Genomic DNA, 72,089 nt, shown 5'->3' on the forward strand with positions numbered 1-72,089 from the left:
TTCTCACCTGCCTCCTCACTCACACTCCTTTCCTCTGTAAATCCATATCACTCAATCACAGAGATCCTTTTCCTCTCTACCCAATCTTGATGATAAGATTACTGCTCGCAATTCTACCCTTTCTAGTCAGCTAGACTCGCTCGCTCCCCTTTCCCTTCGCCACTTTCGTACCACTAACCCACAGCCCTGGATCACTGCCACTGTCTGCCTCCTTCGCTCTTATGCTCGAGCTGCTGAACGCTGCTGGCGAAAGTCTAAACACCATGCCAACCGCGTTCACTACAAGTTTATCCTTTCCTGCCTTAACCCAGCCCTCTCCTGTACCAGATAAAACTATTTCTCCTCCCTTATTTACACCCATGCCCATCATCCCCTTCAGGTCTTCCGTACATTCAACTCCCTTCTTAGGCCCCCGGTTCCTCCCCCTCCTCCTTCCCTCACCCTAACGATCTGGCCTCCTACTTCATTAATAAAATTAAATTCATCAGGTCTGAGCTCCCCAAAGTCACCCCCACCTTTCCAGCCCCTCGGCTTTCAACGCTCTCCACTACTCTCCCATCCTTCCCAGAACTATCCTCAGAGGAGCTATCCTCCCTCATCTTAAGTGCGACTCCGGCCACCTGTGCTTCTGATCCCATTCACTCTCATCTTATGAAATCTCTCCCTCAGTCCCTTCTCGCCTCCTTATCTTCCATCTTCAACCGCTCACTCTCCACTGGTTCCTTCCCCTCTGCCTTCAAACATGCCCAGGTCTCTCCTATCTTAAAAAACCCCTCTCTTGACCCCACGTCGCCTTCTAGTTATTCCCCTATCTCCCTCCTACCATTCCTTTCCAAACTCCTTGAACGAGCCGTCTACACGCGCTGCCTCGAATTCCTCAACGCCAACTCTCTCTCTGACCCCCTCCAATGTTGCTTCTGTCCCCTACGTTCCACGGAAACTGCCCTCTCAAAGGTTACCGATGACCTCCTGCTTGCCAAATCCAACGGCCTCTACTCTATCCTAATCCTCCTCTACCTCTCAGTTGCCTTCAACACTGGACCACCCCCTTCTCCTCAACACACTATCCAACCTTGGCTTCACGGACTCCATCCTCTCCTGATTCTCCTCTTATTTCTCTGGCCGTTCATTCTCAGTCTCTTTTGCAGGCTCCTCCTCCCCCTTCCATCACCTTACTGTACGGGTTCCTCAAGGTTCAGTTCTTGGGCTCCTTCTGTCCTTGACCTACACTCACACCCTTTGTGACCTCATTCGTTCCCACGGCTTCAACTATTATCTCTAGGCTGATGACTCCCAAATCTACATCTCTGCCCCTGCTCTCTCTCCCTCCCTCCAGGCTCGCATCTCCTCCTGCCTTCAGGACATCTCCATCTGGATGTCTGCCCGCCACCTAGAACTCAACATGTCCAAGACTGAACTCCTTGTCTTCCTTCCCAAACCCTGCCCTCTCCGTGACTTTCCCATCACTGTTGATGGCACTACCAACCTTCCCGTCTCACAAGCCCGCAAGCCTGGTGTCATCCTCGACTCTGCTCTCTCGTTCACCCCTCACATCCTAGCCGTCACCAAAATTGCCGGTCTCACCTCCGCAACATTGCCAAGATCTGCCCTTTCCACTCCATCCAAACCTCTAAACTGCTCGTTCAATCTCTCATCTTATCCCGTCTGGATTACTGTATCAGCTTCCTCTCCGATCTCCCATCGTCCTGTCTCTCCCAACTTCAATCCATATGTCACGACGCTGCCCGGATTGCCTTTTTCCAGAAACGCTCTGGGCATGTTGCTCCCCTACTCAAAAATCTCCAGTGACTACCAATCAACCTACGCATCAGGCAAAAACTCCTCACCCTCAGCTTCAAGGCTCTCCATTACCTCGTCCTCTCCTACCTCACCTCCCTTTTCTTCAACAGCCCAGCCCGCACCCTCCGCTCCTCTACCACTAATCTCCTCACCGTGCCTCGTTCTCACCTCTCCCGCCGTCGACCCCCTGCCCACGTCATCCCCCTGGCCTGGAATGCCCTCCCTCCGCACATCCTCCAAACTAGCTCTCTTCCTCCCTTCAAGGCCCTTCTGAGAGCTCACCTCCTCCAGGAGGCCTTCCCAAGCGGAGCCCTCTCCTTCCTCTCCCCTCCTCCCCCTCCCCATGCCCCTCGCCTTGCATCCTTCCCCTCCCCACAGCACCTGTATATTTGTCTATATGTTTGTACTTATTTATTACTCTATTTATTTATTTATTTTATTTGTACATATTTATTCTATTTATCTTATTTTGTTAATATGTTTTATTTTGTTGCCTGTCTCCCCCTTCTAGACTGTGAGCCCGCTGTTGTGCAGGGACCAGCTCTATATGCTGCCAACTTGTCCTTCCCGAGCGCTTAGTACAGTGTTGTGCCCACAGTAAGCGCTCAATAAATCCGATTGAATGAATGAATGAATGGGTGCTAGACGGAGAGAAGTGAGGTGAGGTAGGAGAGAGCAAGGTGAGGGAGTGTGTTAAAGGCAATATTGAGGAATTTTCATTTGATATGGAGGTGGATAGGCAACTACTGGAGATTTTTGAGGAGTGGGGTGAGATGTCCTGAACTTTTCTGTGGCATGATAATCCTGGCAGAGGAGTGAAATATTGACTGGAGTGGTGAGAGGAAAGAGGTTGGGAGGTCAACAAGGAAGTTAATGCGGTAATCCAGGAGGGTTAGAATGAGTGATTGTACCAGTTTGGATGAAGAGGAAAGGTCGGATTTTAGCAATGTTGTTAAAGTAAGACTGGCAAGATTTGATGACAGATTGGATATGTTGAATGAGAGCGTGGAGTGAAGGTTAACATCAAGGGTACAGCCTTGTGAGACAGGAAGAATGGTGGTGCCATCAACAGTGATGGGAAAGCCTGGGACCTCACCTCCCTTCTCTCCTTCTACAGCCCAGCCCGCACCCTCCGCTCCTCTGCTGCTAATCTCCTCACCGTGCCTCATTCTCTCCTGTCCTGCCGGCGACTCCCGGCCCACGTCAACCCCTTGGCCTGGAATGCCCTCCCTCCGCACATCTGCCAAGCTATCTCTCTTCCTCCCTTCAAAGCCATACTGAAAGCTCACCTCCTCCAGGAGGCCTTCCCAGACTGAGCCCCCTCCATCCTCTCCCCCTATTCCCCCTCCCCATCCCCCCGGTTTACCTCCTTCCCCTCCCCACAGTACCTGTATATATGTATATATGTTTGTACATATTTATTTCTTTATTATAAATATACTCTATTTTATTTGTACATATTTATTCTATTTATTTTATTTTGTTAATACGTTTTGTTTTGTTCTCTGTCTCCCCCTTCTAGACTGTGAGCCCACTATTGGGTAGGGACCGTCTCTATATGTTGCCAACTTGTACTTTCCAAGCGCTTAGTACAGTGCTCCGCACACAGTAAGGGCTTAATAAATACGATTGAATGAATGAATGAATGGGAGAGGTCAAGGTTTGGATGGGAAGATAAGGAGTTCTGTTTTGGACACGTTACGTTTGAAATGATAGGGGGACATCCAAGTAGAGATGTCTTGAAGGCAGGAGGAGAAGCGAGCCTGGAGAGAGGGAGAGAGATCAGGGGAGGAAATGTAAATTTGGGTATCATCCGCCTAGAGATGGTAGTTGAAGCCGTGGGAAAGAATGAGTTCTCCAAGGGAATGGGTGTAGATGGAGAATAGAAAGGGACTGAATCATCTTCACCCCGAATGATCTGGCCACCTACGTCATCAGGAAAATTAACACCATCTGGTTTGAACTCCCCAAAATCACCCCTCCCCCTCTTTTCCCCCGACTCCTCTCGACCCGCTCTTCTACTTTCCAATCCTTCCTTGTGTATCTTCAGAGGAGATCTCCTCCCTTCTCTCAAGTGCCACGCCCTCCACATGCGCATCAGACCCCATTCTTTTCCACTTCATAAAAACTCTCACCCCTTCCCTCCTCCCCTCCTTAACTTCTATCATCAACTGCTCACTCTCCTATGGTTTTTTCCCTCTGCTTTCAAACATTCCCACGTCTCCCCCATCCTAAGAGAAACCCTCCCTTGACCTCACAGTCCCCTCTTTTACACTTAATAAAAACTCTCACCCCTTCCCTCCTGCCCTCCTTAACTTCTATCATCAACTGCTCACTCTCCTATGGCTTTTTCCCCTCTGGTTTCAAAAATTCCCCCGTCTCCCCCATCCTAAGAAAAACCCTCCCTTGACCTCACAGTCCCCTCCATTTATCGCCCCATCTCCCTGCTATCCTTCTATACAAACTCCTGGAGGGAGTCGTTTACACACACTGCCTAGAATTCCTCTCCTTCAGCTTTCTCCTGAACCCCCTCTAATCTGGCTTCCGTCCCCTCTACTCAACTGCAACCGCCCTCTCAAAGGTCATCGATGACCTCCTTCTTTCCAAATCCAACGGCTCCTACTCCATCCTAATCCTCCTCGACCTCTCAGCTGCCTTTGACACGGTCGACCATCCCCTTCTCCTCAACATACTGAGCCCCTCCTCCCCCTCCCCATACCCCCGCCCTACCTTCTTCCCCTCCCCACAACACCTGTATATATGTTTGTACAGATTTATTACTCTATTTATTTTACTTGTGCATATTTACTATTCTATTTATTTTATTTTGTTAATATGTGTTGTTTTGTTCTCTGTCTCCCCCTTGTAGACTGTGAGCCCGCTGTTGGGTAGGGACCGTCTTTATACGTTGCCAACTTGGACTTCCCAAGAGCTTAGTACAGTGCTCTGCACACAGTAAGCGCCCAATAAATACGAATGAATGAATGAATGAATGAATGAATGAATGAATGAACATGTTATCCAATTGTGGGTTAACTGACCCCATCCTCTCTGTGTTCTGTTCTTATCTCTCTGGCCGTTAATTCTTTGTCTCCTTTGCTGGCTCCTCCTCCTCCCCCCATCCTCTAACTGTAGGGGTTCCTCAAGGGTCAGCTCTTGGTGCCCCTCAATTCTCCATCTACATTTACTCCCTTGGTGAACTCATTCGCTTCCATGGTTTTAACTATCATCTCTACTTGGATAATCATCTCTAGATGGATGATTCCTAAATCTATATCTCCTCCCCTGTTCTCTCTCCCTCCCTCCAGGCTCGCATCTCCTCCTGCCTTCAGGACACCTCTACTTTGATGTCCTTCTGCCACCTAAAACTCAACATGTCCAACACAGAGCTCCTTATATTCCCTCCTACACCCTGTCCTCTCCCTGACTTTCCTGTCACTGTGGACGGCACTACCTTCCTTCCTGTCCCACAAGTCCTCAGCCTTAGTGTAATCCTTGACTCCAATCTCTCATTCACCCCACATATCCATTCTGTCATCAAGCCTGCATGTCTCACCTTCACAACATTGCCAAGTTCTGCCCTTTCCTCTCCATCCAAATCGCTACCACGTTAATACAATCACTCATCCTATCCTGACTGGATTACTGCATCAGCCTCGTTTCTGGCTTCCCAACCTCCTGTCTCTCCCCACTTCAGTGCTTCACTCCGCTGCCCGGAGTATCTTTCTACAGAAACGTTCTGGTCATGTCAACCCCCTCCTCAAAAATCTCCAGTGGTTGCCTATCAACCTCCATATCAAGGAAAAACTCCTCACTATTGGATTCAAAGCTCTCCATCACCTTGTCCCCTCCTACCTCACCTCCCTTCCCTTCTTCTACATCCCAGCTCATACATTCCACTCCACTGATGCTAACCTTCTCAATGGACCTTGTTCAAGCCTGTCTGCCATCGACCCCTGGCCCACGTCCTACCTCTGGCCTGGAACGCCCTCCCTCCTCAAATCCACCAATCACACTCCCCCCTTCAAAGCCCTACTGAAGGCTTACCTCCTCCAAGAGACCTTCTTAGACTAAGCCCCCTTTTTCCAGCCCCCTCTCCCCTTCCCATCACCCCGACTCGCTCTCTTTGCTCTACCCCTCCACCCCACAGAACTCGAGTACATATGTACATATCTATAATTCTATTTATTTATATTGATCCTATCCATTGAGGCCTGTTTAATTGTTTTGATGTCTGTCTCCCCTGTTTTAGACTGTAATCCTACTGTGGGCAGGGATTGTCTCTCTTTATTGTTGAACTGTATTTTCCAAGCACTTGGTACAGTGCTCTGCACTCGGTAAGGGCTCAATAAATACAATTAAATGTAAAAATGAATGTATTTTGCTCCACTGGTACCAACCTACTTATCTATCTCATCTCTGACCTCTGACCCACATCCTGCCTCTGGCCTGGAACGCCCGTCCTCTTCATATCCAACAGACGATCACCCTCCCCAACTTCAAAGCCTTATTAAAACTACATCTTTTCCAAAAGGTCTTCCCCAACTAAGCCCTCCTGTACTTTCCACCCACTCTCTTCTACGCCACCCTTGCACTTTGATTTTCTCCCTTTATTCACCCCTACGTTAGCCCCACAGGGCTTACAGCAATATCTGTAATTGTTTTAAATTATTGTTTTTCTCCCTCTCTAAACTGTAAGCTCACTGTGGGCTGGGACCAATTCCACCAACTTCGTTATATTGTACTGATTGCTTGAGATATGCAAATTAAATATTACAAATTATTTGTGTATATTAATGTGTTTCTCCTCTAGACTGTAAACTCACTGTGGGAAGGGAACATGTCTACTAGCTCTGAAGTACTGTACTTTCTCAAGTGCTAAGTACATGACCTGCAAACAGTAAGCACTCAGTTTGATTGCTAGATTGATTGACTGATTGATTGATGGCATATGCTCTGTGGCTTCTATCATGTACCACATTTCAGGACCTTTCATCTTTGATTCCTGTCTTGATATTTGATTTTTGGTACCACACAAAACTCATATACATACACAATACATAACTAGTGTTGGTTCACTTTCTTTCCTACTTCTTCTCGAAAACAGCTAGTGAATCACACACCCTAAGAGATGACCAGCATCACCAAAGAGATGGACTTCCTGGTCCTGGGGTTCTCAGAGGTCTGGGAGCTGTAGCTGGTCCATGGCACGCCGTTCCTCCCGGTCTACCTGGCGTCCCTGATGGGGAATCTCCTCATCACCCTTCTAGACCAGTGCCTCCACACCCCAGTGTATTTCTTCCCCAAGCACCTGTCCATCCTCCACCTCTGCCTCCTCTCCAAAAGGAATCATTCCCTCTCCTCCCACTGCTTTGACATTGCACCTCTGCATTTGGTATCCCGTTTCTAAAGGTTTCTTTAAGATACTAATAGGCAAGAAGCAGGTAGCCTCCAGAACACTGTTTTGCCTGAGTGTTAATACTTGACTCTTCCCCTATTTTACTGTAAGTTGCTTGTGGGCAAGGAACACATCATATGCTTTTGTTGCACTTTATCTACTGCTTTAGTAATGTGAATTGCGAGTAGCAATGTGTATTACAAGTATGTGAGGTTGTTTTTTTCATGGTATTTGTTAAGTGTTTACTATGTTTCAGGCACTGGACTCAGTGGTGGCATAGATAGAAGCTAATCAGGTTAGACACAGTCCATGTCAAACTTGGGAATTGCAGTCCTAATCCCTATTATACAAATGCGGTAACTGAGGCCCAGAGAAATCAAATGACTTGCTCAAGGTCACGCAGCAAAGTGGCAGATTCAAGATTGTCTTATCTAGTCTTATGCTGTTGAGTGGCCTCTGACCCATAAAGACTCCATAGACACATCTCTCCCAGAACTCCCCATTCTCCATCTGCAATCGTTCTGTGAGTGTATTCATATAGTTTTCTTTTAAAAAATATGGAAGTGGTTTACCACTGCCTTCAGTAATGCAGTAAACTTGAGTCTTCACCCTCGACTCTCTCTCATGCCACTGCAGCCCAGCACAGATGAGTTTTGACTTGTAGCAGATTGCCTTTCACTCGCTAGCCACTGTTCAAGCTAGGAATGAAATGGGTAGGCCTCTGCTTGACTCTCCCTCCCATAGCTGAGACTTGTAGAATACTGGAAACTCTCCAGGTATGATCCTGAGAGGGGGATCCAATGTTAGAGCTGAATAAAGATAATTACTGCTATGAAAACACAGTGTGGTCTCATGGAAAGAGCATGGGGCTGGCAGTGAGAGGATCCGGCTTCTAATCCTCGTTCTGCCACTAGTCTTCTGGATTGCTTTGGGTGAGTCACTTAATTTCTCTGTACTTCAGTTCTGTCATCTGCAAAATGGGGATACAATACTTGTTCTCTCTTCTACTTGGACTGTGAACTCCACGTGGGAACTGATTATCTTGTATGTGTCCTAGGGTATAGTACAGTGATTGGCACATAGTAAGTGCTTAACGAATATCATTATAATTATAACTGCTGCTACTACTACTACTATCTTCTATCACTGCTTGTTACCTCCTTGAATGCAGGCACCATCGATGGCAAAATTTCCCTACGAGTGCTTGTTTAACTGAAAAGGACAATGTAAAATCCACAGTCCAAGCTGTATGCACAAAAAGACATTCCCTGAATGTGTTGTCATGTTTAGTGATTGCAGTAACTTGTGCTGTTATCTCATTTGCTTCGTTGTCTCTCATGTCTTACAAAGTTTTGGTGTGAAGGGAGCAGCTCCTTTCTTGATTGCAAGATTCTGTTCTGTTGTATCTTCAGTAGCAGACACCCAGTTTTCAGTTGGGATGCAATATAGTCTGAAGCTTGGTTTTGCCGTGTCCTTAAAAATATTTCTTCTGCCCTCCCTGTTCTCAGTTTCTCAATTTTAATTCTCCACCTGTCAACTCTTTTTATATTCTGCTATTGTCCACTCTCCATATATCTTCCATCTACTGTAACTGTTTTAAGATGAGCAGAGCTTTGATGCTCAGAGACTTCTTTTAAGTAGCTTTTGAGAAGCAGTGAGGTCTGGGAGCCTGGAAAAGAGCCTGGGCCTGGGAGCCAGAGGACCTGGGTTCTAATCCTGGCCACTTGTTTGCTTTGTAACCTTGGGCAAATAACTTCACTTTTCTGTGCCTTAGTTTTCTCAACTGTAAAATGGGTGTTCAACACCTGTTCTTCCTCCTACTTATACTGTGAGCACCACGTGCGACAGGGGCTTTATCCGACTTGATTAATATATATCTTCCCTAGTGTTTAGAGCAGTAATTGCCTAACAAATACCACAAAAATAATCTGCCACTAGGAACACTTGATGCTTAAGAGTTGATCCACATCTCTGATTTTTTTTCTCTTCAGGGAGAGATTCAGATCACCAAGGAAATGAGCAATCACATGATGGTGACGGAATTCCTCCTCCTGGGTTTCTCAGAGGTCTGGGAGATGCCTCTGGTCCACTATGTGCTGTTCCTCCTGTTCTACTTTGTGGCCCTGGCGGGAAATCTCCTTATCATCGCCGTCACAGCCCATGAACTGCGCCTCCACACCCCCATGTACGTCTTCCTCAGGAACCTGTCCATCCTCAATCTCTTCATCATCTCAGTCACCATCCCCAAATCCATCATCAACCTGTTGACTGACACGAAGTACACAAAGTCCATCTTTTTCTTAGACTGCCTCTTTCAGGTCTTCCTTTAGCTTTTCTCTTTGTCTGCAGAGCTGTTCATCCTCACAGCGATGTCCTTTGCTATGTGGCGATCTATCACCTCCTGCGCTATGATGTCATCATGGACTGAGGGGCCTCTGGGAAGACGGCCCCTGCATCATGACTCTTCAGGAGCCTGACGACGGTGATACATGCAGCCGGCACCTTCTCTCTCTCCTTCTGTAGGTCCAATTACACCCATCAGTTCTACTGTGACATTCCTCAGTTGCTCCTCATATACTGCTCTCAACAAACCTACGGAGAGGTTGTGCCCATCATCAAGAGTATTGTTTTGGACTTCTGGTGCCTTCTAGGCACTGGCGTTTCATATATCTGCGTCTTCTCCGTCATCTTGAAGATTCCAACTGTAGAATGTCGATCCAAAACCTTTGCCACCTGTCTGCCCAACCTTGCCATCATAATCCTTTTTCTCTTTGGATTTTTCTCCTACTTCAGGTCGCTCTCTGACTCCCCGTCCATGCTAGACCTGCTGGTGTCCTTGTACTACATGATGGTGCCCCCCACCCTGAACCCCCTCATCTACAGCCTGAGGAACAGGGACATGAAGGTGGCGTTGGGGAGGCTCATATGGGGGAAAATTAACACTCATTCAGGACCACCTGCACAGAAATATCAGCATCTTTGCACAGTTATTGAAGATGGCTCAGTTTCAGAATAGTGGTCTGAATCCATCGGCTCCTTGGAATGCAGGAGGGATTCCACATCTCCCTCCAGGTTCTGGTGTCTCTGGACGTTTTCCTCCTGGTGATCTGCTCCACCTCTTAATAATAATTATGGAATTTGTTAAACTCTGACTGTATGCCAAACACAGTTCGAAGCACCGGTTGTAGATATAAGATAATCAGGTCCTCATATAGGGCTCACAGTCTAAGTAGGAGGGAAAACAAATTTGTTTAAGGTATTTGCTTAGCTCTTATGTGTAAAACACTGTTCTAGCCTCTGGGATAGATACAAGTCAGTTAGGTTTGATACAGTCCCTGTCCTGCATGGGGCTCATTTTCCTGAAGAGGGAATTGAGGCACAGAGAAGTGAAGGGATTTGTCCTAGGCCACACAACAGGTAAGTGGAATAACCAGTATTAGAGCTCAGATCCTCTGAATTCTAGGTCCATGCTCTTTCCACTAGGCCAAGTCACAATTTAATCTGTGCCTCAGTTACCTTACCTGTAAAGTGGAGATTAAGACTATAAATCCCATGTGGGACATGGAATGTGTCCAATCTGATTATTTTGTTTCTTCCCCAATGCTTAATACAGTGCCAATCACACAGTAAGTGCTTAACAAATACCAGTAAATTTAAAAAACAGTTGAAATTGGACAAGGCACTTAAGTTATCTCAGCTTCAGCTTCCCTCATCTCTAAAATGGAAATTAAGTCTGTGAGCTCCATAAGGGACATGGACTCCGTCCAACCTGATTATCTTGTATCTACCCCAGCACTCAGTAGGAAACTCTGAAACGAGGGTAGATCCAGAATGAGTGTACAATGGGAAAATTAGTCCCATGAGGGACAGGGACTATGTCCAACCTAATTGACTTGTATCTACCCCAGCGCCTTGAACAGTGCTTGGCACATAATAAGGACTTAACAAAAATCATTTAAAGAATTTAAGGGACAGAGACTGTGCCTGACCTGATGACAATGACAATCTATCCCAGTGGTTAGTACAGTGTTTGGTACATAGCATTTAGCAAATATCACGTAAGAAGCAGTGTAGCTTAGTGGCAGATCACGGGCTTGGGAGTCAGTAATCATGGGTTCTAATCCCAACTCCACCACTTGTCTGCTCTGTGACCTTGGTTAAGTCACTTCACTTCTCTTTGCCTCAGTTACCTCATCTGTAAAATGGGGATTAAGATTGTGAGCCCTACGTGGGACAACTGATTATCTCATATTTATCCCAATACTTAGAACAGTGCTTGGCACATAGTAAGCACTTAACAATAACCATCATTATTATTACTAATGAACAGTTGTTGAGCGTGAATTGAGGTGACCAAGGAACCTGTTGACATCATTCAGGTCAATTTGCTTACTGTATCTCAATCTCATCTATTTCACCGCCAACCCCTTGCTCGTGTCCTGCCTCTGGACTGGAAAGCCCTCCCTCTTAATAGTCAACAGACAATAATTTTTCCCGTTCTCAAAGCGTTACTAAAAGTACATCACCTCCAAGAGGTCTTACCCGATTGAGTCCTTTTTTAATAGTAGTAATAATATTTATTAAGCACTTACTGTGTGCAGAGCACTACAGTGAAGCATGGGAGATAATACACAGATAGGAATTAGATAAAGTTCCTGTACCTGAGGAGAGGGAAGGAGGTGTTCCAATAATGATGTGTGTGATGGTTGCGTCAGAAGACCAACTCTTGTCCCCAACACCCTCTCCCTTCTGCATCACCCAATCACTTGGATCTGTACCCTTTAAGCACTTGTTATTTACCCCACCCTCAGCCTCACACACCTATGCACATTTCAGTAATTTATTCAATTCTATTAAAGTCTGTCTCCACCTCTTGACTATAAGCTCATTGTGGGCAGGGAATTTGTCAGGCAACTCTGTTGTATTGTACTCTCCCAAGTGCTTAATACAGGGCTCTGCACACAGTAAGAGCTCAATAAATACAAGTGTCTGACTGATTGATTGATTGATTAATTCAGGAATCTTTCTGACTGATTGATTGATTGATTAATTCAGGAATCTTGGTAGCAGATCCTGAGGGCCATTTTGGGGAGAATCACAGTGCTGAAAAGAGAGAGCACTTTCTTCCCTGTAGAGTGTAAGCTTGTTGTGGGCCAGGAATGTGTCCATCAATTCTGTTGCATTGTCCACTCCCAAGTGCTTAGCACAGTCTTCTACATACAGTAAGCACTCGATAAATATGACAGATTAATTGATTCTCTTTGGAGCAAGGGACACAGAATTCCACTTTCCTGGGAGAGTTTCTGGAGGGTCTAGCTATGTGGGAAAGGGGAGCATGGAATACGAGGGAGAACAGAAATTGAATCCCCATTTTACATATGAGATAACTGAGGCACAGAGAAGTGAGGTGACTTCCCCAAGGTCACACAGCAAGCAATTAATAAGAGCCTCTGATCCTTTCCATTTAGCCATGCTGCTTATCTAGTCCACACAGCATTCTAATCTGTGGGGAGGAAAAGGGGTGAGATCAGAAGTATTCATGAGTTTAGTAATGATAGTAAATAGAATTATTGTATTTGTTAAGTACTTATTATGTGCCAGATACTACACTAAGCACTGAGGTGGAGACAAGCAAATCGGGTTACACACAGTCCCTGTTTCATGTGGGGCTCAAAGTCTCAATCCTCATTTTACAGATGAGTTACTTGAAGCTCAGAAAACCTAAGTGACTAGCCCAAGGTCACACAGCAGACAAGTGGTGGAGCTGTGATTACAGCCCATGACTTTCTGGCTCCCAGGCCAATGCTCTATCCACTACTCCATGCTGTAGAAATCGCATCATTTTTCCATGTCTAAAACCCATATCCTGGCCCTTGGAGCTTGTTAAGGACTCATTGCCTGAGGAATCAGTATGGATAACCAATTACATGGTTGCATCCTTGAAGGGAGTAAATAGAGGAAAGGGAGAACAGATTCTGACGGGAAAATAAAGACATTTTTCAGGATGCACGGTAACTTCAATAATGATGACGATTATCATAACGACTATTAATAATGATAGCATTTGTTATGCACTTACTATGTGCCAAGCACTGTTCTAAGCGCTGGTGTAGATAAAGGGTGATCAGGTTGTCACACATGGAGCTCACACTTTTTATCTCCATTTTACAGATGAGGGAACTGAGACACAGAGAAGTTAAATGACTTGCCCAAGGACACACAACAGACAAGTGGCAGAGGCTGGATTAAAACCCATGTCCTCTGACTCCCAAGCCCATGCTCTTTCCACCAAGCCATGCTATTACTATTGGCATTGTCAATAAAGCACTACTCTGTGCCAAAGCACTACATTGGAATAATACTAGTAGTCATAGTAATAGTATTTATTACATGCTTACTTTGTGCACTGTATTGCAATAAACTGGGAGTGACTATTCAGGTGGGAATTAGACATGCCACCCAGCCCTAAGGGACTCAGAATTTAAGTATAAAATGAGGGAGAGGAGAACTGGTGAAACACAAAAATAGAGAAGTGATAGTAATAATGATTATGATAGTATTTGTTAAGCGCTTACTGTATGCCAAGCACTATTTCTAAGTTCTGGAGTAGATACCAGGTGATCAGGTTGGACACAGTTCTTGTCATTCATTTAATCATTCATTCAATCCTATTTATTGAGTGCTTGCTGTTTGCACAGCACTGTACTTGGAGCTTGAGAAAGTACAGCATAATAATAAACAGACATTCCCTGCCCACAACAAGTTTACACCACATGGGGTTCACCATATTAATTACTCCCCATTTTACAGATGAGGTTACTTAGGCACAGAAAAGTTAAGTGACTTCCATCAGGTCACAAAGCAGACAAGTGGTGGAGTCAGGATTAGAACCCATTTCTTCTGACTACAAAGCCCATGCTTTTGCCACTAGGCCATGCTGCTTCTCATAATAAGAAGCCTACAACAACATAAGGAATTGACAGTTGCATACCAATTTAAAACAATCTAAACAAAAGAAACAGCTTGGCCTAAGGGAAAGAACATAGAATTAGGAGTCAGAGGACCTGGGTTCTAATCCTAGCTCTGCCATTTAGCTGCATTGTGACCTTGGGCAAGTCACTTTAACAGGCCTCAGATTCCTCATCCGTAAAATGGGGATTACATCGTACTCCATCCTAATTAGAAGCAAGAAGCAGCATAGCCTAGTTTATATAGCACGGGCCTGGGATTCAGAAATACCTGGCTTCTAATCCCACTCAGACACTTGTCTTCTGTGTGACTTTGGGCCAGTCATTTCAATTCTCTGGGCCTCAGTTACCTCACCTATAAAATGGGCATTAATATTGTGAGCCCTATGTGGGATGGGTATTGTGTCCAACCTGATTAGCTTCATCTACCCCAGCACTTAGAACAATGCTTGACACAAAGTAAGTGCTTAACAAATACCATCATTATTGTTATTAGTAGACCATGAATCCCATATACGACAGTTCTGTGACTCAGCTTCCTCATTTGTAAAGTCGAGATTCAATACCAGTCCACCCTCTTACTTAGACTGCGACCCCAACATGGGACAGGGACTATGTCTGACTTAATTACTTTTTATCTACCCGAGCGCTTATTGCAGCACTTTTCACACATTAAGTGCTTAGCAAATTCCATAATAATGAAAAAAAAATAATAACAATGAAAATATCCCTGTGGAGAAAGGAGCAGAAGACTCCAATCAGACACAGTTCCTATTCCACACGGGGTCCAGTACCTAAGTGGGAGGGAGAAGAGATGTTTTATCCCCATTTTCCAGAGAACAGAACTGAGTCAGAGTAGTTACCTTGCTTGCCCAAGGTCCCACAGCAGGCTAATGGAAGAACCAGGTTTAGAACCTGTGTCCTCTGGCTCTCCTTGCTCTTTCCACTTGGCCTCAGTGCCTCCCAAATGAAATACGAGGAGAAAGTTTTTTTAATTCACTCATTCATTCAATCATATTTACTGAGCATATACTGTGTACAGAGCACTATAGTAAGTACTTGAGAATATACAGTTCAACAATAAACAGACACAGTCCCTGCCCACATTGAGTTTACAGGCTAGAGGGGGGAGACAGACATCAATAAAAATGAATGAATTAGGGATATTCATTCAATCATATTCATTGAGCTCTTACTGTGTGCAGAGCACTGTACTAAGCATTTATGTACAAAAGTGCTGTGGGGCAAGAAGAGCAAAGGGAACAAGTCATGGTGAAGCAGAAGGGAGTGGGGGAAGAAGAGAGAGGGCGACTAATCTGGGAAGGCCTATTGGAGGAGATGTGCCTTCAGTAAGGCTTTGAACAGAGGGAAGAATAATTGCCTGTCAGATTTGAGGAGGGAAGGCGTTCCAGGCCAGAGGCAGGACATGAGACAGGTTCACGGCAAGACAGGAGAAATAAAGGCACAGAGAGATGGTTAGCACCGGAGGAGCAAAGTGCATGGACTGGGTTGGTGAAAGAGGGTAGTGATGTGAGGTTGGACGGGGCAAGGTGATGAAGTGCTTTACAGTCAATGATGAAAAGTTTTTGTCTGATACAGATGTGGATGGGTAACTACTGGAGTTTCTTGAGGAGTGGGGAAAAATGTTCTGAACGTTGTTGTAGAAAAATGATTCGGGCAGCAGAGTGAAGTATGGCCTGGGGTGGGGAGGGACAGATAATTGGGAGGTCAGCAAGGAGGCTGATGCAGTAATTCAGACATGATAGGATGAGTGATTGTATTAATGAGGTAGTGATTTAGATGGGGAGGAAAGGGTAGATTTTAGGGATTTTGTGGAGGTGGGAGTTCGTTGTGGGCAGGTATTGTCACTGTTTATCATTGTATCGTACTTTACCAAGTGCTTACTACAGTAGGTGTTCCATAAATATGATTGAATGAATGAATAAATGACAGGATTTAGTGATAAATTGAATATGTGGGTTGAATGAGACAGATGAGTCAAGGATAATGCCAAGGTTAGGAGCTTGTGAGACAGGAAGGATGTTGGTGCCATCTACAGTGATGGGAAAGTCAAGAGGAGGACAGTGTTTTGGTGGGAAGATAAAGAGTTCAGTTTTGGATATGTTAAGCTTGAGGTTATAGGGGAACATCCAAGTAGAGATGTCTTAAAGGCAAGAGAAAGAAGTTATTATGTGTCAAATACTGATCTAAGTGCTGGGGTAGATGCAAGATAATCAGGTCAGACAGAGTCCCTGTTTCACATGAGACTTCACATGAAGTAGGAGGGAGAACAGGTATTGAATCCCCATTTTACAGTTGAGGAAACTGAGGTCCAGATAATTGAAGTGAGTTGTCCAAGATCACATAGCAAGTACTTGGCAGAGCTCGAATTAGACCCCAAGTCCTCTGACGCCCAGGTCTGAGCACTATCCACAAGACCATCCTACTTTTCAAGGAACTTTCCCCTTGAGGACCCTGCCCAGGGTGGCCGTCATGTCTTTGTTCCTCAGGCTGCAGATGAGGGGTCTCAGGGAGGGGGCAGTACCGTGTAGAACACGGATACCAGCTGGTCCAGCACTGAAGGGGAGTCAGAAGGCATTTCTAAGTGGGCAATCAGTCTACAGGAGAAAATATGGTTATCACAGCGAGATGGGGCAGGCATGTGGAGAAGGCTTTGGTTCTGGCCTGCGCAGATGGGATACTCAGTACAATGGACAAGATGTGGAAATAGGAAACCCCCATGAACAGGAAGCAGCCGAAATCCAACATGATGCTAACGCATATCAGGACAAACTCTGGTGCGATGGAGGGCGAGCAGGACAGGGGTAATAGCTGGAGGATGTTGCAGAAGTACTGGAGAATCACGTTGGAGTTACCAAAAGGCAAGAAAAAGATGTTGACGGTGTGCAGGAGACCAAAGATACTTCCACCGAGACAGAAGGCGACAGCTAACTTCCTACAGGCCCCTCTGTCCATGATGATGTCATAGTGCTGGGGGTGGCAAATGGCCAGGTCATAGGAAATCACCGTGAGCTGGGCGATCAACAGTGAAGAAAAACAAGTGAAAAAATAGAGTTGGGCAACACAGCCCAGAAGGGAGATGGGTCTATTGTCGGTCAGGGAGTTGTGGATGCATTGGGGGACAGCGATGGAGATATGGCAGAGGTCGAGGATGGACAGGTGCTTGAGGAAGAAGTACATGGGGGTGTGGAGGCGTCAGTCGAAGACAGTGATGGTGATGATGAGGAGATTCCCCATCAGGGCCGCCAGGTAGACCAGGAGGAACAATGTGGCATGGACCAGCTGCAGCTCCCGGACATCCGAACAAATGTATGACGTCTCTAGACGTTTTGTCGCCTACCTAGGGAAGAAGAAACAAAGCAAGGAAATGGAGGCAATGTTGACACTAAGGAGGAGGATGAAAGAGGCACACAGGTTTCCAGTATTGCCTGAGGGCAATCGCCCCTAGCATAGGGGAGAAGCGTTGTTGCTTATTCAATAGAGCTCGACCCTGGGATTCAGAAGACCTGGGTTCTAATCCCAACTCTGCGCCTTGCCTTATGTGTGACATTGGGTGACTCACCTAACTTCTCTGGGCCTCAGTTATCTCATCTGTAAAATAAGGATTAAGACTGTGAGCCCCATGTGGGATGTAGACTGTGCCCAACCTGATCATCTTGTATCAACCTCTGCACTTAGTACAGTGTCTGGCACACAATCAGTGTTTAACAAATACTACGATTTTCATCCTTACTATCATTATTACATGAGATATCTTGTTCTTTTAAAATTAAAGGAAAGAGATTAGGTACAGTGGAAGAAAGAAATTCACCATATAATGGAATAAACATGTGGTCCTGGGATTCAGGAGACCCACAATCTAATCCCACCTCTACCAATGTGTGCCCTTGGATAGAATCTCTGTGGGCCTCAGTTTTCTCATCCTTAAAATGTGGATAAGAAAACTGTTCTCCCTTCATCTTAGCCTGGCATCCCCACGTGATACAGGGACTCTGTCAGATAAGATTATCTTGCAACTACTCCAGTGCTCTGGCACCTATTCAGAATTTTAATAAATACCATTGCTATTGGACCTATGATGGACTATGGCTGCCATGAAGAGCAATTATGACGTAGTGGAAAGAGCCCAGATCTGTATGTCCCAGGTCTTGGGTTCTAATCACGGCCCCACCAGTTGCCTGCTGTGAGCTTGGGCATCTCACTTCCCTTTCTTTGTCTCTGCCTCAGTTCCCTCATCTGTAAAATAGGTATTCAGTGGCTGTTCTCCCTTCTACTTCGACTGTGAGCCCCGAGTGGGACCTGATTACCTTATATATTAGAAATCAGTATGGTGCTTGGAACACAGTAAACACTTAAAAATACCACTATTATTATTATTATTATTATTATTATTATTATTATTATTATTATTATTATTATTATTATTACAGGGGGTATATACGAGAGCTGGGGGACATAGCTGGGGGTCTACCACCCCCTCCGGTTTTCGTAGCCGTCATCTACCGCCCCCCCGGCCTCACCTCCAAATTCTTTAACGATTTTGACCCCTTCCTCACCTTCCTTCTCTCCTTTTCCATGCCCACACTGATTCTCGGAGACTTCAACATCCACATGGATATCCCTGTTGACTCCTCTGCCACCCGCCTTCTATCTCTCCTTGAGGCTGCCAACCGCTTGCTCCACCCCACCTCACACACTCACCAATTTGGTCATAACCTCGACCTCATCATCTCCTACCTCTGCACTGTGTCCACCCTCAAAAACTCTGAAATCCCTCTCTCTGATCATAATTTTCTCACCTGCCTCCTCTTTCACACTCCCCTCCCCTGTAAATCCACATTACTCCCTCACAGAGATCTCCGCTGTCTTGACCCCATCCATCTTTCTAAGCGCCTCACACCCCACCTCGCCTCCCTCTCCTCTCTACCCAATCTTGATGATCAGATTACTGCTCTCAGCTCTACGCTTCCTACTCAGCTACTCACTCGATCCCCTTTCCCTTCGCCGCTCTCGTACTATTAAGCCACAGCCCTGAATCACTGCCACTGTCCGCCTCCTTCGCTCTTATGCTCGAGCTGCCGAACGGTCCTGGTGAAAGTCTAAACACCATGCCAACCACGTTCACTCCAAGTTTATCCTTTCCTGTCTTAACTCAGCCCTCTCCTCTGCCAGACAAAACTATTTCTCCTCCCTTATTGACACCCATGCCTATCATCCCCATCAGCTCTTCCGTACATTCAACTCCCTTCTCAGGCCCCCGGTTCCTCCCCCTCCTCCTTCCCTCACCCCCAACGATCTGGCCTCCTACTTCATTAATAAAATTAAATCCATCAGATCCGACGTCCACAAAGTCACTCCCCCACCTTCCCCAACCCCCCGGCTCTCAACACTCTCTGCTACTCTCCCATCCTTTCCAGCAGCATCCTCTGAGGAGCTCTCCTTCCTCCTCTCAAGTGCTACTCCGGCCACCTGTGCTTCTGACCCCATTCCCTCTCATCTCAAGAAATCTCTCGCTCCATCCCTTCTCCCCTCCTTAACTTCCATCTTCAACCGCTCACTCTCTACTGGTTCCTTCCCCTCTGCCTTCAAACATGCCCATGTCTTTCCCATCCTAAAAAAAACCCTCTCTTTACCCCACATCACCTACTAGTTATCGCCCCATATCCCTCCTACCATTCCTTTCCAAAGTCCTTGAACGAGTTGTCTACTCGCACTGCCTCGAATTCCTCAACACCAACTGTCTCCTCGACCCCCTCCAGTCTGGCTTCCGTCCCCTACATTCCACGGAAACTGCCCTCTGAAAGGTCACCAATGACCTCCTGCTTGCCAAATCCAACGGCTCATACTCTATCCTAATCCTCCTCTACCTCTCAGCTGCCTTCGACACTGTGGACCACCCCCTTCTCCTCAACATGCTATCCAACCTTGGCTTCACAGACTCCGTCCTCTCCTGGTTCTCTTCTTATCTCTCTGGTCATTCATTCTCATTCTCTTTTGCAGGCACCTCCTCCCCCTCCCATCCCCTTACTGTGGGGGTTCCCTAAGGTTCAGTTCTCGGTCCCCTTCTGTTCTCGATCTACACTCACTCCCTTGGTGACCTCATTCGCTCCCACGGCTTCAACTATCATCTCTACGCTGATGACACCCAGATCTATATCTCTGCCCCTGCTCTCTACCCCTCTCTCCAGGCTCGCATCTCCTCCTGCCTTCAGGACATCTCCATGTGGATGTCTGCCTGCAACCTAAAACTCAACATGTCCAAGAGTGAACTCCTTGTCTTCCCTCCCAAACCCTGCCCTCTCCCTGACTTTCCCATCACTGTTGACGCACTACCATCTTTCCTGTCTTACAAGCCCGCAATCTTGGTGTCATCCTCGACTCCGCTCTCTTGTCCACCCCTCACATCCAAGCCATCACCAAAACCAGCCGGTTTCAGTTCCGCAACATTGCCAAGTTCCGCCCTTTCCCCTCCATCCATACCGCTACCCTGCTCGTTCAAGCTCTCATCCTATCCCGACTGGACTACTGCATCAGCCTCCTCTCTGATCTCCCATCCTCGTGTCTCTCCCCACTTCAATCCATGCTTTACGTCGCTGCCCGGATTGTCTTTGTCTAGAAACGCTCTGGGCATTTTACTCCCCTCCTCAAAAATCTCCAGTGGCTACCAATCAATCTGTGCATCAGGCAGAAAATCCTCACCCTCGGCCTCAAGCCTCTCCATCACCTCGACCCCTCCTACCTCACCTCCCTTCTCTCTTTCTAAAGCCCAGCCCGTACCCTCCGCTCCTCTGCCGCTAATCTTCTCACCGTGCCTCATTCTCGCCTGTCCCGCCGTCGACCCCGGTCCACGTCATCCCCCTGGCCTGGAATGCCCTCCCTCCCAACATCCGCCAAGCTAGCTCTCTTCCTCCCTTCAAGGCCCTACTGAGAGCTCACCTCCTCCAGGAGGTCTTCCCAGACTGAGCCCCCTCCTTCCTCTCCCCTTTGTCCCCCTCTCCATCCCCCGTCTTACCTCCTTCCCTTCCCCACAGCACCTGTATATATGTATATATGTTTGTACATATTTATTATTCTACTTATTTATTTATTTATTTTACTTGTACATATCTATTCTATTTTTTTATTTTGTTAATATGATTGGTTTTGTTCTCTGTCTCCCCCTTCTAGACTGTGAGCCCACTGTTGGGTAGGGATTGTCTCTATATGTTGCCAACTTGTACTTCCCAAGCGCTTAGTACAGTACTCTGCACACAGTAAGTGCTCAATAAATACGACTGATTGATTGATTGATTGATTGATTGATAGGGGTGAACAGGAGTGACAAGAATGGTCTCTGGAAAATTGATTTTATAGTTGCCCTTTGTGGTCGTGGTTCTAATCCCAGCTCCACCACTTGTGAGCTGTATGATCTTGGGCAAGTCACTTAATTTCTCTGGGCCTCGGTTATCTCATATGTAAAATAGGGATTGAGATTGTGAGCCCCATGTGAGGCAGGGGCTGTGTCCAACCCGATTTGCTTTTGTCCACCCCAGCACTTAGCATTGTGTCTGGCATATAGTAAGTGCTCTACCAATACCATTATTATTATTATTATTATTATTATTATTATTGTTATCATTATTAGTATCATTATTATATCCCTCACTGCAAAATAAAGAGGCTGGAGCAAGAAGGGTATATGGAACGGCACTGTCTTATGCCCCAGATGGCACCCTGCTCACAGTGCCCAGTTCCCAAGGAATGGGCATGGTGCAGAGGGTGAAGGGGTACCAAGATGCCATCATGCCTATAATGACGCAGGTAGCAAGAAGGCAGAGCAGAAGATAGAGAGGAGGCACAGTGGCAGGGGACCTGTCTACCAGCTCCGTTGTAATGTAATCTCCGAGGCGCTTAGTACAGTGCTCTGCATGCAGTAACTGCTCAATCAGTACCATTCATGATGATGATTTACTGTATGCCTATTGAGGGCTAGTCACTGAAATAAACACTTGAGATAGTATAAGCAGTAGCAAGATGAACATTTTCTTCCCTCAAGGAGCTTACCATCTAACAGAGAAGATGCCTAGACAAAAATAATTCACGACAGTGAAAGTGGGATAATAAACAAGGATAAAGCGGGAAGCAGGCCCCCCAAAAAAAACTTCAGGAGGAAATAGCTGATGTATTCAGGTACATAAAACATAGGTACATAAAATATTCAAAAAATTAATATGTATCTAGTAAAATGCTGATTCTTGTCTCTTTCTCTTTTCTTTCTTTGCATCCTCATTCCTTCCTACACACTCTCCCATCTTCTCTTTTCTCATCGTCCTTCCCTTCTCCTTTCCTCTCCCCTCTTCCTACCCCCTCTCCTTCTTTCCCCTCTTCTTCCCTTCCTTCCCTGGCTTCTGTCCCCTTCACTCCGCAGAAACCTCCCTCTTAAAGGTCACCAATGACCTCCATCTTGCCACATCCAACGTCCTCTATTCCATTCTAATAGTCCTCAACCTCTAGGCTGCCTTGACGATGTGGACCATGCCGTTCTTCTGGAAATGTTTATCCAACCTTGGCATCACTGACTGTTCTCTCCTGGTTCTCCTCTTATCTCTCTGGCCGTTCATTCTTGGTCTCCTTTGTGGGCCCTTCTTCTGCTTCTCACTCCATTACTGTAGAGGTCCCTCAAGATTCAGTTCTGGGACCCCTTCTAATCTCCATTTACACCCACTCCCTTGGAAAACTCATTCTCTCCCAAGTCGTCAACTAACACCTCTATGCAAATGATATCCAAATCTACATCTCCAGCTCTGATCTCTCTCCCTCTCTGCAGTCTCAGATTTCCTCTTGCCTTCAAGACACCTCTATTGGATGTCCTCCAATCTACTCAAGCTTAACACGTCCAAAACAGAACTCCTTATCTTCCCACCAAAACCATGTCCTCCCACTCTTTGCCATCACTATAGAGGGCACCACCATCCTTCCTGTCTCACAGGCTCATGTTATCCTTAGTGTTATCCTTGACTCCTCTCTCATGCAACCCACATATTCAATCCACACTAAATCCTGTTGGTCCCATCTTCAAAACATCACTAAATTCCACCCTTTCCTCTCCATCTAAACTGCTACCACATTAATACAATCAATCATCCTAACCAGCCTGGATTACTGCTTCAGCCTCTTTGCTGACCTCCAAACCTCCTGTCTTTCCCCACTCCAGTCCTTACTTTACTCTGCTGACCAGATCATTTTTCTATAGAAATATTCAGGACATTCCACCCCACTCCTCATAGAACACCAATGGTTGCCCGTCTACTTCCGCATCAAACAAAAACTCCTCACCGTTGCTTTTAAAGCACTCAATCACCTTGCCCCCTCCTACCTCACCTTGCTACTCTTCTATTACCACCCAGCCCACACACTTCGCTCCATTAATGCTAAACTTCTCACTGTGCCTCAGTCTCGTCTGTCTCCCTGACAACTGCTAACCCACATTCTGCTTCTGACCTGGAACATCACCCTTCTCCAAATCCAACAGACAATTACTCTTCCCAGCTTGAAAGCCTTATTGAAGGCACATCTCCTCCAAGAGGCCTTCCCTGAATAAGCACCCCTTCCTCTTCTCCCACTCCCTTCTGCGTCATCCTGAGTTGCTCCCTTTATTTTCCCCTCTCCCAGTCCCCAGCACTTATGCTCATATCCATAATTTATTTATTCATATTAATATCTGTCTCCCCCACATCTAGCTTGGAAGCTCGTTGTGGGCAGGGAATGTGTCCGTTTATTGTTGCATTATATTCTCCCAAGGGGTTACTACACTGCTCTACACATAGTACGTGCTCAATAAATGCGATTGAATTGAATTGAATTCCTTCTCCTCCCCTCCTCTCTCCTCTCCTCTTCCTTTCCCTCTCCTCTCCTCTCTACTCTTATCCTTGCCTCCTCTCCTCCCCTCCCCTTTCCTCTCCTCCCCTAGATGCTCCTTTCTTCTTCTCTCCCTTCTCCTCTTCTTTCTTCTCCCCTTCCCTTTCTTTCCTTCCTTTCGTCTTCTCTCCTCTCTTTTTCCCTCCTCCCCTACTTTCTTCTCCTCATCTCCTCTCCTATCTTCTCCCCTCTCCCCCTTCCACTCCCCACCCCTCTTCTTCCCTCTTCTGTCCTCATTTTCTCTCCTCTTATCTTTACCTCCTCTCCTCTTTTCCCTTTCCCTCTCCTCCCCTCTAATCTCCTCTCATATCCTCTTTCCTCCTCTCCTTCTCCCTTCCCTTCTCTCTTCCCCTCTCCTCCCCTTCTCTTTTCTCCCTCTCCTCTCCGATTATCTCTCCTCTCTTCCTCTCCCCTCCTCTCCTTGCTTCTCATCATTCAGTCATTCAGTTGTATTTATTGAGCGTTTACTGTATGCAGAACACTGTACTAAGCGCTTAGAAAGTACAATTAGGCAACAAACAACAATTCTCCTTCTCAACTCCTCTCCTGTCTTCTCCTCTCCCACTCCTTCACTTCTCACCCTATTCTCCCTTCCTGTCCACTCCTCTCTCCTCTCCTCCTCTACTCGTTTCCTCTATCGGCCCTCCACCTCCATGTACTCTCCTCTTCTTTCCTCTCCTCTCCTCCCCTTCCCTCCTTTCCCTTTTCCCCATTGACACCTTCTTCCACAACTAAAGACCCTGGGGATCCCCATCTCCTTGGGATTCTACTTCCTACAAAAGGATGCCCACAGGGGTATGGTTGGCTTAACTTCTCCCCTTAGGAGGTGTGGGCAGGTAATTGAGCGCTGAGGGAGTCACTGGAAGAAATCTCACCCTCTTCACCCTGCCACCATCCTTCCAGCCCAAACCTAGGTTCAAGCAATCAATCAATGGTATTTCTTGAGGACTCACTGTGTGAACAACACTGTCCTAAGTGTTTGGGAGACTACAGGGCAACGTAGGTTTTTATGGTGTTTGTTAAGCACTTAATACATAATAATAGTAATAATAATAATGGTATTTGTTAAGCGCTTACTGCATGCCATGCAATGTTCTAGGCACTGGGGTAGATACAAGGTTATTAGGTTGTCCCACCTGGGGCTTACAGTCTTAATCCCCATTTTACAGATGAGGTAACTGAGGTACAGAGTAGGTAAGTGACTTGCCCAAAGTCATATAGCTGACATGTGACGGAGGTAAAATTAGAACCCACAACCTCTGATTCTGACATGCCCTTTCCACTAAGCCATATGTCAAGCACTGTTCTAAGCACTGAAGAAGATGCAAGTTTATCAGGTTGGATATAGTCCCTGTCCCACATGGGGCTTGCTGTCTAAGCATTTCACCCCCTTTTTATGGTTGAGGAAATTGAGACACAGAGAAGTTTCATGACTTATCCAAGGTAACCCAGCAAACAAGTGGAAGACCTGGGATAGGAACCCAGGTCCTTTTGACTCCCAGGCCTATGCTCTATCAACTAGGCCACATTGCTTGGTAGATACATTCTCTGTCCACAAAACTAGAGGAATTAGCCAATCAATTAAGGTTTTATGGAGGACTTACTCTGAGCAGAGCACTGTGCTAAGTGCTTGGGAGAGTACAATATAACAGAATTGGTAGGCATGTTCTCTTCCACAGGACGCTTACAGTATAGAGGTGGAAATAGCCATCAAACGATCAATCAATCAATGGTATTTATTGAGTGCTTACTGTATGCAGGGCCCAGTATGTTACACTCTTAAGTACTAAGTACTCATAAGCTTGTTGTGGGCAGGGAATGTGTCTGTTTATTGTTATATTGTACCCTCTCAAGCACTTAGTACAGTGCTCTACACACAGAAAGTGCTCAATAAATACAACTGAATGCTTGAATGACACACCATAAAAAGTCAGTAGTAATATAGTAGCAGTAGCAGCAGTAGCAATAGTAGTAGCAGTACTAGCAGCCGTATTAGTAGCCTAGCAGTAGCAGCAGTAGAGCAGTAGTAGTAGTAGCAGTAGTAGTAGTATAGTACTAGCAGTAGCAGCAGTAGTGGTAGTGATAGTAGTAGTAATCAGTCAATAAATTGTTTTTATTGACCTCTCACTGCGTGTGCAGAGCAATGTATGAAGGGTTTAGGAGGTACTGTATAGAACAGAACTCCCTGCCAACAAGGAGCTTACAGTCCAAAAGAGGGGGCAGACATTAATATAAATAAATAAATTGCGGTTATGTCACAGTAGTGTTTTGGGCTAAGGGTGGGGTGAATAAAAGGTGAAAATCCAAGTAATAATAGCAATAATAATGATAGTAATAGTTATAGTAGTAGTAGTATAATAGTAATAGTAGTAGTAGTAATAGCAGCAGCAGAAGTAGTAGTAGTAGTAGTAGTAGAAATGCTAGTAGTAGTAGTAGCAGTATTAATCTTCAAATGTCATCAAATCATTTCTGATCCAAAGTGAGTCTTTGGACATACCTACTCCATAACGTCCCGTCTTCTGCCTTAAAGTCATTCTGGTATGTGTATACATAGAATTTTCTTGATAAAGAAATGGAATTGGTTTACCGTTGTCTTATTCTATGCAGTAAAACTTGAGTGTCTGCTGTTGTCTTTGTCCAACATTTTGATAATTTGATCATCTGCCTTTGATTCTTTTCCATGCCATAGCTGCCCACCACTGGTGAGTTGCCTTTGATGTTTCAGCTTAGACTTTTCCATTATGGGTAACCCCGTATGGCTTCACTAGCTTACGCAAAGTCTTCTGCCAAGATAAGGTGTTGATTCATAGGAGATAGTAGTAATAGTAGTAGCAACATTTATTAAGTGTGGATCTGATGTGGGGAAGGGCATTATGCACTTCAGAAGTAGAAAAGTTGTGCACTTCCTGCTGACGGAAAGCTTACACTCTAAATGTTGAGAAGCAAATACGAATATTTATAGCAACGTAAAAATAAATTAATTGGGAGTACATATATACATGAGGGTTAATCAGAAATTTCCCTGCCTTCCCCAGATGGCTGGATTCAGTCTGATGATTGGTTCGAGAGTGCGAAGGGGTGGGGGAACCCCACAACAGAGAAGAGATTGAGTGCGGAGAGGTGAGGGTGGCGGGAAGAGGAGGACAACCATCCTTGTTCTGCTCTGCTGTCTCCTCCTTCCCTTAAATCTCGGGGCTTCTCCTTTGCCCATCCCCATTGGAGTCAGAGGAGCTGATCCCAGCCCTGCCAATTGCTTTTTGCATGACCTCGGACAAGTCATTTAACTACTCTGCACTTCAGTTCTCCCAATCTTCTTCCTACTCTGACTGTGAACCACTCGAGGGGCAGGGACTGTGTCCAGGCTAATTGACTTTTATCTACCCTAATGTTTAGAACAGTGTTTGACACAAAGTGAACACTTAACAAATGCCAGAAAAGAAACAAAACAAACAAGGGGAGGGGAATCCAGGAAGGGGGAGGGTACATGTGGGAAGAAAAAGGAAGAGTAGTCCCCAGGGAAAGTAAAAACCGTCTTCCAAACCTTACTGAAGGCACATCTCCTCCCAAAGGCCTTCTCGGACGAAGTCCTTCTTTCCTCTTCTCCCTCTCCTTTCTGTGTCTGACTTGCTCCCTTTATTCATCCCCTCCATCCCCCAGCCCCACAGCACTTGTATACATATCTGTAATTTATTTATTTGTATTACTGTCTGTCTCCCCTCTAGACTGTAAGATCATTATGGGCAGGGAACGTGTCTACTGTTATATTGTACTCTCCCAAGCACAGAGCAAGTACAGTGCTCTGCACACAGTAAGTGCTTCAAAAATACGATTGAATGAATAAATAAACGAATGAAAAACCCATTTACTCCAGTCGACCTAGTAAGTCTTGATGAGTCCTATTACTTGGTCAAACCCCCACCACTGGCAATGACCTGAGGGGCTAGTAGATACCACACATACCAGTGTCAGAACAAAGAGAAGGGGATTTTTTTCTGGTATTTGTTAAGCACTTACTCTTTGCCAAGTACAAGATAAAAGTTGATCAGGTTGTTCAGGTTGGACACAGTCCCTGTCCCACAAAGAGCTCCCAGTCTTAATCTCCATTTTACAGATAGTGGAACGAGGCACAGAGAAGTTAAGTGATTCATCCAGGATTTTATATACATATAGGTGGCAGAGCCGGGATTAGAACCCAAATGATTCTGACTCCCAGGCCAGTGCTCTATCCACTAGACCACACTGCGTCTCGGAGGGAATGGATTCTCCACTTCAGTACCTTCTCCAGGGAAGCCTTCACATCCCTATTCCTCAGGCTGTAGATAAAGGGGTTCAGGGCAGGGGGCACTGTGGTGCAGAACACAGGCACGGCTGTGGAAAAGTCTGAGGGTGGCTTATGATAGGCAGTGGAAGCTGTAGAGAGGAACTGACGACGGTAAGTTGGGGCAAACAGGTGGAGAAGGACCTAGCCCGGCCCTCGGTGGCCGGCATCCTAAGCATTCTCAGAAGATGTGGATGCACGAAGTAACGATGGAGACAATGGAGAATAAAGCACAAAATAACCCAGAGGCTAAAATGAAATAAGAAACCACGTGAATCTCGGAACATGAGACCATCAGCAAGGAGGGAGCATCACAGATGAATTGCTGAACTATGGTTTACCCACAGAAGGGCAGGGAGAACCGCCCAGCCGTGTATATCACCCCAAATATTCCCCCGCTTAGCCAGGAGGCGGCGACCATCTTTACACTGGCCTATCGGTTCATAGCAGCTTGAAGCAGCGTGGCTCAGTGGAAAGAGCACGGGCTTGGGAGTCAGAGGTTATGGGTTATGGGTTCTAATCCTGGTTCTGCCACATGTCTGCTGTGTGACCTTCGGCAAGTCACTTAACATCTCTGAGCCTAAATTACCTCATCTGTAAAATGGGATTAAGATTGTGAGCCCCACGTGGGACAACCTGATCACCTTGTGTCCCCCCCTGCGCTTAGAACAGTGCTTTGCTCATAGTAAGTGCTTAACAAATGCCATCATCATTATTATTATTATAGTGACATCATAGCGCAGGGGATGGCAGATAGCCATTTCGTGGTCGTAGGACATGACTGTGAGGATAACCAGTTGCACACCAACTAACAAAATCATCAAGAAAATCTGAGCTATGCAGCCCAGGAAAGAGATGGATCTCGTGCGGATCAGGGAGGTGTAGATGGACGTGGGGATGATGAATGAGATGAAGCAGAGGTCGACAAAGGAGAGGTTCCTGAGGAAGTGTTGTCCGCCAGCGGAATTGGCATGACTGACTCCATCTTGTGCAAACCTCCATTTTGAGCAGGCCGAGAGCAAGTCCTTTTCGTATTTTATGCAAGGCTCAGCAGCACAATGTCTTCAAGGCCAGTAACAAGTAACACCTGTCTATGCAAGCTTGTAGGGCCGATATCGAGTAACTCCCATTTGCACAGCAAGGTTGTAAGACCTATAACAAATAACTATTGTCTGTACAATGCTGTGATAACAGAGACCAATGAAAAGTAACAACTATCCTGTCAGTCCTCATTGGTTCCCTGAGGTTCCCGATAGCTCACTCCCGCGTTGCTGTAACTCAATAATAGGACAGTGGGAATGAAACTCGGGGCTGCTTGTCACTCGTACCTCTCTAGGGAAGTGAACAGGCAGGTAGCCACCTTCCTCCTTTACTGCTTTATCTGAACTCATGTCTCCGAGTCAATTTTCCTATCTGCATCATCACCTTGGGTTCTCAAACTCTGCGGCCGATTTACACTGGTTAACCTATTTTACACCCTACCTTTCGATAACAGTAACTTCTTTTGGCGACCACGAAGGGACCCTAGTGCTGCGATCTGGATAGGAAAGACTTCTGTAGGTGATAACGCTAGATTCTCCTCGTCGACGAACTTGTAAGTAAGCATCTACTTTTAGAGTTCGAGTCTCCCCTTCTCTCCTTCTGGGTTGTTAATTTGGAGCACCCAGTGAGGTTCCGGTTAGCGATTTCTTCCTCCCCCAGTTACATGGTGGTGGATGGTTTCTCCTCGCCTTCAGTTAGAAGGGGTGGGTGGTTTCGCCTCCTGGGTTAGGAGGTGGATTGTCGACCTCAGAAGACGTTCTGAGGGGCCTAGGAGACGTCCTAGAAGTTCTTTCCCGGTTAAGCGAAAAAGGGTTTCCAGTTGTTGGAACCATGGGCTCGAGTCACTCTTTTACTTTTTACTTTAGTTTTTTTGGAGTCACTGTTTTAACAGGCTCGGGTCTGACTAAATGTCTCCAATCATGGGACGGGAGTCACCTTCTGGTAACTAAAGGAATATCTAAATACAACTTGTAGAGTGTCATAAGGCCTGGACACAGTTCCCAGACCCACAGGGTCATTATTTCTGGCCCGAGGGAGGGTCTTTCGATCCTCAAACTCTTCACAAATTCCGGGAGGTTTTATCCTGTTTCCGGTCTGACTTCACCTCCCCACACTTATTTATCTTCCGGTACCGCTTTTAGCTCACTTCTGATGAGCGCTCCCGACTCAGAGCCCTGACTGTCAAGTTAGAGAACGATGGTCAGCCCCATGTAGCAAGTCCAGCAATTGAGACTAATTGGAACTTAAATGTGGAAATAAATTGGAATCGCCTTAATCAGGCACAGCAAACTCTCCTGGCTGCCATCCAAGAATTAGGCCGTAACTGGGACTCCTTTCACAGGATGGCCCAGAAGGAAGGAGCAACCTCTGATGAATTTTTCACTCGTCTTAGTCAGAGAGAAGAGACAATGTTCGAAGGAATTGTATGTGTATGAAGGAAGAAGGAGGGAAAAGGAGAAAGAAAAGATAAGGTGAAGCAATTGCAGTTGAAGGAAATTGTCTGCTCAGGCGTCTACACCCTGCGAAGCAGGTGTCCCATAAGGGGGGAATGATGGGTGGAGAAATTGCAGTTGAAAGAAATTGTATGTGTATGAAGGCCAGAGGAAGCGTATGTGAAGGAGAAAGAGAAGAGACTTGATGGGTGGAGAAATTGCAGTTGAAAGAAATTGTATGAAGGCTAGAGGAAGTTTGTGTGAAAGAGAAAGAGAAGAGACACGAGGGAATTTTGGTCGAATGTCGGCTTCCCTGTAATACTGCTGTGTTGCCCGTGCAGAAACCGGGCTCCCCTCCATCCTATCGGGTAGTTAGCCAGGTCTTGCGTGCGATTAACGTCTATGTCTTGCCCCTGCCCGCTGTGGTCCCTAGCCCCATGGCGGTAGTTAGCTCCGGGAGTCCCAGAGCAATCTATTGTACTTGTATTGATCAAACTGGCACCTTCTTTACCATCCCGGTGGTCTGTGAGAGCCAGTACCTTTTTGTCTTTACCTGGGAGAGCCGTCAATTGACTTCCCAGGGTTTTGTCCACTCCCCAACCATTTTTTCGAGAGACTTGTGCAGAGCCCTATCACCCCTCAAATTACGCGAAGGGGTCAGTCCTAAAAATGACCTCCTCAGAGCCCCTAGACTGGATTCCCGAGGCTGCAGAAGCATTTCGGAACCTAAAATCATGTCTGTGTTCAGATTGTGCTCTGGGACTCTCTGACTATAGTAAACCGTTCTCTTTGTACATTCATGAATGCCGTGGAGTGGCCTCAGGTGTCTGGTGCCAAACCCTCGGTCCTCACTATCGGCCAGTTGCCTATTAATCGGGTGTCCTCGATCCTGTCCTTCTAGGCCAAATACCCTGTGTCTGCTGCATAGCTGCCGTGGTCAAGTTACATGAAAGGTCTCAGGATATCCTCTTAGAATGCCCTGTTGTTGTTTGGACTCTGCACGAAGTTGTGCGTCTCCTTTGTGGAGCGGCCACCCAAGCCTTATCTGTGACACGCCTAACTAAGTATGAAGTTGCCTTATTGGAGCATCCACAGGTACATGAGGAACACTGTGGCTCCTTGAATCCGGCTACTCTGCTGGAGTTCTCCCCCATGACTGACCAAATTCATGATTGTGACGAGATAGCTTGGGAAACTGTCGCTCCTCGACTTGACCTCCATGATGAGCCTCTGTCCACTCCTTATCTAACTTTACTTATGGATGGCTCCTCCTTTATGGACCAAGGGGCGCACCTAACCGGCGCCGCCGTTGTCACCCTAACGTCTGTGCCATGGACGGGCTCATTCCCAGCTTCTTCAAGTGCACAGGCAGCTGAGCTCGAAGCCCTTACACAGGCATTATTACTCAGTAAGGGGAAGCACGTGACCATCTATCCGGTCTCTAAGAATGCCTTTGGGGTCTGTCATGCTACAGGTGCCCTTTGCCAAAATCGTGGGTTCCTTACTTCAGGTGGTCATCAGGTTGCTAATGGGGATCGTATAGAGCACATATTACAGGCCCTCTTGCTCCCAGTCGAGGTGACTATTGTGCATGTGCGTGCCCACACCCGAGGAAGTGATTCCCCGAGTTTGGGCAATCACTGAGCCGACGAGGCCTCTCGTTGGGCAGTCTGGCATGCCCCCCCTTTTGTGTAGCTACGGTTTTCCTGTGCATCTTGTTTTTGGTGTGCTGTGTTTTTCAGCTCCTGAAGGCCTTCCTCCAACTTGCTTCATCTACCCTGATGCTTCGGAAACCCCGACTGTACCCCTGCCCAAGGCCGAGGTCATGGACATGCCGTGCCATCTGGACTCTGCATTTTGCTGAGGAGGGAGGATTGTTGTGTGTGTTCTGCTCTGCTGTGCTTGGATTTTTCTGTCTTTTCCTTTACTTTAGGCGCCGGCTTTGTGGAAGACTTTTGCTATTCCAAGGAGGCCGTGGGCCTCGGAAGGATCAAAGAGGTTATTGCTGGCGCCAGCGGACTTGTCATGACTGACTCCATCTTGTGCATACCGACCATAACCCTCCATTTTGTGCAGGCCGAGAGCAACTCCTTTTGGTATTTTATGCAAGATTCAACAACAGAATGTCTTTAAGGCCAGTAACACTTGTCTATGTAAGGGTTGTAGTGCTGATAACAAGTAACTCCTGTCTGTACAGCAAGGTTGTAAGGCCTATAACAAGTAACTCTTGTCTATACAAGACTGTGATAACAGAGACCAATGAAAATTCACAATAATCCTGTCAGTCCTCATTGGTTCCCTGAAGTTCCCCATCACTTGCTCCCGCGTTGCTGTAACTCAATAAAAGGACAATGGGAATGGATCTTGGGGCTGCCTGCCACTCGTACCACTCTCGGGAGGTGAATGGGCAGGTAGTCACCTTCCTACTTTACTGCTCTATCTGAACTCATATCTCTGAGTCATTTTTCCTATCTGCGTCACCACCTTGGCTTCTCAAACCCTGCGGCTGATTTACACTGGTTAACCTATTTTGCACCCTACTTTTCAATAACAGTAACAAGCATATAGGAGTGTGGAGGCATTGGTCGAGGACGGTGACAGCGATGATGTAGTTTCAACACTCAGCCTTTCTCTGTCTTGGCTTCTGCTCCACAAAATCAGCATTCAGATTTCACAGGGATCTAGGAAGGTTTTGGAGCTGTAGAAAGGGATCCAAGGTCATAGTCCCTTGGTGACCTGCTCCGGAAATACAATTTCTATGGTCTTTGTTAAGCACTTACTATGTGTCAAACACTGTTTTAAGCACTGGAGTAGATACAAGCTACTCAGGTTGGACACAGTCCCTGTCCCACATGGGACACAGTCCAAGTAGGAGGGTGAACAGGAGGTCTGAGGTACAGAGAAGTGAAGTGACTTGCCCAATGCCACACAACAAGCATTTGGCAAAGCCGTGATTAGAATCCAGGTCTTCTGACTCCCAGGTCTGTGCTCTTTCAACTCGGCCGTGATGCTTCTGCATTTCTGAAATGATCATTTTTGTATGCATCGCTATGGCTGTGTGACAGTACACATTTTAGGGAATGTTATTCATGACTGTGGCTTACACAAAAGGTGTATTGACAAATAGGTGTCTAGAAATCTATTGAACCATCAGGGATACCTTACGTCCCTCATGTTCATCTGTGTTCTCGAATATAAAACTCTAGTTTATCAATCAATCACTGCCATTTATTGAGTACTTACTTTATGCAGAGCATTGTATTAAGTGCTTTGGAGAATACATAACAAAATAATCTGTTGATGTGTTCCCTGTCCACCGAGAGTTTACAACCTAAAAGGGGAGATAGACATTAACATAGATAAATAATTATTTATTCAGTGTTTCCTCCATGCCAAAGCACTTAGCCAACAGCTGGGGTTGCTGCTGGGTAATCAGATTGGACACATTGTCTGTCCCACTCAGTGTTCATGATCTAAGAGTTGCAGAGAGCAGGTATTCATTCAATCGTATTTACTGAGAACTCACTGGGTGCAAGACACTGTACTATGTGCTTGACTCTAATCTGACTCGAATCTAATCTGACCTTGGCTTCACAGACTCCGTCCTCTCCTGGTTCTCCTCTTACCTCTCCAGTCGTTCTTTCTCAGTCTCTTTTGCAGGCTCCTCCTCCCCCTCCCATTCTCTCACTGTGGGGGTTCCCAAAGGTTCAGTGCTTGGTCCCCTTCTGTTCTCGATCTACACGCACTCCCTTGGTGACCTCATTCGCTCCCACGGCTTCAACTATCATCTCTACGCTGATGACACCCAGATCTACATCTCTGCCCCTGCTCTCTCCCCCTCTCTCCAGGCTCGCATCTCCTCCTGCCTTCAGGACATCTCCATTTGGATGTCTGCCCGCCACCTAAAGCTCAACATGTCGAAGACTGAACCCCTTGTCTTCCCTCCCAAACCTTGCCCTCTCCCTGACTTTCCCATCTCTGTTGACGGCACTACCATCCTTCCCGTCTCACAAGCCCGCAAACTTGGTGTCATCCTCGACTCCGCTCTCTCATTCACCCCTCACATCCAAGCCGTCACCAAAACCTGCCGGTCTCAGCTCCACAACATTGCCAAGATCCGCCCTTTCCTCTCCATCCCAACCGCTACCCTGCTCATTCAAGCTCTCATCCTATCCCGTCTGGACTACTGCATCAGCCTTCTCTCTGATCTCCCATCCTAGTGTCTCTCTCCACTGCAATCCATACTTCATGCTGCTGCCCGGATTATCTTTATCCAGAAACGCTCTGGGTATATCACTCCCCTCCTCAAAAATCTCCAATGGCTACCAATCAATCTGCGCATCAGGCAGAAACTCCTCACCTTCGGCTTCAAGGTTGTCCATCACCTCGCCCCCTCCTACCTCACCTCCCTTCTCTCCTTCTACAGCCCAGTCCGCACCCTCCGCTCCTCCACCGCTGATCTCCTCACCGTACCTCGCTCTCGCCTGTCCCGCCATCGACCCCCGGCCCACGTCATCCCCCGGGCCTGGAATGCCCTCCCTTTGCCCATCCGCCAAGCTAACTCTCTTCCTCCCTTCAAGGCCCTGCTGAGAACTCACCTCCTCCAGGAGGCCTTCCCAGACTGAGCCCCTTCCTTCCTCTACCCCTCGTCCCCCTCTCCATCTCCCCATCTTACCTCCCTCCCTTCCCCACAGCACCTGTATATATGTATATATGTTTATACATATTTTTTTAAACTCTATTTATTTATTTATTTAATTTATTTGTACACATCTATTCTATTTATTTTATTTTGTTAGTTTGTTTGGTTTTGTTCTCTGTCTCCCCCTTTTAGACTGTGAGCCCACTGTTGGGTAGGGACTGTCTCTATATGTTGCCAATTTGTACTTCCCAAGCGCTTAGTGCAGTGCTCTGCACACAGTAAGCGCTCAATAAATACGATTGATGATGATGATGATGATCTCCTTTTTAAGAGTACAGAAACCCACACAGCATAGGTTTAGTGACTCTCCTGAAGTCATATACTATGTCAGTGGCAGGGCTGGGATTAGAATAAGCATGGTTTAGTGGATAGAACACAGGCCTGGCTGTCAGAAGGACCTGGGTTCTAATCCCTACTCCTCCACTTGTCTGCTGTGTGAACTTGGGCAAGTCATTTATCTTCTTTGGGTCTCAGTTCCCTCGTGTGTAAAACGGGGATTGTGTCCCACCTGACTAGCTTGTATCTTTTCCAGAGCTTATTACAGTGCTTTCCACATAGTGAGCATTTGACAAATACCATTAAAAAAAAAAACAAGTCCTGGGTCCTTTGCTAGAATGCTCTGCCTCTCTTCCATATACACGCACAAACTTAAACTCATATCTACACAAACATTCACTGATATAATCTTGTGTGAATACAGATAAATACTCATAGTTGCATACTTCTTCATTTTCTCCTCTGTTCACAATCCTACATATATGCACACATAATGCCAACTCATAAACACATTCCTTTAAACACATGATCTTACAGATGCTTTCACTCATAGGTAAACACCTCCTATTCATCACACAAATGCATTCATCGGTTTGCACAGACACACAAAAAACCAACAAACTTGCACACAACACAGAAACAAACACAAACCCATATTCATTCATTCATTCAATTGTATTTATTGAGGACTTACTGTGTACAGAGCACTATACTAAACACTTGGGAAAGTATAAGAGAGTAATATATTTACATACTTGTTCTAACACAAATAAAAACTTTCATGGTTCCAAGCCCGGCTAGATTCTCCCTTCTGTGTCTGGGAATTTCCATTCTCCAACAGTGGGTGGGGAAAGACACATTCATTTCCTTCTGTCAGGGCTTGCACCCTGTCCCAACATAACACACCCCAGGAGAAAGGCCCAGGAGATTGACAACTCAGTCTGATGTTGCCAGGATTGGAAAATGAATAACAGATAGGATCCTAGTTCAGGGCAAGAATCTCCTCCATGAGAAAATTAGTGAACCCGTGTTCACCTCGAAGAAACTATCTGAGATTTTCCTCAGGGGAGATCTCTCCCTTAGAGGTAGCATGAGCTAGTGGTAAGACTACAGGGCCTGGGTTATGCTACCAGCTCTGCCATTGGCAGTTCTTGGGCACCTCACTATACCTCTCTGGGCCTCAGTTTCCTTCTCCATAAAATGGGGATACGGCCCCTGCTCTCCTATTGGCTCTTAAGTGGCAGAAGGTCTGTTCTGTTCGTCCTGTATCTGCCCCACCCATTGGCCCATATTGAGCCCTTAATGAAGGCCCCAAACAAATATATCACTTTGCGGTGAGGAAATTGGACGGATTCATTTTCTCATCTATTTTTTGCCACCAGTCCCCCCACTCAGGCTCACTGAAACGGTCTAGGGTTCCTGCTGGTTCTGGATTCTCACCTCTCCTTTTCTCCTCTTGCACGTTCGTGATTGTGACAGGAAAGTCTTTGTGAGGTAACCTGTCCTCAATGGTCCCGTGATGACCACACGGTTCCCTTAAAGCAGCTGCTGTTCTGGGCAGGGTGGGGGAGGGGACTCCCCCGGGAGGACAAGCCCTGAGCTCGGCCTGTGGGATCTCATTACCTGGAAAACCCCAGAGCCAGTTGGTGACATCATCCCTGAGGTTCAACAGGGAACCTCTTGCACCCATATGGCCCTGGAGCATTTTAGGATAGACAAGAGCCTTGATTAAGACTGGACAGTCTGCCTTTCAATCACTTAATGGTGTTTATTGAGCACTTACTGTGTGCAGGGCAATGTAAGAAGCTCTTGGGAGAATACAATACAAGAGAGCTGGTAGAGATGTTCCCTGCCTAGAGCTTACAATCTGGAAGGGGAGAACAGATATTAAAATGAATTATGGATATTCATTCATTAATTCATTCAATCGTATTTATTGAGCGCTTACTGTGTGCACAGCACTATACTAAGTGCTTGGGAAGTTACAAGTTGGAAATATAGAGAGACGGTCCGTACCCAACAATGGGCTCACCGTCTAGAAGATATGTTTGCAAGTGCTCTGGTGCTGAGGGGTAGTAAATTTTAAGTACTTTAGTGATACAGATCCGAATGCAAAGTGACGTAGAAAGGGGAGGAAGTAGGGGAAAAGAAGGTTTAGAAAGGGAAGACTCCTTGGAAGAGATGTGATTTTAATAAAGCTTTGTAGGCGGAGAGATTGGAAGCAGCATGGGCTAGTGAAAAAAGCGTGGGCCTGGGAGTCAGAAGGACCTTGCTTCTAACCTTAGCTCTGCCACATGGCTGCTGTGCCACCTTGGGCAAATCACTTCACTTCTCTGGGCCTCAGTTACTTCATCTGTAAAATGGGGATTAAGACTGTGAACTCATATGGGACGTGGACTATGTCCAACCTGATTAGTTTTTATCTACCCCAGTGGTCGTAGGACATCACATGAGGATGGACAGCTCTGAAGCTGCGAGGAAACTGAATTGGAAGAGCTGGGTGGAACAGCCTTGGAGTTATATCAAGCCGTTATTGGTTAAGGAGTTGAGGTTGGATTTCGGGACAGTGACGGAGATGTTACAGACATCTATGAAGGACAGGTTACAGTGGAAGAAATACGTGGGGCTGTGGAGGCGCTGGTCGAGGGAAGTGACAGCAACGATGAGGAGGTTCCCCATCAGGGTCGCCAGGAGGAACAATGTGGCGTGGACCAGCTGCAGCTCTCGAGAGCCTTCCGAGAACCCCAGAAGGAGAAATTCCGTCACCTTGGAGACATTGGCCATTTTCTAGGGGAATCTGTCAATAGCACTAGGAAGCACAGAATGAAGGATCATTATGAAAAGAGATTCAGAAAATCACCACTTTGAATTTCTTCCCTCCATTTGGTTTACTGCCACCGAATTCTATGGTTCATCCATTCATTCAATCGTATTTATTATGCGCTTACTGTGTGCAGAGCACTGTACTAAGCGCTTGGCAATTACATATTGTCAACATATAGAGACGGTCCCTACCCAACAACGGGCTCACAGTCTAGAAGGAGGAGACAGATGATGAGGTTTGTGTTGGCTATGTGTTGGCTAAATGAGGCAGAAATGACGGTGCAATGCTAAATAGTCTACCTGATTAGGGAATTTAAATTAGAACCCCAAAGCCACTCTCCTGGAAAAGTCTGTTTAGGTTAACTCTGTCACAGCTTGCTTACAAGTAGAACACCTGAACTGGCCTGGCCAAGGCACGAGTTGTTGCATTTCGTTCATTCAATCGTATTTATCAGGTGCTTAGAGTGCCGAGCACTGGACTAAGCGCTTGGCAAGTACAAATCGGCAACATATAGAGACGGTCCCTACTCAACAACGGGCTCAAAACGAGCAAAGGTTTGGCAAGGAGCGGTACTGCTTAAATAAGGAAATAATTCCTCCGACTGCAGCGTGTATTCATAGCAGAAACCGTAAGTCCAGTTTGGTCCATGGGAACCTTTCCATTCCTTAAATTGGGAGCTCCCTAAGAGGCGGGGACTATGTCTAATTCGAATATCTTCCATCCACCCCAGTGTTCGGCCCATAGTAGGCTCTGAATAGAAAGATGCTTTAACTATTTATCAACATCATCATGACTGTTTTTTAAGCAGCAGGAATTTCGTTCTCCTTAAGCAGCGTCCGGTTTTAAGAAGAACCTGGGAGGTGGGAGGATGAAATGGCCTTGGAGAAATGGGGGTCAGAGGCCCCTCCTCGGCCCGACATCTGTCACCATGCTCATTAACTTTATTTCTGCTGAGTCCCTTTTTGTATGTGCCACTGTGACTCCCTGATATTGTTTCGCATGTCAGTGATTTGCAAAAAACAGCAGATTGGCCAAGGGCTGTCTGTACATTTGCTCACATTCCTATACATATATTCATGTGCACCAATGTATACACATTAATTCACTCACGTAACCTCACATATACACCTCCAAATATGTAAATACACTCCACTACACAGGTGATGGAGAAGCAACATGGCCTAGTGGACAAAGCACCGGCCTGGAATCAGAGGACCACTAGCTTACTGTGTAACCTATGGACAGTCATTTCGCTTCTCTGTGCCTCAGTTGCCTGTTCTCGCTCATACCTAGACTGTGATCCCCACGTGGGACCGGAACTGTGTGTCCAACGTGATTATCTTGTATCTACCCCAAAACTTAGAACAGTGTTGGTCCCATAGTAAATACTTAACAAATACCCTAATTGTTGTTTACAATTATTATGTACATTTACACATTGGCACACACACACACACACACACACACACACACACACACACAATACATGCACAGACAATTCTATATTTTCATGGTCCCATAATAGATTCTACCTCCGTGTCTGGGAATTCCTATTCCTTGATAGTGGGTGGGCAAATTCACATCATTTTCCCTCTGTCTAGGCTTGTGCCCTTCTCCAACCCAACACCATCTTAGACATCGTTCGAGGTGATCCACAGCTCAGACTGCTGCTTCTGGGTTTTCCAAGGGAAAAATGAATAAAAGATATTAACCTGGTTCCTGTCAGAAATCTCCTCCATGATAAAATCAAGGGGTCTCCAAACGTATGTACAGACCTAAGAAGTATATATTATACTGTACTTACTTATTTTAATGTCTATATGTCTGGACAGTAATTTTGTTGTGGGCAGGGAACTGTTCTACTAAGTCTGTTGTACTGTACTCCCCCCAAAAGCTTAGTAAAGTGCTCTGCACAAAGTCAGTACTCCATAAATACCACTGAAGTAACCACCCCAGAGAAAAAGTTCAGACCTTTTCCTTAGATTTTCCTTAGAATAATAATAATAATGAAGATGATGGTATTTGTTAAGCACTTAATATGTGCAAAGCACTTTTCTAAGCATTGGGGGATACAAAGTGATCAGGTTGTCCCACCTGGGGCTCACAGTTTTAATCCCCGTTTTCCACATGAGGTAACTGAGGCACAGAGAAGTGAAGTGACTTGTCCAAAATCACACGGCTGACAGTTGGCAGAGCCAGGATTTGAACCCATGACCTCTGACTCCAAGGCCCGTGCTCTTTCCACTGAGCCATGCTGCTCAGAGATATCTTTATCTTGGAGATAGTATGGGCTAGTGGTAAGACTACAGGAACTTGATTCTGATCACAGCTCTGCCATTGACAGTCCTTGGTTGACTCACTTCACTTTCTGGACCTCGATTTCCTTCTCTGTAGAATGGGGATACGGCTCCCGCTCTCTCCCTAACACTTAGCTTTTGATCCCTGATTGGCACAAGATCTGTTCTGATTATCCTTTATCTGCCCCAGCCATTAGCTTATAGTAAGCCCTTAATAAATGCCCCAAACAACAATATCACTTTGAATATTGGACAGATTAATTTTCTCATATGTTTTTGGCACCATTCTCCCCTCTCTGACTCACTGGAACAGTCTAGGGTTAGGGGTCCCTGCTGATTCTGAATGCTTACCTCTCCTCTCCTCTTCCACAGTCGTGATTGTGACAGGAAAGGCACTGTGAGGTGACCTGTTCCTAATGATCCCCCAATGACCCCACAGTCCCCTTAAAGCAGTCGCTGTCTCGGGCAGAGTTGGGGAGGGAGCTCCCCCTGGAGGACCAGCCTTGAGCTCTGCCTGAGAGGCCTTGTTACCTGGAGATTCCGGAGCCTGTTTGTGACATCATCTCTTGAGGTACATCAGGGCTCAGATTGTGTCACCTGCGTTACCTCCCACACCCATGTGTCTTTAGAGGATAATTTGACACTGAATCATCTGGGTTTCCCCTAGTCTAAGTACAGCTTGGTGTTTTTATTTTGAATGCCAGGCTCCCCCCTTCCCTCCAACCTCGGTAACTGCCATTGGGTACCATGGCCCAGAAGCCGCATGTGTGTTCAGGGGTAGCATAATGGTTTTGGAGAAATGGAGGTGGTCAGAGACACACCTGGGAATGTGTTTTAATGTGGGGTCCTTAGGTTATGTTGCATTCTTATATAACACACTCGGACACATATGTTTCCCCCTTCTAGACTGAGTCCGTTGTTGGTTCGGGACCGTCTCTATATGTTGCCGACTTTTACTTCTCAAGCGCTTAGTACAGTGCTCTACACATAGTAAGTGCTCAATAAATACAATTGAAAGAATGAATGAATGTTTGTTTATCCCGTAATTATGTGTGCCATTGTTGGCCAACCTGAGTGTGCTTGAACCCTGCTCTGTACCAGCATAAATACCCCAGGGTACGGCCTAGGCTTTGGTCATAGGAATTATTGGTTTTTTTCTTTGGCTTATTCCATATTTCCTTTACCCAAAGCAAAGATAGCCTGATTTCTATCTCAAAGGATCCACTCTCAATCCACTCACAGAAAGTAAAAATGCAAAAGTCAATCATCCCTGTTGACTAATGCCCAGTGGTATCCACAACCATCAGCCCTCCTTCATCCTCACTCTTTTCTTCCCCTTGCTTTGCCCCCTTCGACCTCCAGCACTATCATACACCTCTCAATCCATTTGCTACCTAATCGCCCTGACTCTCGACACAGGGCTGGATTCAGGCAGTTGGGGCCAGAGTTCGAGGAGGTCGGGGAGCCACACAACGGACGAGATTGTGATATTTATTAAACACTTGCTTTGTGCCCAGCACTGTTCTACGTGCTGGGGTAAAAATAAGGTAATCAGGTTATTCCACGTGGGGTTCACAGCCTAAATCCCTATTTTACAGTTGAGGTAACTGAGGAACAGACAAATTAAGTGGTTTGTCCAAGGTAACACGATGATGGGGTGTTCAGTAAGGAGCAGTCTTCCTTGGCCTGGTCACTTGCAATTTCCCTCTCCAATCTCCCAGGTCCTCTCCCTTGCCCATCCCCATTAGGACATCTCCATCTCCCTCACCATTGTATCCACACCAGACAGAAGCTGGACTCTAGAATGTAAACTCATTTCTAGATTGTAAACTTATTGTGAGCAGGGAGTTGGGAAGTCACCGTGGCTTCTGGAAAGGCCAGGACTTGAGAGACAGAGGACATGGGTTCTAATCCCAGCCTTGCCACTTGTCTTCTGTGTAACCTTGGGCAGGCTACTTAACTTCTCTGTGCCTCATTTACCTCACCTGTAAAATGGGGATTAAGACTGTGAACCCTATGTGAGACAATCTGATAATCTTGTATCTACCCCAGTGTTCTGAACAGAGCTTGGCACGTACATAGTAAACGTTTAACAAATAACATAATTAAAATCATTATTATATTACTAACACTGTTGTATTGTACTCTTCCAAGAACTTCATCAAGTGCTCTCTGCACAGTTAGTGCTCAATAAATACCGTGGATTGATTAATTGATTAATGCCTGTCTCCCTCTCTATACCGTAAGCTCGGTATTGGCAGGGAATGTGTCTACCAACTCTGTTGTATTGTACTCTCCCAAGCTGTTAATACGGTGCTCTTCACACAGTAAGCACCCAATTAATGCCACTGATTGATTAATTAATATCTGTCTCCCCATCTCTCCTATGAATCGACATCTTATCGTGGTACGAGAGTTTGTGTGCGCTGATGAAGCTTAGAGCTATGCCATACAGGGCTATCTATAATGGAAAGGTCTTAGCCGAAGCATCAGAGTTGCTTCACCTGTGATAGGCAGCAGTGGTGTGGGAAAGATTCAAAGGCTCAGGATGATCAAATAGTTAAAACATTGATCAAAGACAAATTCAGAGATGCAAGCTTTTACTGCATGGAAGAAAACAATGGTAAACCACTTCCATATCTTTACCAAGAAAATTTTATGGATACGTATACCAGAATGACCCTGTGACAGGCAACTCCACGGAATTTAAAGAGAAGTCTCCTCCTAAGCTCACTGTAGGCAGGGAGCTTATCTACCAACTCCTTTGTATTGTACTCTTCCAAGTGCTTCATACAGTGCTCTGCACACAGTAAATACTCAATAACTACTAATTGATGCTAGTAATGATGACAGCATGAGATTGTCTCACCCTTCTAGACTGTGAGCCCATTATTGGATAGGGACCGTCTCTATATGTTGCTGACTTGTACTTCCCAAGCCCTTAGTACAGTGCTCTGCATACAGTAAGCGTGTCAATAAATATGATTGAATGAATGAATGAGATCCACACTGTTCAGTAGGAAACAGGGCAAATGGCACCATAGTCAGGCAAGTCAGTGGAGGGGAAATGAGAGAAGGGAAAGGGAAGACTGGCACCAGGGAAGGCAAAGAAATCACTTAATCAATCAATCAATGATCTTTGTGCACTTACTTGGGGCAGAACATTGTACTAAGCGCTTGAGGGAGTACAGCATAACAGAGCTGGATGACATATTCCCTGCCCACCAGAAGATCAGAGTCTAAAGGGGGAGGCAGATAATCAATCAGTGGTATTTATTGAATGCTTACTGGTTACAGAGCACTGTATTAAGTGCTTGGGAGAGTACAATTTAACAGAGTTTTAGACACGTTCCCTGTCCAAAATGAGCTTACAGTCTAGAGGGGGAGACAGCCATTGAAATAAGAATCAGATTGGTACAAAAGTGCCATGGGGCTGAGGGTAGGGTAAATAAAGAGTGTGAATCCAAGCGGAAGAGGGATGCAGAAGGGAGAGTAGGAGAAATGAGAGCTTAGTCAGGAAAGGCCTCCTGAAGGAAATGTGATTTTAATAAGGCTTTGAAGGTGAGGAGAGTGATCGCATGTCACATATGAAGGTAGAGGACATTCCAGGCCAGAGGCAGGATGTGTGCAAGTTGTCAGCAGAGAGAGCCCAGGTCCTTCTGACTCCCAAGCCAATGCAACATGGAAAGTAGCATGGCCTAGTGGGAAAAGAGCTTGGGCCTGGGAGCCAGAAGGACCTGGGTTCTAATGCTGACTCAATCACTTGTCTGCTGTATGACCTTGGGTGTCACTTAACGTCTCTGGTCCTTAGTTCCCTCATCTGTAAAAAGGGGATTAAGACTGTGAGACCTATGTGGGACAGGGACTTTGTCCATCCCAATCATCCTGTATCTATCCCAGCGGTTAGAACAGTGCCTGGCACATTGTAAGCACTTAACAAATACCATTATCCTTGTTAGTGAATTGAGAAGCAGTTTGACCTTGTCCCTAGAGCCTTGGCCTGGGAGTAAGAAGGACCCAGGTTCTAATCCGGATCTGCCATTTGTCTGCTGTGTGACCCTGGGAAAGTCACTTCACTTCTCTGGGCCTCAGTTCTTTCATCTGTAAAGTGGGGATTAAGACTGTGAGCCCTATGTGGGACAGGGACTATGTCCAATATGATTGGCTTGTATCGACCCTAGTGCTTAGAACAGTGCCTGGCACATTGTAAATGTTCAACAAACATTATTGTTATTATTATTATACAGAGCCTGGGACATAGGGATAGCTTAGCAAATATTATGATTGTAGGTATTATTAATTACGGTAATAATAAAAAATGCCATTGATTGATTGAAATGGAGGTCCAGAGACATTAAATGAGTTGCTTAAGGTCACCAAGGCAACAAAAACGGAGCTGGGACTAGAACAATTCTGCCTCTTGACATTAGGCTCATTGGGGTGGATTAGCAGACCCCAGAAGGAAATCTCATGGGTAAGAACAATTAATCCATCCAGAGCCTCGGGAGACACAGGGCAAGAAAGCACTGGAAACACCAGGGTACTCATCTCCTCCTGCTACACAATGGCTGCTTTTCTTTAGGGAAAAATGGTATCTTGGCAAGGTATTCTGGGAAATTCGTCCTCATGAAGAAGCTTTCCCAGCTTCTCCAGGAACTCCAACACATAGAGGAGCAGATGGAGGCATCCTAGACGAGTGGACGTTGTCCCCTTCAAACGTGGGACCGACGCAGTGAGTCGATGTTGCAGGGGTTGGGAGGAGAGATGGTGAACTGGGTCCGGAGAATTGGGAAAAGGAGGAGGAAAATCATTCTAGTCCTGGCGTCACTGCTTGCTGTGCAAATCTCTCCCCCCACCCGGAGCTTCTCTGCCTTGCTCGATCAATAGATCCAGCAAGGTATTTAATGAATGCCTACTGTGTGCAGAGAACTGTGCTAAGTGCCTGAGATACTACAACAATATAGTGTGGGTAGGTAAGATCCCTGCAGTCTTTTCTGGCTTTTTTGTTTCATCGGGGGGTGGTTATGGCATTTGTAAAGCTCTTACTACGTTCCAGGAACTGCATTAAGCTCTGGGGCAGATACAAGCTAGTCCTAAACGAGGCATACAGCTTTAATTTCAATTTTATTGATTAGATAACTGAATCCCCGAGAAGTTAAGTGGCTTGCCCAAGGTCACACAACAGACAAGTGGTGGGAGCTAAGTCCTCTGTTTCTTAGACTCTTGCTCTATGCACTAGACCATACTGCTTCTCAAGTTCAAAAAGCCATGGAAACACGGAGCACTAGGAAAGATGGTCAGGGAATGAAAGAGAGAGGGAAACAAGCTAGAAGAACTGAGAGGACCAGAAAAGCAATGGTTCAGTTATTTAGTTAGTTATTATATTTATCAACCACTTACTCTGCACCAGTGTTAAGTACTGAAGTACGTTTGATATGATCAGTCAGGAAACAGCCATATATGGAAGTAAGGTGGCTAAAGATGAGCTTACAGTCTAGATGACTGATCAATCAATCAATCAATGGTATTTATGGAGAACTTACTGTGTGCAGAGCACTGTATTAAGTTCTTGGGAGAGTACAGTACAACAGTCCGTCAGCCAGTCCGTCGTATTTATTGAATGCTTACTGTGTGCAGAGCATTTTACTGTACTGGGGACAGTATAACATGACAGTAAACTGACACATTCCTTTCCCACAAGGATCTTACACTCTATAGAAGGAGGCAGACATTAATATGAATAAATTATGGTATGAATATTATTCTTGTGGGCAGAAGGTGGGGTGAATACAGGGTGCAAACCCAACTGCAAGGGTGACTGAGAAAGAAGATGAAATCAGGTGAAAGAGGGCTTAATCGAGCTAGGCCTTTTGGAGGAGATGTGTCCTTAAATAAGGTTATGAAATTGGGAAGAGTGTTGGTATGGTGTATATGCAGGAGAAGCAGCATGGTGTAGTGGATAGAGCACGGGTCTGGGAGTCCGAAGATCATGGGTTCTAATCCTGGCTCCACCACTTGTCTTCTGTGTGACCTTGGACAAGTCATTTCACTTCTCTGTGCCTCAGTTACCTCATTTGTAAAAACTGGAGATTAAGAGAGACAGCCCCATAAGGAACAGGGATTGTGTATACCCTGGTTAACCTTTATTTACCTCAGAGCTTAGAACAGTGCTTGGCACATAGTAAGCACTCAACGATTATTATTATTATTATTATTATTATTATTATTATTATTATTATTATTATTATTATTATTATTATTAAGGGGAAGGAAATTCCAGGCCAGAAAGGGAGGACAAAGGAAAGGAAAAAGAGTAGCAGAAACCAATTTAGCATCACGGGGAAAGTGGCAGATAGGGAGAGGTCCCGGGAGGGTTTCTGGTGTGTGGAATGAGAGTGACAGACCCTTAGACTACCTGGGCTAAATCCAGGATGGATCTATTATAACAGTATTATTTCTACTGCAATGATATTCTGCACCTTCTGAGTGCACAGCAGTTTCCTCTCTATAAAGGGACAACGAGATCAGTTTGGGGAGCAGAAGAATTAACCATACATCTGGGAGGAGAAACCATGCAAAAATAATCACTGTAGTATGTTTTAAGTGCTAACCATGTGCCAGGCACTGTGATCGATACAGGATAACTAGGTTGAACACAGTTCCTGTCCCACGAGGGGCTCACAGTCCAAGTAAGAGGGAGAACAGGTAGTGAATCCCCATTGTATAGGTGAGTAAACAGAAGCAAAGAAAAGTTGAGTGACGTCCAAAGTAACAAACTAAGGAAATGGTGGAGGCAGGATTAGAACCCAGGTCCTCTGAGTCCCAGGCCCATGCTCTTTCCACTGCTTCAGCTTCCTATTTCACCTGCCTAGAACTCCTTCCCCACACGTATCTATTCTCCCTGCCTCAGAGCCTTCCTTAAATCCTTTTTTTTTAAAAAAAAATGGATTTTGTTAAACGCTTCCTATGTGTCAAGTACTGTTCTAAGCACTAGAGTAGATTCAACGTTACCAGGTTGGACAGAGTCCTTGTCCCAAGTCACTTCACTTCTCTGTGCCTCAGTTCCCTCACCTGTAAAATGGGATTTAAGACTCAGCCCCATATGGGACATGAACTGTGTCCAACGTGATTAGCTTGTGTCTACCCCAGTGCTTAGTACAGTGCTGGGCACTTAGTAGGGGCTTAACAAATACCATTAAAAAAAGAAGAAACAGAACTCCTCGTCTTCCCTCCCAAATCATCTCCATATAGCTTTCAGCACGGCTGACCACAACCCCTTCCCCCCGTCTCAGAAGACTGCAATCTTGAAGTTATATTTTATTTCTCCCTCCTCTTCGACTCTCACATCCCGGCCATTGGCAAAACCAGTAGGATTTTCTTCCCTAGTATTTCCTAGATCCACCCCTTACTCTCCAGCCAAATGGCCACCACCCAGGTCTGGACACTAGCTAAACCAGCTAGAATACTGTATCAGGTTTCTACTTAGTGTGAAATTGTTCAATCTTCCCAGTTATTGCATTACTCTGCCGTGCTGATCATCTTTTTATAACATCGTTCTGCACACATTCCCACCTCCTCCTTAAATGATGAGGTACACACCTCCAAATCCAGCAGAAATTCCTTACCCTTGATTTAAGCCACTCCATCATTCCTTTCCCTCTCATCTCACCATAGTTAGTACTTCCATTTGCTTCGTAGAGTGTTTGGCACAAAATAAGTGCTCAATAACTAATGTAGGTTAGTGGAAAGAGCACGAGCTTGGGAGTCAGAGGAACTGGATTCTATTCGCGGCCCCACGGCATTCCCCTATTCCCTGCCCCCTACCTACCCCCCAACTCCGGCATTCTCCTATTCCCCACCTCTAGACCATAAACTCATTGTGCACAGGGAATATGTCTGTTACATTATTATATTGTATTCTCCCAAGTGTTTAGTACAGTGTTCTGCACAAGGTTAGTGCTCAATAAAGATGATTGACTGATGGATGACTCCTGACTCTGCAACTTACCTGCTCTGTGATCTTGGGCAAGTCACTTCACTTCCTCTGTGCCTCAGTTCCCTCATTGGCAAAATGGGAATTCAATGCCTGAACTCCATCCTACTTGATATGTGAGTTCCAAATGGGACCTGATTATCTTGTTTGGAGTCATCATGGCCTAGTGTAAAGAGCATGGCCCTGGGAGTAAAGGGATCTATGTTCTAAACCCAGCTCCATCACTTGTCTGCTCTGTGACCTTGGGTAAGTCACTTAAATTCTCTGTTCCTCATTTACCTCACCTGTGAAATAGGGATTAAGATTGTGAGCTCCATGTGGAACCACATTCCTTATTCTACTGCGTCCAATCTGATTATCTTGTATCTATGCCAGGGAATTGTACAGTGCCTAGCACAGAGTAAGTGCTTAACAAATACTATAAGAAATAAAAGTAAAAATAAATACTACTGATTGATTGATACCACTCCCTCCAGGAGTCCTTCCCCAATCAATTTCTAATCTTCCCAACATGTATCAATGCCTGCAACCTCAGCCCTTGCACTCCACCTAAGGACTTGTCACTGGTCCCGTGAAACTTATTCATATCTTATATACCCTATTACTTCCTTTGTCTATAATTGATTTAGGCATTTGTATTCTCTGCTAGACTTCAGGATCAGGGACCATATCTTAAAACGTTTGTAGTCTTCCAAGAGCTCAGTAGAATGTTCTGAACCAAGTAGTTACCCAATTCATGATATTAATGATGATAATGATAATAAAGTGAAGGAAGTTGTAAAACAGCTGTCCTGGTAAATATATCAAAGTAGGACCGAACCATCAAGTTTGTAATTTTTCATGGGAAGCATGGGACTGGGAATCAGAGGATCTGGGTTTCAATCCGAGCTCTGCCACTTACCTTCTAAGTGACCTTGGGCAAGTCACTTCTCTGTATCTCAGTTCTCTCATATGCAAAAATGGAAATTCAGTATCTATTCTGTCTACTACTTAAACTGTGAGCCTTATGTGGGACCTGATCATCTTTCATATAACCAAACACTCAATACATTGCTCAGCACATAGTAAGTGCTTAACAAGTACCACAGTTATTATTAGTGGGTAGTCCACATATGTGGGAGTGAGGTAGATTCCATGGTTCTCAGAGGTCTGATCTTGTCAGATGTTCTGATCAAGATGGTTACCTTCTCTATGTCTGGTTAACATTGGCAGATCATGGTCATCCACACCACAGTGATGGGAGTGAGGTAGATTCAATGGTTCTCAGAGGTCTGATCTTGTCAGATGTTCTAATCAAGATGGTTACCTTCTCTATGTCTGGTTAACATTGGCAGATAATGATCATCCACACCACAGTGATGGAAGTCCTTCTCCTGGGGTTCTCAAAGGTCCAGGAGCTGCAGCTGGTCCACGCCGTGCTGTTCCTCCTGCTCTACCTAGTGGCCCTGATGGGGAATCTCCTCATTGTCGCCATCACCACCCGTGACAGGCGCCTCCACACCACCATGTACTTCTTCCTAAGGCACCTGTTCATCCTCGACTTCTGACTCATCTCCGTCACCGTCCCCAGGTCTATCCTGGTCTCTCTGCCCACCTGCCGCTCCATCTGCTTCCTGGATTACTGTTTGCAAGTCCTTCTGGTGTTCTCTTGACCCCAGCCATCTTTCAGAGCGCCTCACACCCCACCTCGCCTCCCTTTCCTCTCTACCCAATCTTGATAATCAGATTACTGCTCTCAACTCTACCTTTCTACTCAGCTAGACTCTCTCGCTCCCCTTTCCCTTCACCGATCTCGTAACCCACAGCCCTGGATCACTGCCACTGTCCTCCTCCTTTGCTCTTATGCTCTAGCTGCTGAACGCTGCTGGCGAAAATCTAAACACCATGCCAACCTCGTTCACCTCAAGTTTATCCTTTCCTGACTTATCTCAGCCCTCTCCTCTGCCAGACAAACCTATTTCTCCTCCCTTATTGACACCTATGCTCATCATCCCCGTCAGCACTTCCGTACATTCAACTCCCTTCTCAGGCCCGCGGTTCCTCCCCCTCCTCCTTCCCTCACCCCAACGATCTGGCCTCCTAGTTCATTAATAAAGTTAAATTCATCAGGTCTGACTTCCCGAAAGTCACTCCCCCCACCATTTTCCAACCCCCCAGCTCTCAACACTCTCTGCTACTCTCCCATCCTTCCCAGCAGTATCCTCAGAGGAGCTCTCCTCCCTCCTCTCAAGTGCTACTGTGGACACCTGTGATTCTGACCCCATTCCCTCTCGTCTCATGAAATCTCTCGCTCCGTCCCTTCTCCCCTCCTTAACTTCCATCTTCAACCACTCACTCACCATTGGTTCCTTCCCCCCTGCCTTCAAACATGCCCATGTCTCTCCCATCCTAAAAAAACCCTCTCTTTACCCCACATCACCTACTAGTTATCGCCCAATCTCCCTCCTACCATTCCTTTCCAAACTCCTTGAACGAGTTGTCTACACGCGCTGCCTAGAATTCCTCAACACCAACTCTCTCCTCGACCCCCTCCAGTCTGGCGTCCGTCCCCTACATTCCACGGAAACTGCCCTCTCAAAGGTCACCAATGACCTCCCGCTTGCCAGATCCAACGGCTCAAACTCTATCCTAATCCTCCTCGACCTCTCAGCTGCCTTCGACACTGTGGACCACCCCCTTCTCCTCAACACGCTATCCAACCTTGGCTTCACAGACTCCGTCCTCTCCTGGTTCTCCTCTTATCTCTCCGGTCGTTCATTCTCAGTCTCTTTTGCAGGCTTCTCTTCCCCCTCCCATCCCTTTACTTTGGGGGTTCCTCAAAGTTCATGTCTTGGTCCCCTTCTGTTCTCGATCTACACTCACTCCCTTGGTGACCTCATTCGCTCCCATGGCTTCAACTATCATCTCTACGCTGATGACACCCAAATCTCCAGCTCTGCCCCTGCTCTCTCTCCCTCCCTCCAGTCTCGCATCTCCTCCTGCCTTCAGGACATCTCCATGTGGATGTCTGCCCGCCACCTAAAACTCAACATGTCCAAGACTGAACTCCTTGTCTTCCCTCCTAAACCCTGCCCTCTCCCTGAGTTTTCCATCACTGTTGACGGCACTACCATCCTTCCCGTCTCACAAACCAGCAACCTTGGTGTCATCCTCGACCCCGCTCTCTCTTTCACCCCTCACATCCAAGCCGTCACCAAATCCTGACAGTCTCACCTCCGCAACATTGTCAAGATCCGCCCTTTCCTCTCCCTCCAAACCACTACCCTGCTCGTTCAAGCTCTCATCCTATCCCGTCTGGATTACTGTATCAGCCTCCTCTCCTATCTCCCATCCTCCTGTCTCTCCTCTCTTCAATCCACACTTCACGCCCCTGCCCGGATTGTCTTTGTCCAGAAACGCTCTGGGCATGTTACTCCCCTCCTCAAAAATCTCCAGTTGCTACCAATCAAACTATGCATCAGGCAGAAACTCCTCACCCTGGGCTTCAAGGCTCTCCATCACCTCGCCCCCTCCTAACTCACCTCTCTTCTCTCCTTCTACAGCCCAGCCCGCACCCTCCGCTCCTCTGTCGCTAATCTCCTCACCGTGCCTCGTTTTCGCCTGTCCCGCCGTCGACCCCCGGCCCACATTATCCCCCTGGCCTGGAATGCCCTCCCTTCCCACATCCGCCAAGCTAGCTCTCTTCCTCCCTTCAAGGCTCTACTGAGAGCTCACCTCCTCCAGGAGGCCTTCCCAAACTGAGCCCCCTCCTTTCTCTCGCGCTTCTTCCCCTCTCCATCCCCCGCACCTTACCTCCTTCCCCTCCCCACAGCACCTGTATATATGCATGGATATCTATATGTATTTATTACTCTATTTATTTATTTATTTTATTTTTACATATTTATTCTATTTAATTCATTTTGTTAATATGCTTTGTTTTGTTGTCTGTCTCCCCCTTCTAGACTGTGAGCCCACTGTTGGGTAGGGACTGTCTCTGTATGCTGCCAACTTGTACTTCCCAAGCGCTTAGTACAGTGGTCTGCACACAGTAAGCGCTCAATAAATACGATTGAATGAATGAATGAATGAATGAATATTGTTTGCTACTTCAGAGCTTCTCATCCTCACGGCGATGTACTATGACCTTTACACCGCCATCTGCCTCCCCCTGCGCTAAGAGGTCATCATGGCCCGAAGGGACTCTGGGAAGGTGACGGCCACTTCCTGGCTTACTGGATGCCTCCTTGGAGCATCCCGCTCAGCTGGTGCATTTCATTGCCCATCTGTAAGTCCCGTGAGATCCAACAGATCTTCTATGATATCACCTCCTTGCTGAAGTTCTCTTGTTCGGAAGAACACGCAACCCTCGATCTGACTGTAGCCATTGGTTTCTGTTTGACTTTGTTCTGCTTTGTTTCCAGGGTAGTCTCTTATGTGCACATCTTCTCCACTGTGCTGAGGATCCAGTCTTCAGAGGGACGGTCCAAAGCTTTCTCCACCTGCCTGCCCCACCTCACCATTACCTCTGCTGTTTTCACTACTGTTTCCTTCCCTTATTTAGCACCTCCCTCAGAGTCCCCCTCGGCCCTGGACTTGTTGGTATCCGTATTTTACACCGTGATGCCCCTGCCCTGAACCTCCTCATCTACAGCCTAAGGGATAGGGATATAAAGGCCGCTCTGGGAAGAGTCCTAAAGGGGGCAATTAATCTCTGAGAAGAGGAAGCCTCTCCTCTTTGTATGACTAACCACAATCTCACAACCGATAAGTTTCATTCAGTCTATCAATGGTATTTATTGAGCGCTTATTGTGTGCAGAAAACTGTACTAAGCATTTGGAAGATTACAACAGAGTTGCACTTAGATTTGCTCCTTCTTCTTACCCAATCCTCAGACCCGCAACACATGTCTATATCTGTAATTCATTTACTTGCATTAACTTCTGTCTCCCCCTGTATATTGTAAGCTATTGTGGGCAGGGAACATGTCTACGATATTTTCCTCTTCCAAGCACTTAGTATGGTGCTCTGCCCAGAGTAAGTACTCAAAAAGTACAGTTGATTGATTGGTTGGTAAACACCAGTCCTTCCCACAGTGAGCTTACATTCCACAGGGAGATCCACAGAAAAGGCCATTCTGTTCTCTTTCAGTCGCTTCACCCCAGTTTTTACTGTCTGAATAGATTCCCAACCCACATTCCCCACCACATTCATGCACTAAAACCTCTCCTCTTTCCATTCTGATAATGTCGATAAATGACAAATCAGTTTTGTGGGCCTCCACTCTCAAGGCCTCCCTTCTCTGTCCGATTTTTATTCACTCAAATTCCATCACTAACGATCTTCAGAAGGATAAAGCTCATCCTGCCCACTCTTCCCCATTGTTTTGGTCCCTTGCCCTTCGTCTATCTCATACCACTAACCCATGGCCCTGAGTGACCGGCATTGTCTGCCTCCTTTGCTCTTGTGAACAAGGAGCAGAGCACTACATTTGGAAATTTAAATATCAGGCTGATTTCGTCCACTTCAATTTTATCCTTGAGTGCTTTAACACTGCCCGTCCACTCCACCCTTATTGACACCCATGCCCATCACCCTCTCCAGTTGTTCCAGACATTCAACTCCCTCTTCTGGCCCCCTGACCCGCTGCCTTCCCATCCCCTTGTCCCCAAAGACCTGGGCACATACTTTATTAAGAAAATTGACACTATTATGTATGATCTCCCTAAAACCTACCTTGTCCCTCCTAGGTCCCTCTACCCTCCTGCCCGCTCTTCAACCTTCTCATCTTTTTCAGCAGTATCTGTAGAGGAAATCTCCTGCCTTCTCTCAAATCCACCACCTTCACCTGCGTATCTGAATTCATTTCTTTGCACCTTATCAAAGTTCATGTCTTCTCCCTTCTTCCCATCCCAACAGCCATCTTCAACTGTTTGCTCTACAATGGCTTTGCCCCTGCTGCTTTCAAACATGCCCGAGTCACCCCATCCTAAAAAAAAAAAAACCTTTCCTTGACTCAACGGCTCCTTCCAGTTATCGCACCATCTTCCACCTACCATTGCTCTCCAAACTCCAACAGTAAGGTCTCTAAAACGACTATCTCGAATTCCTCTCATCCAATTCTCTCCTCGACCCCCTCCACTCCACAGAAACCGCGCTCTCAAAGGTCACCAATGATCCCTTTATTTCCCAATCCAACGGCCTCTAATCCATTCTAATCCTCTTCAACCTCACGGCTGCCTTCAGCACTGTCGACCACACCCTTTCCTGGAAACATTATCCAAACTTGGCTTCACTGACACTGTCCTCTTCTGGTTCTCCTCATCTCTCTGGCCTCTCACTTTCAGTCTCCTTTGCAGGGTCCTCCTCAGCCTCCCACCCCCACCCTGTGGGGGTCCCTCAAGATTTAGTTCCAGGTCCCCTTCTATTTTCCAACTACACCCACTTACCTGGAGAACTTATTCGCTCTCAACAGCTTCAAATACCACCTCCAGGAGGATGATATCCAAATCTACATTTTCAGCCCTGATCTGTCTCCCTCTCTGCGAGATTACATTTCTTCGTTCAAGACATCTCTACGTGGATGTCTCCCCATCACCTCAAACTCCTTCGTCCCCCCCTAACCCTGTCCAACCCCTGACTTTCCCATCACTGTAGATGGCACCACCATCCTTCCTGTCTCACAAGCCCATAACATTGGCATTATCCTTGACTCTGCTCTCTCATTCAACCCACATATTCATTCCATCTGTAATCCTGTCTATCGCACCTTCACAACACTGATAAAATCCACCCTTTCCTCTCCATCCAAACTGCTACTATGTTAATATAACCACTCATCCTATTTCTCCCGGATTACTGCATCAGCCTCCTTGCTAACCTTCCAGACTCCTGTCTCTCCCCACTCCAGTCGGTACATCACTCTGCTGCCTGGATCATTTTTCTATAGAAACATTAAGGACATATTTCCCCAATCCTCAAAAAACTCCAGCGGTTGCCCATCCACCTCTACACCAAATAAAAACTCCTCGCCATTGGCTTTAAAGCACTCAGTCACCTTATTCCCTCCTACCTCACCTTGCTACTCTCCTACTAAAACGCAGCCCAAACACTTCGCTCCTCTAAAGCCAACCTTCCCACTTTACCTTGATCTCTTCTATCTCACCGCTGGCCCATCGCCCACATCCTGCCTCTGGCCTGGAACAACCTCCCTCCTCAAACTGGACAGACTATTACTCTCCCCCAATTCAATGGCTTATTGAGGATACCTCTCCTCCAAGAGGCCTTCCCAGATTAAACCCCTCTTTCCTCTTCTCCCAGTCTCTACTGTGTCACCCTGACCTGCTCCCTTTGTTGATCCAACCACCCAACACCACAACACTAACATACATATATGTAAATTATTTATTTGTATTAGTGTCTGTCTACCCCCATTTGACTGTATCCTTGTTTGTGGTCATGGAATGTGTTTGTGCATTGTTGTACTGTACTTTCCTAAGGTAGAGTAAGCACTCAATAAATAGGATTGAATGAATGAATGAATTTGAGAGAGCCCTCCAGTAGACAGTCCTCAACACTTTTTTTCCAAATGGAATTTGTTAAGTACTGATTCTATGCCGGGCCCAGAACTAAGTGTTGGGGTAGATACAAGGTAATCGGGTTAGACACAGTCCCTTTCCCACATAGGGCTCATATTTACATTTAATCCCCACTTTGCAGATGGACAACTGAGGCACAAACAAGTGAAATGACTTACTGAAGGCCACACAGAAGGAGAATGGAGGAGCCAGGATTAGAACCCAGGTTAATTACCATCATCATCATCATCATCATCATCATCATCATCATCATCATCAACATCATCATGGTATTTGTTAACCGTTTGCTATGTTAAAGGCACTGTACTAAGAGCTGGAGTAGATGAGAGCAAATCAGGTTGGACAGAGTTCCTGACCCATCTGGGGCTCACAGTCTCGATCTCCATTTTACAGGTGAGGTAGCTGAGGCACAGAGAAGTGAAGTGGCCTGCCCAAGGCTAAACAGCAGACAGGTGGCAGAACTGGGATTACAACTCATGACTTTTTTGACTCCCAGTCCCATGCTCTTTCCAGCAGGCCTCATTGCTTTTTAACTTAAGCAGTCTTATTTATTGAATGCTTGCTGTGTGCAGTGCACTGTACTAAAGAACTGGTAGCATACAATATAACAATATAATCAAGTTGGTAGACATGTTCCCTGTCCAACATGAGTTTACAGGCTAGAGGGGGTGACAGACATTGAAACAGAAATCAGGTGGAGAGATGTTTACTCCCCATTCCACAGACGAGCAACCTGAGGCAAAGAGAAGTTAAATGACATGCCCAAGGTCACAGCAGAGAGTGGTGAAGCTAGAACCAGAACTCCATTCTTCCAGGGACATCTTTGCTGTCCACATTAGCCATCTCTTTAGGGGGATTCCTACTGGATCCACCCACCTCATACAATGTTGATTCGTTGGTCAGAAACCTCCCCTAGAGGTGGCCTAGTGCCAGCAGGCAGACCTGGAGCTTTAATTGGCCTAGTGGATACAGCCCGGGCCTGGGAGTCAGCAAGATCTGGGTTCTAATCCCAACTCCACCACTTGTCTTCTGTGTGACTTTGGGCAAGTCACTTCACTTCTCTGTGCTGCAGTTACCTCATCTGTAAAATGGGGATTAAAACTGTGAGCCCCATTGTGGAACAAGGACTGTGTCTGCCCCGATTTGTTTGTATCTTCCCCTCTGCATAGTTCGGGGCCTGGAGCAGAGTAAGAGCTAAACGAATGCTACAGCTCTTCTTATTATTATTAGCTCAGGATTTCTCAATTCCCAGGGCAGGTTCTTTCCCCCAGACCTCCAGAAGCGTGGCCTAGTGGGTAGAGCATGGGTTTAGGAGTCAGAAGGACTTCCAAACTGCCCCCACCACTTTTCTGCTGCGTAACCTTGGGCAAGTCACTTCACGTCTTCAGGCTTCAGTTACCTCGTCTGTAAAATGAGGATTAAGACTGTGTGCCCCATATAGGACAGGGACTTTGTACAACGTGATTAACGTATATCTACCCCAGCACTTAGAACAGTGCCTGGCACAAAGCGAGCTCTGAGAAAGTACCAAAAACAAAACAAGCAACAACAACAGCAGGGCTTAACTGAAAGCGAACTGACACTCTGGTGACTCTTCCGTTTCCCAACAGAGCCACCTTGGGGGTCCTCCAGAGAAACTCACCTGCAAAGCTCTTCGGTTATTCACCAGTAATGAGGTCCCAATCCCATCCCCAAGGAGCTCCTTCCTCCAGGGAATCCTGGCCTCTCCTAATGAGGGCAAGTTAGAAGCAGCCGTTGATCCTTTTGCCCTTGGTGAGCCAGGGTGTGTGGGAACCAAGAGGTCTGGAAATCCTCTTCCTCCTTACTAAAGGTTTCCAGATTCGAAAGGAGAAGCCAGAGATGTGAACAAGCATGAACACTGAAGCTAAAGCCTGACGCTGTGAGTCCAAATGGGAGGTACAGGAGGAGAGCAGATCAGGGAGGGAGTTTCACAGGAGGACTGCGACAGGGGAAAATGAAAATAGGAATCTCTCCCATTTCCTTGTAGAAGACAAGGCAAATAAATCCATTCTCTCCATCTTTATCCTCCTCATGAATAATTATGGCTACTATTGAACGCTCCCTATGTGTTAAACACTGTCCTGAGCTCTGGGGTAGATGCAAGATAATCAGGTTGGACACAGTCTCTGTCCCATGTGGGTCTCACAGTCTAAGTGAAAGGGAGAACAGGTATTGAATATCTATTTTCCAGATGAGGTAACTGAGGCAGAGATAAATTAAGTAACCTGCTCAAGATTACACAGCAAACAAATGGCAGAGTTGGGATTAGAATCCAGGTCCTCTGACTCTCAGGCAACACTGTTTTCTCAGGCCACACTGTTTCACAGTAGTTATCTTCTTCCTCTTCTTCTTCCTCCTTTTTTCATTTTTTAATATTTATTTAGCACTTACTGTGTGTCAAGTACTGTTCTAAGTGGCTGGGGTAGATTTAAGATAATCAAGTCAGACACAGTTCCTTTACCACATTTGCCTCACAGTCGAAGTACTTAATCCCCATTTTACAGTTGAGGAAACTGAGGCACAGAGAAATTAAGTGATTTGCCCAAGGTCACACTGCAATCTAGTGGCAGGGCTGTGTTAGGAAATGTGCCTTCTAAAGGTTTTGAATATGAGACAGAATGATAGTCTGTCGGATATGTAGAGGGAGGGAGTTCTAGGTCAGAGGCTGGACATGGGCAAGGGGTCGGCAGTGAGGTAGATGAGATTGAAGCATAGTGAGTTGGCACAAGAGGAGCAAAGTGTGGGGGCTGGGTTGTAGAATGAGAACAGTGAGGAAAGGTAGAGGGGTCAAGGAGATTAAGTGTTTTAAAACTGATGGTGTGTTTCTTTTTGATGCAGATAAGCTCCACTGTTCAGGTTGACCAAAGAGAGAGGGAGAAATATTGAACACTGAAATGTACATTCTAATGAATGTTGAAGGGAAACTTGACTCAACTGTCCTTTAGATTGTAAGATGATTTTTGTTAGGGGACATGTCTACCAACTCTGTCGTACTGTACTCCCCACGTGCTTAGTAAAGTGCTCTGCACACAGTAAGTGCTCAATAAATACAATCAGATGATTCATTCATTGATCAACTGGACTGAGGATGTGGTCTGACTTCTGGGGTAGGTTTTCCGACCAAAGTACCCCCTGGGGCCTTGTGGGTAGGAAACGTATCTATCAACTCTGTTTTTCTTTTCTTTAATGGTATTTGGTAAGGGTTTACTATATGCAGAGCACTTTACTAAGCACATGGAGAGTGGAATACGACAGAGTTGGTAGACATGTCCCCTAACAAACAATGATCTTACAGTCTAAAGGACAGTTGAGTCAAGTTTCCCTTCACCAGGCACTTCACCAAGCATTAGGGTAGATACAAGTTAATCAGGTTGGACACAGTCCCAGTTCCAACTCGGGGCTCAATCTTAATGGCCATTAATCTCCAGGGTCACGCAGCAGTAAAGTGGCAGAGTTAGGACTAAAACACAGGTCCTTCTGATTCCCAGTCCCATGCTCTATCCATTAGGCCAGTCTGCCTTTCAACTTCATCAAACAATCATAGTTATTGAACACTTACTGTGTGCAGAGCTTCTCTGTCATATTGTATTCTCCCAAGGCCTTAGTACAGTATTCTGTACAAAATAAGCACTCAATAATTGCAACCTATTGATTGCTTCCATCAGGTTCAGCTGGAATCTTCATTAAGAGTTAGCTAATATAAGCAGAGAACAAAACTTTTGTCAAAGCAACTACCAATAAGATCATGGTACCTTGGCACCAGGGAAGACGTGTGACCTAGAGGAAAAAAGAAACACAGTTTCGGAGGTCAGAGGCCCTGGGTTTTAATCCCTGCACCACCAATTACGCGCTGGGTGACTTTAGCAAGTCACTTCACTTTTCTGTGCTTCAGTTTCCTCATAGAAACCATCTGGGCAGCTGAGTGAAGTATGGACTGGAGTGCGGAGAAACACAAGGTAGGGAGTCGAGGTAGCAAGATAGATAGGTAGCAAGGATGTTGATACAGCAGTCAAGGCAGGAGAAGGAAAGTGCTTGGATTAGTGTGGTAGCAGTTGGGATGGAGAGGCCTCTTCTTCTCCCACTCCCCCAGACTCACCGGAAAAGGAGGAGGTGTCGGTTTCCTTCTCGCACCCGAATGTCGCTTTCGCTCTATCCCTCCTCCCCCTTGCCTTTCCTTCCCTTCCTTTGAAGCCCACATTATTCGCCTCTACCACCCCCTCCAGATTCTTGTAGCCGTCATCTACCGCGCCCCCCCCCCCGGCCCCACCTCCAACTTCTTTAACGATATTTTGACCTCTTCCTCAACTTCCTTCCCTCCTTTTCCATGACCACTCTGATTCTCGGAGACTTCAACATCCACATGGATATCCCTGGCAACTCCTCTGCCGCCCACATTCTATCTCTCTTTGACGCTGCCAACCTCTTGCTCCACCCCACCTCGCCCACTCACCAACTTGGTTATACCCTCTACCTCATCATCTCCTACCGCTGCACTGTGTCCACCCTCACAACACTGAAATCCCTCTCTCTGATCATAATCTTCTCACCTGCCTCCTCACTCACACTCCTTTCCCCTGTAAATCCATATTAGTCCCTCACAGAGATCTCCACTCTGTTGACCCCATCCATGTTTCTGAGTGCCTCACACCCCACCTCGCCTCCCTATCCTGTCTACCCAAACTTGATGATCAGATTACTGCTATCAACTCTACCCTTTCTACTCAGCTAGACTCACTCTCTCCCCTTTCCCTTCGCCGCTCTTGTAATACTAAGTCACAGCCCTGGATCACTGCCACTGTCCGCTTCCTTTGCACTTATGCTCGAGCTGCTGAACGCTGTTGGCGAAAGTCTAAACACCATGCCAACCTCGTTCACTTCACGTTTATCCTTTCCTGCCTTATCTCAGCCCTCTCCTCTGCCAGACAAAACTATTTCTCCTCCCTTATTGACACCCATGTTCATCATCCTGGTCAGCTCTTCCGTACATTCAACTCCCTTCTCAGGCCCTCGGTTCCTCCCCCTCCTCTTTCCCTCACCCCAACGATCTGGCCTCCTACTTCATTAATAAAGTTAAATCCATCAGGTCTGACCTCCCGAAATTCACTCCCCTCACCTTTTTCCAACCGCCCGGCTCTCAACACTCTCTGCTACTCTCCCATCCTTCCCAGCAGTATCCTCAGAGGGGCTCTCCTCCCTCCTCTCAAGTGCCACTCTGGCCACCTGTGCTTCTGACCCCATTCTCTCTTATCTCATGAAATCTCTCTCTCCGTCCCTTCTTCCCTCCTTAACTTCCATCTTCAACCGCTCACTCTCCACTGGTTCCTTCCCCTCTGCCTTCAAACATGCCCATGTCTCTCCCATCCTAAAAAACCCCTCTCTTGACCCCACCTCACCTTCTAGTTATCGCCCCATTTCCCTCCTACCATTCCTTTCCAAACTCCTTGAACGAGTTGTCTACACGCGCTGCCTCGAATTCCTCAAAACCAACTCTCTCCCCGACCCCCTCCAGTCTGGCTCCGGTCCCGTACATTCCACGGAAACTGCCCTCTCAAAGGTCACCAATGATCTCCTGCTTGCCATATCCAACGGCTCATATTCTATCCTAATCCTCCTCGACGTCTCAGCTGCCTTCGACACTGTGGACCACCCCCTTCTCCTCAACACGCAATCCAACCTTGGCTTCACAGACTCCGTCCCCTCCTGGTTCTCCTCTTATCTCTCCTGTCGTTCATTCTCAGTCTCTTTTGCAGGCTCCTCCTCTCCCTCCCATCCCCTTACTGTGGGGGTTCCTCAAAGTCTTGGTCCCCTTCTGTTCTCCATCTACACTCACTCCCTTGGTGACCTCATTCGCTCCGACGGCTTCGACTATCATCTCTACGCTGATGACAACCAAATCTACATCTCTGCCCCTACTCTCTCCCACTCCCTCCAGGCTCGCATCTCCTCCTGCCTTCAGGACATCTCCATGTGGATGTATGCCCGCCACCTAAAACTCAACATGTCCAAGACTGACCTCCTTGTCTTCCCTCCCAAACCCTGCCCTCTCCCTGACTTTCCCATCCCTGTTGACGTCACTACCATCCTACCCGTCTCACAAGCCCGCAACCTTGATGTTATCCTCGACTCCGCTCTCTCGTTCACCCCTCACATCCAAGGCGTCAGCAAAACCTGCCGGTCTCAGCTCCGCAACATTGTCAAGATCCGCCTTTTCCTCTCCATCCAAACTGCTACCCTGCTCGTTACTCACATCCTATCCCGTCTGGACTACTGTATCCGCCTCCTCTCCGATCTCCCATCCTCTTGTCTCTCCCCACTTCAATCCATAATTCACGCCGCTGCCCGGATTGTCTTTGTCCAGAAACGCTCTGGGCATGTTACTCCCCTCCTCAAAAATCTCCAGTGGCTACCAATCAATCTGCCAAGCTAGCTCTCTTCCTCCCTTCAAGGCCCTACTGAGAGCTCACCGCCTCCAGGAGGCCTTCCCAGACTGAGGGCCCTACTTCCTCTCCCGCTAATCCCCCTCTCCATCCCCTCAGTCTTACTTCCTTCCCTTCCCCACAGCACCTGTATACATATATATATTTGTATGTATTTATTACTCTATTTATTTGGTTTACTTGTACATATCCTATTTATTTTATTTTGTTAATATGTTTTGTTTTGTTCTCTGTCTCCCTTTTCTAGACTGTGAGCCCACTGTTGGGTAGGGACCGTCTCTATATGTTGCCAACTTGTACTTTCCAAGTGCTTAGTACAATGGTCTGCACACAGTAAGCGCTCAATAAATATGATTGATTGATTGAGAGGAAAGGGCAAATTTTAACAACGTTGTGAAGTTAGAACAGGATTTGGTGACGTTGAATTTGAAGGTTTAATGAGACAGATGGGTCAAGGATAATACAAAGGATATGGGCTTGAGAGACTGGGATAATAGTGCTTCCTACAGTAATGGGAAAGATAGGCGGAAACAGGTTTTGGATGGGAAAATGGGAAGTTCTGTTTTGGATGTGTTAAAGTGGAGGCATCAGTGGAACATCTAAATATAGGTGTTCATTCATTCATTCAACCGTATTTATTGATCGCTTACTGTGTGCAGAGCACTGTACTAAGCTCTTGAGAAGTACAAGTTGGGAACATATGTCATCTGATGTACTGAAGATAGGAGAAAATGCAAGATGGCAGAGAATAGAGGCCAGGGCTGATGATGTGATTTGGAATCATCTGCACAGAGATGGTAGTTGAAGCCATGGTATTCAATGAGCTCCAAGGGAGTAGGTGTAGATGAAGGATAGAGGATAAATGAATATGTTTGAAAGCAGTGGAGAGGAACCATTGGAAAGTGAATTGTTAAAGATCAAAGTGAGGAATGGAAGAAAGGAGGGGGCATGTGATTTTATAAAGAGCGAAAGGATGGAGTTGGAGGTGCAGTTGGAGGGGGAGGATTTTGAGAGGAGTCAGAAGATCAGAAGATCCATCTCCCTAGTGTGGAGTGCCGTCCAGGCCTTCCCCGTGATCTGGTTTGCGAGCTCAGAGCTGTTCGTCCTCACGACAATGTCCACGACCGCTATGCCACCATGTGCCTCTCCCTGAGCTACGAAGTTGTCAGCTCGAGGGTCCGGTGGGAAGATGGCCGCTGCCTCCTGGCTCAACGCAGGTTTAATTCGAGTCTTGTTTTCAGTTTGGATCTTATCCCTGTCCTTCTGTGGGTCCAATATCGTCCAGCAGTTTTTCTGTGATGTTCCATCCCTGATATGATATGATAGTTATATGCCCAGTATATATCTATATGATAGATATGATATGATGATCCGAGGACCACATCTCTGTGAGCGTCGCCACCGGTATAGTGTTAGATGTTGTCTGCTTCATTCTCATCATCATCTCCTAAGTCCACATCTTCTGGGCCGTGCTGAGGATGCCGGCCACCGACGGCCGGGCCAAGGCCTACTCCTCTTGCTTGCCTCACGTCGTTGTCGTCACCGTCTCTCTCTACGGCCGCCATCACCTACCTAAAACCCGTGTCAGAATCCCCCTCCGTGCTGGAGCTTCTTGTGTCCATGTTCTGTACCGTGGTGCCACCCGCTCTGAATCCCATCCTCTACAGTCTGAGGAACAGGATCACGAAGACCTCTCTGGGGAGAAACCTAAAGGGAATTTCCTAATCCCTCCTTTATGGGAGAAAATGTCTGCTTTCTTTCACTGATCTTCCCATCCATCATCAGGTAGCCTAAAAATCCAAAGAGAAAGTCCAGCGACTGAGGATTTGTCAGTGTCTGTAAGGGAGGCTGATAAGACGTGTGTGACTGACAATTCATGGTGTGGGGGGCATCAAGACCTAACGGAATGAGCATGTGGCTGAGAGTCATTAGACTGGAGATGTTTGCCAAGTTCTGCCACTGGGCTGCTGGGAGACCTTGGTCCAGCAATTTAACCTCTCTGGGCCTTTCTGTAAATCAGGATTCAATATGTTCTCTCCCTTTCACTTAATCTCGGAGCCCCTGTGGACCAGGAAATATGCCTCTTCTGATTATTCTGTTTCAGCTCCAGGACTTGGAAGTCTTTTGCAAGTAAATTCTTAATAAACACAATAATTATAATGTTGATACAACAAGTAATGATTAACACCATCAGGTCTGAGCTCCCCAGCATCACCCCTCCCCCTTCTCCATCCTCCCCCCGCTCTCAACCTTCCCCGTTACTCTCACATCCTTCCCAGCAGTATCTTCAGATGAGATCTCCCCTCTACTCTAAAGTGCCATCCCATCCACCTGTGCTTCAGACTCCATTCCCTCTCATCTTATGAAAATTCTCGCCCCTTCCCTCCTCTCCTCCTTAACTTCCATCCTCAACCGCTCACTCTCCACTGGTTCCCTCCCCTCTGCCTTCAAACATGCCCACATCTTCCCCATCCTAAAAAAACCCTCTTGACCCCACTTCCCCTTCTAGTTATCGTCCTATCTCCCTCCTACCCTTCCTTTCCAAACTCCCAGAACGAGTCATCTACACTCGCTGACTCGAATTCCTCAACTCCAACTCTCTCCTAGTCCCCCTCCAAGTTGGCTTCCGTCCCCTACAGTCCACCGAAAAGTCCCTCTCAAAGGTCACCAATGACATTCTTGCCAAATCCAATGGCTCCTACTCTATCCTAATCCTCCTCGAACTCTCAGCTGCCTTCGACACTGTGGACCACCCCCTTCTCCTCAACACGCTCTCCAACCTTGGCTTCACAGACTCTGTCCTCTCCTAGTTCTCCTCTTATATCTCTGGCCGTTCATTCTCAGTCTTCTTTGAGGGTTCCTCCTCCCGTTCCCATCTCCTTACTGTAGAGGTTCCTCAAGGGTCAGTTCTTGGTCCACTTCTGTTCTCTATCTATACTCACTCCCTTAATAATAATAATAATAGTAATCATGCTGGTGTTTGTTAAGCGCTTACTATGTGCCAAGCACTGTTCTAAGCGCTGGGGGAGATACAAGATAATCAGGTTGTCCCACGTGGGGCTCACAGTCTTAATCCCCATTTTACAGATGAGGCAACCGAGGCACAGAGAAGTTAAGTGACTTGCCCAAAGTCACACAGCTGATGAGTGGCGGAGCCGGGATTAGAACCCATGACCTCTGACTTCCAAGCCCGCGCTCTTTCCACTGAGCCATGCTGCTTTTCTAACCTTGTGAACTCATTTGCTCCCACGGCATCAACTATCATATCTACGCTGGTGACACCCAAATCTACATCTCCACCCCTGTTCCCTCTCCCTCCCTGTAGGCTCGTGTCTACTCCTGCCTTCAGGACATTTCCAACTGGATGTCTGCCCGACATCTAAAACTCAACATGTCCAAGACTGAACTCCTTATCTTTCCTCCCAAATCCTGTCCTCTCCCTGACTTTCTCATCACTGTATAAGGCACCACCATCCTTCCCGTTTCACAAGCCCGCAACCTTGTTGTCATCCTTGACTCCACTCTCTCATTCACCCCACACATCCAATCCATCACCAAAACCTGCCTGTCACACCTCCACAACATCGCCAAGATCTGCCCTTTCCTCTCCATTCAAACAACTACCTTGCTGGTTCAGTCTCTCATCCTATCCCGACTGGATTACTGCATCAGCCTCCTTTCTGATGTCCCATCCTCCTGTCTCTCCCTGCTTCAGTCTATACCTCACTCTGCTGCCTGTAGTATCTTCGTGCAGAAACGCTCTGGGCATGTTGCTCCCCTCCACAAAAATCTCCAGTGGTTGCCGGTCAACGTTCGAATCAAGCAAAAACTCCTCACTCTTGGCTACAATTCTCTCCATCACCTCGCCCCCTTCTACCTCACCTCCCTTCTCTCCTACAGCCCAGCCCTCACACTACCCTCCTCTGGGACCGCTATCCTCCTCACTGGGCATCGTTCTCACCTATCCCGTGTCGACCCCTAGCCCACGTACTACCTCTGCCTGGATCACCCTCCCTCCTCACATTCACCAAACTAGCTCTCTTCCCCACTTCAAAGCCCTACTGAGAGCTCACCTCCTCCAAGAGGCCTTCCCAGGCTGAGCCACCTTTTTCCTCTCTTCCTCCCCATCCCCCCCGCCCTATCTCCTTCCCCTCCCCAAAGCATTTATATATATATATATATACAGATTTATTACTCTATTTTACTTGTACATATTTACTATTCTATTTAGTTTGTTAATAATGCGCATATAGCTTTAATTCTATTTGTTCTGAAGATTTTGACACCTGTCTACCTGATTTGTTTTGTTGTCTGTCTCCCCCTTCTAGACTGTGAGCCCATTGTTGGGTAGGGACCGTCTTTAGATGTTGTCAACTTGTGTTTCCAAAGCGCTTAGTACAGTACTCTGCACACAGTTAGCGCTCAATAAATACGATTGAATGAATGAATGAAAAGGAACATAGCCTAGTGGAAAGACCCCTGGGAGTCTAGGGGACCTTGGTCCTAATCCCGGCTCCATCACTTACCTGCTGGGCTACCTCGCGGAAGTGATTTAACTTTCTGTTTCGTGGTTTCCTCATCTGTAAAATGGGGTTTAAGAAGGTGAGCGCCATCATGTGGGCCGGCGGCAGTGTCTAATCAAATTATATCATATCTACTCCAGCACTGAGTATGGTGTTTGGCACATGGTAAGCACTTAACAAATACCACAATTATTATTATTAAGAAAGAACTGAAAAAGTCCGTTATTTCCTGGGTTTATATTTAAATTTATTTTCCCTGCCGTTCACCTTTCCCCTGCTCCTCTCTGGAGTCACCGGACCTGTCCTTGGCTGGGGAGCATCGACCTCTGCTGAGAGAGAGGCTAATTCCATCACGTCGGTCCTGGACACAGGAGTGACAGAAAGGTCTGGGTAGGGTGTGGGAGCTGTCAGGATCCTACTTCCCGCTCTCGGCTCTCTGGCTGGCTGTGCCATCACCTCAGATGATGGCCGTGTTATTTCCTGGGGGATTACCTATGGGAAGACAGTCCCGGGGCTCCGCTGAGACGGAAGACTGTCCGGGAATTTGGAAGGCTGTAATATATGGTCCTGGCCCCCGTAACCTAAATAACTGCCTAATCCCACGTGGTTCCCGTTCTGGGACTCCTTCTTAGAACAACCTCAACGGACTCATCATTCTCTTTCCATGATTAATAAAAGCTTTCTGTTTCAACCCTGGGTATTGGAGATATATCGTGGTAGGGAGAATAGGCAATCTAGCCCATTTGGTAGTCATGGTTGAATCCAGTACTCAAATTGACCTGGCAAAAAAAAGGAAAGGACCCCCGAGATCTCATTCCAGTTTTGACACTGAATAGCTGTGTGTCACAGGCACCTGTAAAGTTTTTGAAAAGTGTAAGCTCCTTGTGTGCGAAGAATGTAACTTGGCCTTCTGTTGTACTTCAATTTGATTGATTGATTGAGTTAATACGTAAATACTGAAGTACGTCATGCTTCAAAAATAATAATAACAGTAACAACAGTAAGAATAGGAAGATAAATAATAATGGTATTTATTGAGTGACAACTGAGAGTATTACGTGTTTAGAAAAATTCAACCTGTACCCCTGCTCCTGGGAGTCAGAAGGACCTGGGTTCTAATAACTGCTCTGCCACTTGTTTACTGTGTGACCTTGGGCAAGTCACCTCACTTCTCTGTGCCTCAGTTCCCTTATCTGTAATTTGCAGATTAAGCCCATGAACCCCATGTAGGGCAGGGACTGAGTCCAAACTGCAACCTTGTATCTATCCCAGAGCTTAGATCAGTGTTACAGTGATATAAAATACAATCATTATTATTGTTATTATCTGAAGAGGGAGGGAGTTCCAGGCCAGTGGATGGGCATGGGCTACGAATCAGTAGAGGGATAGATGATCGGAGACTTCAATATCCACATGGATATCCCTAACGACTCCTCTGCCGCCCGCCTTCTATCTCTCCTTGACGCTGCCAACCTCTTCCTCCACCCCACCTCACCCACTCACCAACTTGGTCATACCCTCGACCTCATCATCTCCTACCGCTGCACTGTGTCCACCCTCACCAACTCTGTAATCCCTCTCTCTGATCATGATCTTCTCACCTGCCTCCTCACTCACACTCCTTTCCCCTGTAAATCCGTATTACTCCCTCACAGAGATCTCCGCTCTCTGGACCCCACCCATCTTTCGGAGTGCCTCACACCCCACCTCGCCGCCCTCTCCTCTCTACCCAGTCTTGATGATCAGATTACTGCTCTCAACTCTACCCTTTCTACTCAGCTAGACTCACTCGCTCCCCTTTCCCTTCGCCACTCTCGCACCACTAACCCACAGCCCTGGATCACTGCCACTGTCCGCATCCTTCGCTCTTATGCTGGAGCTGTCGAACGCTGCTGGAGAAAGTCTAAACACCATGCCAACCACGTTCACTTCAAGTTTATCCTTTCCTGCCTTAACTCAGCCCTCTCTTCTGCCAGACAAAACTATTTCTCCTCCCTTATTGACACCCATGCCCATCACCCGCGCCAGCTCTTCCGTACATTCAACTCCCTTCTCAGGCCCCCGGTTCCTCCCCCTCCTCCTTCCCTCACCCCCAACGATCTGGCCTCCTACTTCATTAACAAAATTAAATCCATCAGGTCCGACCTACCCAAAGTCTCTTTCCCCCTTTCTCCATCCCCCCGGCTCTCAACACTCTCTGCTACTCTCCCATCCTTCCCAGCGGTATCCTCAGAGGAACTCTCCTCCCTCCTCTCAAGTGCTACTCCGGCCACCTGTGCTTCTGAACCCATTCCCTCTCATCTTATGAAATCTCTCACTCCATCCCTTCTCCCCTCCTTAACTTCCATCTTCAACCGCTCACTCTCCACTGGTTCCTTCCCCTCTGCCTTCAAACATGCCCATGTCTCTCCCATCCTAAAAACACCCTCTCTTGACCCCACCTCACCTTCTAGTTATCGTCCCATATCCCTCCTACCATTCCCTTCCAAACTCCTTGAACGAGTTGTCTACACGCGCTGCCTAGAATTCCTCAACAACAACTCTCTCCTCGACCCCCTCCAGTCTGGCTTCCGTCCCCTTCATTCCACGGAAACTGCCCTCTTAAAGGTCACCAATGACCTCCTGCTTGCCAAATCCAACGGCTCATATTCTGTCCTAATCCTCCTCGACCTCTCAGCTGCCTTTGACACTGTGGACCACCCCCTTCTCCTCAACACGCTATCTGACCTTGGCTTCACAGACTCCGTCCTCTCCTGGTTCTCCTCTTATCTCTCCGATCGCTCTTTCTCAGTCTCTTTTGCAGGGTCCTCCTCCCCCTCCCATCCTCTTACTGTGGGGGTTCCCCAAGGTTCAGTGCTTGGTCCCCTTCTGTTCTCCATCTACACTCACTCCCTTGGTGACCTCATTCGCTCCCACGGCTTCAACTATCATCTCTACGCTGATGACACCCAAATCTACATCTCTGCCCCTGCTCTCTCCCCCTCCCTCCAGGCTCGCATCTACTCCTGCCTTCAGGACATCTCCATCTGGATGTCTGCCCGCCACCTAAAGCTCAACATGTCCAAGACTGAGCTCCTTGTCTTACCTCCCAAACCTTGTCCTCTCCCTGACTTTCCCATCTCTGTTGACGGCACTACCATCCTTCCCGTCTCACAAGCCCACAACCTTGGTGTCATCCTCGACTCCGCTCTCTCATTCACCCCTCACATCCAAGCCGTCACCAAAACCTGCCAGTCTCAGCTCCGCAACATTGCCAAGATCCGCCCTTTCCTCTCCATCCAAACTGCTACCCTGCTCATTCAAGCTCTCATCCTATCCCGTCTGGACTACTGCACCAGCCTTCTCTCTGATCTCCCATCCTCGTGTCTCTCTCCACTTCAATCCATACTTCATGCTGCTGCCCGGATTATCTTTGTCCAGAAACGCTCTGGGCATATTACTCCCCTCCTCAAAAATCTCCAGTGGCTACCAATCAATCTGCGCATCAGGCAGAAACTCCTCACCCTGGGCTTCAAGGCTCTCCATCACCTCGCCCCCTCCTACCTCACCTCCCTTCTCTCCTTCTACTGCCCAGCCCGCAACCTCCGCTCCTCCACCGCTAATCTCCTCACTGTACCTCGTTCTCGCCTGTCCCGCCGTCGACCCCCGGCCCACGTCATCCCCCGGGCCTGGAATGCCCTCCCTCTTCCCATCCGCCAAGCTAGCTCTCTTCCTCCCTTCAAGGCCCTGCTGAGAGCTCACCTCCTCCAGGAGGCCTTCCCAGACTGAGACCCTTCCTTCCTCTCCCCCTCGTCCCCCTCTCCATCCCCCCATCTTACCTCCTTCCCTTCCCCACAGCACCTGTATATATGTATATATGGTTGTACATATTTATTATTCTATTTATTTATTTATTTATTTATTTTACTTGTACATTTCTATCCTATTTATTTTATTTTGTTGGTATGTTTGGTTCTGTTCTCTGTCTCCCCCTTTTAGACTGTGAGCCCACTGTTGGGTAGGGACTGTCTCTATGTGTTGCCAATTTGTACTTCCCAAGCGCTTAGTACAGTGCTCTGCACATAGTAAGCGCTCAATAAATCCGATTGATTGATTGATTGATTGATTGATGAGACCAAAATACAGTGAGTAGTTTGGTTTTAGATGGTCCTCAGACTGGGTGACCATGAGAAGCTGCCACTCTTAACCTTCAGCCTTCACACAGAAGCAACCTTCAAGCAGAAGGAAACGAAAATCAATCAATCGATTAAATATGTTGACCATTTACTATGTGCAAAGCTCTGTGCTGAGCGCAACTAAATGAATGATCTCTCACCAGATAGAGCACCCTGTTTCATGGCTAATCTGGAGTACGATAGCCTTTTATCTCCCATGTGAGCTTAACCCTCATCTAGTTGTCAGTCACTGGCCTCTTAAATGACCGTGTCTAGTCACCATTGTTCTCTTCCTCAGAACTCAGCACGATTCTCTTCAGATAGTAGGTGCTTAGTAAACACCATTGAGTGGCAGACATTGCCAAACCTGACCATGTTTCCCACTCCTCAAGAACCTCCAATGATTTT

At 46.7% G+C, this 72,089-nt stretch overlaps 1 protein-coding gene, 1 non-coding gene and 1 pseudogene across 2 annotated transcripts; 1 reads left to right on the plus strand and 2 right to left on the minus strand.

Annotated features, from left to right (window-relative positions):
• Window positions 1-7,854: 7,854 nt before the first annotated feature.
• LOC119926043 lies at window positions 7,855-7,992 on the minus strand. Its single transcript, XR_005449960.1, has one exon. It is a non-coding gene; the product is annotated as a small nucleolar RNA SNORA7 (small nucleolar RNA).
• Window positions 7,993-9,213: 1,221 nt separating this feature from the next.
• Window positions 9,214-10,350, plus strand: LOC119925445 (olfactory receptor 14I1-like). The gene is made up of 3 exons (XM_038743571.1): window positions 9,214-9,476; window positions 10,164-10,171; window positions 10,271-10,350. Exons 1-3 carry the CDS (start codon window positions 9,214-9,216, stop codon window positions 10,348-10,350), a joined length of 351 nt encoding a protein of 116 aa, XP_038599499.1.
• Window positions 10,351-16,616: 6,266 nt separating this feature from the next.
• Window positions 16,617-37,544, minus strand: LOC119925325 (annotated as a pseudogene).
• Window positions 37,545-72,089: the final 34,545 nt, after the last annotated feature.

Source organism: Tachyglossus aculeatus, chromosome 3 (assembly GCF_015852505.1).
Source record: "Tachyglossus aculeatus isolate mTacAcu1 chromosome 3, mTacAcu1.pri, whole genome shotgun sequence".
NCBI classification, from domain to species: domain Eukaryota; kingdom Metazoa; phylum Chordata; class Mammalia; order Monotremata; family Tachyglossidae; genus Tachyglossus; species Tachyglossus aculeatus.

Bases quoted from the DNA above. Each gene is read 5' to 3' on its own strand.
- LOC119925445 (XM_038743571.1), top strand. From the start codon at position 9,214: ATGAGCAATCACATGATGGTGACGGAATTCCTCCTCCTGGGTTTCTCA.